The 56,750-nt window shown below is 39.2% G+C and overlaps 5 protein-coding genes and 2 long non-coding RNA genes across 11 annotated transcripts; 2 read left to right on the top strand and 5 right to left on the bottom strand.

Annotated features, from left to right (window-relative positions):
* Positions 1-565: 565 nt before the first annotated feature.
* On the bottom strand, positions 566-15,640 carry septin3 (septin 3). Of its 5 annotated transcripts, XM_029441569.1 has the most exons (12): positions 15,520-15,575; positions 15,246-15,324; positions 13,100-13,934; positions 10,300-10,698; positions 9,930-10,058; positions 6,025-6,106; positions 5,657-5,794; positions 4,729-4,846; positions 3,529-3,624; positions 3,226-3,322; positions 3,052-3,103; positions 2,296-2,425 (listed from the first exon to the last, which is right to left on the bottom strand). In XM_029441569.1, exons 4-12 carry the CDS (start codon positions 10,694-10,696, stop codon positions 2,296-2,298), a joined length of 1,239 nt encoding a protein of 412 aa, XP_029297429.1. In that variant the 5' UTR covers positions 10,697-10,698; positions 13,100-13,934; positions 15,246-15,324; positions 15,520-15,575. The 5 variants fall into 5 exon arrangements, with proteins under 5 accessions (XP_029297255.1, XP_029297429.1, XP_029297344.1 ...); XM_029441484.1 differs by lacking the exon at positions 13,100-13,934 and having other exon boundaries at positions 15,520-15,640; XM_029441651.1 differs by lacking the exon at positions 15,246-15,324 and having other exon boundaries at positions 15,520-15,621.
* Positions 15,641-15,726: 86 nt separating this feature from the next.
* LOC115014748 (uncharacterized) lies at positions 15,727-28,463 on the top strand. The gene is made up of 4 exons (XR_003832939.1): positions 15,727-16,164; positions 16,618-16,705; positions 19,345-19,462; positions 27,775-28,463. It is a non-coding gene; the product is annotated as an uncharacterized LOC115014748 (long non-coding RNA).
* Positions 28,347-30,814, bottom strand: LOC115014806 (uncharacterized). The gene is made up of 2 exons (XR_003832947.1): positions 29,716-30,814; positions 28,347-29,346 (listed from the first exon to the last, which is right to left on the bottom strand). It is a non-coding gene; the product is annotated as an uncharacterized LOC115014806 (long non-coding RNA).
* A 264-nt stretch (positions 30,815-31,078) lies between these two features.
* LOC115014487 (serine hydrolase-like protein) lies at positions 31,079-38,826 on the bottom strand. The gene is made up of 15 exons (XM_029441372.1): positions 38,664-38,826; positions 38,384-38,504; positions 37,754-37,828; positions 37,523-37,579; positions 37,201-37,344; positions 35,172-35,285; positions 34,991-35,032; positions 34,443-34,462; positions 34,256-34,330; positions 33,985-34,091; positions 33,247-33,326; positions 33,123-33,160; positions 32,919-32,995; positions 32,680-32,770; positions 31,079-31,285 (listed from the first exon to the last, which is right to left on the bottom strand). The coding sequence occupies exons 4-15, from the start codon at positions 37,545-37,547 to the stop codon at positions 31,166-31,168; spliced, it is 933 nt and encodes a 310-aa protein (XP_029297232.1). The 5' UTR covers positions 37,548-37,579; positions 37,754-37,828; positions 38,384-38,504; positions 38,664-38,826; the 3' UTR covers positions 31,079-31,165.
* Positions 38,827-39,026: 200 nt separating this feature from the next.
* On the bottom strand, positions 39,027-44,006 carry LOC115014489 (serine hydrolase-like protein). The gene is given in 13 exon segments (XM_029441386.1): positions 39,027-39,692; positions 39,826-39,913; positions 40,211-40,287; positions 40,415-40,449; positions 40,539-40,599; positions 40,601-40,619; positions 40,706-40,812; positions 41,568-41,642; positions 41,731-41,750; positions 41,828-41,869; positions 41,995-42,108; positions 43,393-43,536; positions 43,866-44,006. Coding segments are annotated over 13 exon segments (927 nt in total). The 5' UTR covers positions 43,879-44,006; the 3' UTR covers positions 39,027-39,560.
* A 2,817-nt stretch (positions 44,007-46,823) lies between these two features.
* Positions 46,824-52,804, bottom strand: LOC115010157 (serine hydrolase-like protein). Its single transcript, XM_029434617.1, has 12 exons — positions 52,604-52,804; positions 51,326-51,469; positions 50,795-50,908; positions 50,182-50,223; positions 50,083-50,102; positions 49,916-49,990; positions 48,748-48,851; positions 48,567-48,646; positions 48,409-48,443; positions 48,211-48,287; positions 48,002-48,089; positions 46,824-47,411 (listed from the first exon to the last, which is right to left on the bottom strand). The coding sequence occupies exons 1-12, from the start codon at positions 52,659-52,661 to the stop codon at positions 47,268-47,270; spliced, it is 981 nt and encodes a 326-aa protein (XP_029290477.1). The 5' UTR covers positions 52,662-52,804; the 3' UTR covers positions 46,824-47,267.
* A 1,212-nt stretch (positions 52,805-54,016) lies between these two features.
* mb (myoglobin) lies at positions 54,017-54,702 on the top strand. Its single transcript, XM_029434663.1, has 3 exons — positions 54,017-54,099; positions 54,204-54,423; positions 54,562-54,702. Exons 1-3 carry the CDS (start codon positions 54,017-54,019, stop codon positions 54,700-54,702), a joined length of 444 nt encoding a protein of 147 aa, XP_029290523.1.
* The last annotated feature ends 2,048 nt before the right edge of the window (positions 54,703-56,750 follow it).

Genomic DNA, 56,750 nt, shown 5'->3' on the forward strand with positions numbered 1-56,750 from the left:
CTTCAAACAAGCAAGTAAACCCTCTGTTTGTAAAGAGCTGTGGTTTTATAAATGAACACTCTTACAAGCTCCTCATGTTATTTTCTTAAAATGCACTCATCAGTAGTTTGAGGTGGAAATCTGAGTGTACAGTGTTTGATTTACTCAGACAGCAGCTCATTACGCTGTCAGCGTCTGCCCTCCAGACGCAGACTGTGTGAAGCAGAGGTTAGCAGACGGAGCTCAGCGGTGCGATGAGATCACTGCAGCCTGTAGTGACTTTACAGTTCATTGATGGTCAAATTCAAATTCAAGTTTAATGATTTCAAACCAAGCTGTACACTGTTTGTTTGTGTTACAGTAATCCAATATTATGCTCATTAATTAAAGCCTAATTGCTTCATTATTGTTTAGTAGTATTGTATAGTTGAGACTCTTGAGGGTCATGTAAGTTCATTATGAGGTGTCCGATAACTACTACTATTTCTAAAACAATAATACAAATATTAATTTTAGTATTCTGGTATGATATAAATATTTGTAATATAAATTGTGTATTTATTGTTGAGACATGAAAGAAAACAGCTTTAAAAAAAAACATGGGAATGTGCTTTTATTAAATAAAGAATAAATTACAATAATAAGACATTAATGTATAAATAACTCAGTATAACGCTGACAATTATATCAATGTGTCACAGCAACTTTGAGAAAAATGGTTATTAAATAAATGAACATTGTGAAGTTCTACTGGTTCAAAGGGATGAGTGATATGTGGACAGTGGGCTGTCGGTTTAGTTACAAGAGTTAAGACCTCATGAAATAGCAATTTAATGAACACATCACACATTCAGAAATAGTTGATAAGTTGATGTAAAGTTGCGGTGATGTGTGAGGCAATATGGACACAAGCATGCACATAAACAGTTTCAAATTTCTGCTTGAAACCTTTGACTGCACTAAAATCACAGACAACTATTATCAGTTTGTTGCAGACATCACACTTCAATCAAAATCGCACAAACGTGTATGATTGTATAAAATGATAATTAAACTTAAACCAAATAAAGCTTGATAGATATCGAAAGATTGAATTACTTGTAGTTTTGGCATATTTGTGCTGTACTGCAGACACTGCATGGCAGAACAGTATAAATGTTGATTTCCTGAAGAAAACTTGGTAAACATGTTTACAAATTAATAAATTAAATTGATTTGAAATAAATAACACTTTGAGTGCATACAATTAGGGTAATAGAATTAAAGCTTTTTGTAAACCTGATCTGAAGAGATATATTAGTTATCACTGACAGTAGTGGAGGATCCAAACTTTATCAGGAAATAACACTGCACTATGAAAAGTTCCTAAAAATCTCAGCAGTCGGAATGTCTGAGGACACAAAGTGCCTATTTCTTGTTCTACCGAGTCAATGCTTATACGTGGCAGAGTGCTGCCCCCGAGTGGTGAACAATATGAACTTAATTTTAAAATGGCATTAACACAATTACTGGTCACCACATCAGAGTTCTGCTTTGTTCACAAAAAACTTTGTGCAAGACATCAAACAAAAAATTATATTTTTAAAAAGGTTTTGTGTTCACTTAATATCAGGTGTACTGATTAGTCCATTGGTCAGATTTATTTTGGGTCATAAAATATTCTTTTCATGAACGGCCAGTGGGTACGGTGAGGAGAAAATGCATTAAATCTACTGAGCAGAACGAAAAACATGAACAAAGGGTAGTAATTTTTCTTTGAATGACATGCTGCAGGCTTTTAGATTAACTTTAAAATTGGGTGCATGGTGTCCATGTTGCAGACAAAATAGGTCACAAAGTCAATCTCAATCCAGGAAAAAATATGTAATAATTATTAAAACCACTGATCTGTTTCATACATTTTATATTATTTTAATATGTTGTCTGAATTCAGACATCAGTTGCTACACAACACTAAAACATAAAATGTGCCTCTTATACACATACAAATGTGGCACTTTCTAATCTTATACTACCTGTTTGATGACAAGGCATTGGCAGTCGATACAGTTAAAGTTTTATAATGGCACTAAGTTATTTATTTGGGACTGCCCCCCTTTCATCCAAATATTCCTAGGAATGACTTTGAAATTAAACCAGAGAGGTTTGATATGTGTTTGTGGGGAAGAAAGTGTAGAAGACAATGGGTGGAGTTAGGAATCAGAAGAAATTACATGTTTAAACGACACCAATTTTCCAAGCATGCAGCGATGCCGCGGTGACAATGATAACAATATTATGTAGATTCATCCATCCGTCTCACTCTGACTGAACGGACTACAGGTTGCTTTCCTGGGTGTCATTGGAGGATATGGGGTGGAGACCTCCATTCTCGTTCAGTCTCTTGGCACGATAGGTTTCATAGTGAATGTTGTGAGTGACCTCCTTCAAATCCTGGAGGTGAGACCTGAGAAAGAGAGGTGCAGGAACACAGAAGGGACATGTTACTAGTTATCTAGTGATCCTAAACTTCTGCCCACTGCAAAAGCATGACTGGACCTAGGAAGCAGTGTGACCCAATGGGATTCGCCACAAAGTTACATTTAAAAGTATACCCTTAGAAGCAAAGAATAATTATACAGAATATATACCAATAAAAATCCTTATTTTTAAAACATTATGTCACAGCTGGAATTATTATTCGATTAATCGAAAAGTTAATCGTCAGAGGAGTAGTGAGCAACTATTTTACAATTAAACCATTTGTGTCAGCAAAAATGCCCAAACAAGTCCTGGTAGCAGCCTCTCAAGAGTGAATATTTGCTGGCTTTCTTAGCTTTCTGTGACAGTAAAGTGAATATTAATATATTATTATAATATTACATTTGAAGACTTCAACTTGAGCTCTGGGAAATTGTGATTTTCAAACTATTTCTTGACATAATTTTTTGACAACGATTATTCGTAAAAATCAAGAAAATAATCAGAAGATTATTACATAATGAAAATAATTTGCAATTTCCAATTGCTCATTCAGTCCAGTTTATTGCATTGTGTTGGGGTTTTAATAATATATTTAAAAGAATACTTTACCTGATCAGGAAATCTCTCAGCAGAGCAAACTCACAATGGTTGGGGTTTTCAACTGGAACAAAAGAAATGGACAGAATCAAATGTCATATCTTATCCTGACACAATCAATATTATTTCTACATGTTATGACTGTAAATGTTACTTAAAAATAAAATAAAAGGCCAAATCACCCACCTTCTACAATGCCCCACGCCGTCTTCCTCCCCAAAACTCGTTTGTTATTCACTTGATATTCTTTGTCGCTGCCCACCACAGCAAAGGGCATCGCCTCCTATGGACAGAGACATTTCAACACAGTTCAGTGTAGCGAAGAGAGCTACACAAGGTTTTATGAGATGAAACAAATACACAACACGCCCCAGTGCCCAGTGACATTCTGTTTGGAGTGTGTGAGTGTATAAGGGGGAGAGCTGGGTGGGAAAGTCGACTCATTGGACAAATGTGTGTGACTGTGACAGAAAGAACAGAACTACTTACTCTGATCTTGTCATTGTCGCTCTTGTCCTCCATGTCCTCATCAAACTCTTTTTGTGGGTAAAACTCAATCCCGGCCATCTCCAGCTCCTTCCTTACCTACAGCACAAAACAAAGCCAGGAAACAACACACAGTTTTAACACATCTTCATATGAGCACTGTCTTCAAATCACTGGTGTACCCGACACTCGTAAAATTGTAGTTTTTACTATTTTCCACCAGATCGAGCCATTTTCTCATCTTTGTCCTTTCGGGCAAATACATGCTATTCTCCTGGTTTCCACTAGGGGCATATTATGTGTTTTGATGCAATGCATCAAAATCAATGTTGTTGCTGATCATTGACATAACCCAAACTGTAAATAAAACATATTACCCCTAGCATTTAGTATACAGAAACTAATTACATTTTTTAACAGTAGCGTTATGTAAACAAACTTTGGTAGTTGTGATCAGGACTGGTGTTGGTTACAAATGTAAATCAGTAAAAGTGGGAAATAATATTAATATCTAATATTTTTATGGCAGTTTTTGTCCTCAAAGTGATGACTTTTTTAAACCCTGCATTATCCTTTCTTGGCCACTTTGGGGCAGCATAAACACAACATTTAGAAATTAAATACATCGGATACACTGAAGTTGTTAGAAAATGAGCAATAATTAGTTTTTTTGTGTTTCTGGTCAACTAATGAATGTAATTATTCACTCTCCTTTTAGTTCTGTTTCTGGTCTCTACAAACTCCTGAGAGAATTATCTAGCTGGTTGCTAGCTGTGTTTGTCTGATGTTTGGTGCTGAGCAGGCAGTGTACAGCAGGTTTTTTGGAGCTCTTTCACAAAAAAAAGTCTCAACAGCTTTTTATTGGATTATAGGATTATCCCGATAATTTAAATTCACTACGATCAACCTATTGTGAGTCATTTTTATTCCAATCCGCAATAAAACCCTATATCGTCCCATCCCTAATACTGAGCAGGACATTGTGATGTTGAAAAATAAACTTGTCTCTGCAGAGGAGACACAATGGACACGTAATGGAAAGGGATTCTATATCTTTGGCATTGTTTTTGAAAACTATAGGCATTGACATTGACCTATAAATGGATATCATTATATCGGACTATTAAGCTAATATCGGTTGATGTATAGGCCTGGTCGGTTTATCAGTCAAGTTTTAGTGGCATCATCATTGGTGAAACTCACCCGCTGTTTGAACTCCTGTCTCTCCTCAATGGTCATCGTGTCTGCCTTTGCAATGACAGGAATAATGTTGACTGAGTGACTCAAGCGCTTCATGAACTCGAGGTCGAGTGAATGAAGACTGGAACAGACAGAGAGAGAAGGAAAACGAGTAAGTAGGTAGATTTAGGAGCAGTGATTCTCCTCGAAGGCTTGTATGCCACAGTGAAAAGAGGACCAGGATAACAATTAGCAGAAAAAGGCACAGGGATTTTACTTGTCAAGTGTCTCACTACCTTTACCTAGACGCTATTTGAAAAGTGGGCTTATCATTGGACAAAGGTTGTGTCCCAGTTTGCCTGCACACAAAATATCTTGTCGGTCACAATTACCCCGGCTAAGAAGGATGTGATACACTGGCTGTAATACAACCGTTTATCCATTAAAGAGCAATTTCACAGTTGTCAGCAGGAGCCAATTGTGTGAGGTGTTCGGAGGAGTGTTGTCTGTAATATAAAATAGCTGTCTTGATGTAATGCTTTGGCTCGCATTGGCCCACTTTAAGGCGGCTGTGGCCCATGAGATCAAGCAGGTCGTTCCCCGGCTCCTCCAGTTCGCATGTCAAAGTGTTCTTGGGCAAGATACTGAACCCAAAATTGTTCCCGAAGGCGCAGCCATCAGTGTGTGAGTGTGTGTGAATGAGCATTAGATTAGATGATGAGCAGTTTGGCTCCTTGTATGGCAGCTCTGCCATCAGTGTATGAACGTGTGTGTGAACGGGTGAATATTTCCATGTAATGTAAAAGCGTTTTGAGTGGTGTGAACATGTATATGTGTGTGTATGCTGCTTTCTGAGCCGTCAGATTACTAAAAACACTTTTTAGATCAGATACTTAAAGATGGTTTGAGTGATTACTTTACTAATCTCTGGATTGGAAAAAGTTTAACTCACGAGTGTCCAGTCGGGTTTATAAAAAACAGACAGCAGTGCACCCTGGTGTCGGGGATGCGCTTCTTTCTGGTGATGTTGACCTCCTCCTTTAGGAACTTCTCATACTGCTCATTGATGTACTTGGAAATGGGCTCCCAGCTGTGGATACGGCAGAAGAGGTCAGCTTGAGAGAAAAAGATTACTTAGCAAGAAAAGAGAAAGGAAGAAGAAGACTTTACTTGAGTAGGACCATTTTCAATATAGTTTGGGGAACTAAATACATTGTCTCATTTGTAAGGTGACAAGTGAAAAAATGTTCTTGGTAAGATAAGGCAGTAATAATGGCATTTATCAGGCTTTAATGATGCAGGAGGAGTTGAAAAACCAACCAGTTGTCATTATTGATTAGGTCTCCAAAGCCTGGAGTGTCAACGACTGTCAGCTTCATCTTCACACCGCCCTCCTCAAGGACTGTAAACACACACACACACACACACACACACACACACACACACACACACACACACACACACACACACACACACACACACACACGTGTATTTTTTTCAACATATTGAACAAATGTTTATGGTTTGGACTAAACCTAAAAGAGAAGCAGCATTCAAGCTAGAAACACAGAAAAGTAAAAATTATCCGATTGAGATATTTTAACACGTCTGCTGTGTCTCTCTGGCAACGTCTCTCTCTCTGGCAAGCGCATAATTATGTCAGGTCACTGTCAACCGCAGGCGATGTGTGCATGATCATGTAAAACTCTAGCAACCAAATACCGGGCTCTGTCTTTTGACATTTCCTGTTAAATCATCAAGGATGTAAATGAGTTCTCTTCTCCACGGGCTCGAGGAGTAATGCAATACATGCTACTGCTTTACGTAATTTGGATACAATTTTTTTTTAACTGCATTCAGAAACAGTTACAGAAAAAAGACCTAATCAGACTACCGATACATTTAGTAAAGATTGGGACCATTAGCAGGATTACAATTTTAAAATACAGAACAATATACTGCTCGACAAAAACATTAGTGAAAAACATGCTTTCACTAGGTGGAAATATGGCTATAATTTAGTATTTACAAAAAGGGGCACAACATCCCATTACAGTGCCAGTTATCGCAAAGCAGAATGCACATTTTACAGTTCATCAAGATTATTCTTTTTGCCGAGAGGCATCCCAGCGTGAAAAGACGGTTTGTAGGAAATGAGTGAACCGCTTCACATTTCTGGTCCAGCAAACAAAATTCCTGGACAATACTGGAAATTTGCGTTCATTTAATTGAATTTATATGGGCACTGCTGCTGCTTCGAGTTAAAATACAGCGACACTGATGTGCCAAAGGATTTGAGTCCTTGGATGATGACAGCAGCGTCACAACTGGAAGGCAGAACTTGCACTTGCGATATTTCAGCATTTTTATTTTCTCTTGTTTTTGTTTGCATATTTTGTATTGCAGTAATCCAAAAGTAATAGATAGTAATGAAGTTCCATTACTTCAATATATCGATACTTGGATTATTATTACTAGGTAATTTAGCAATTGTATCGTAATAAATTTTTCAAGTAACCCTCCCATCCCTGCTTCTCCGATCCCAGAAACCATAATGAGCATCGCACGGACTGCTCATACTGAAGAGTCCCCGACTGATTTCATACACAACATGCAGAGCTGTCTGCCACAGCAACTGATTTGATGCTAACACTGGGGGAGGGGGACCAAAGACAGATATTTTTAAATACTACATATGGTGGCTTTATATAGGAATAATCTGCTCTGTATTCCAGCTAAATAAGACTCTTTTCAAAACAAAGTCACGGCTGCTGCGCCTGCTGCCCTGGTCCTGCAGCACACCTGGAAGCCTTTTTGACATTTTCCTGGATTCATCCATACTTTCTCTTTTTCAACACAACATAATTTCTGTCAAATGTTGTATTTGTACTATGTTGTTTATCCTGTACACACAACATCTATTGCACATCTGTCCGTCCTGGGAGAGGGATCCCTCCTCAGTTGCTCTCCCTGAGGTTTCGTCCATTTTTCCCCCTTTAATTATGGGGTTTCTTTTAGGAAGTTTTTCCTTGTGCGATGCGAGGGTCTAAGGACAGAGGGTGTCGTAACCTGTACAGTCTGTAAAGCACACTGAGACAAATGTATAATTTGTGATATTGGGCTATACAAATAAATTTGATTTGATTTGATTCTTATTGATCGGTTTGGTTTATTCCAGCAGAAAGCTTGTGTACTGTGGAAGAACATCACAACATGAATGTTTTATGAGGGAAACTCAGTAATGAGTGAAACAAGTCTGATTCCTTACTCTACGACATTGTTAGCAAACCACAAATTGAGCCATGTTTACCTCTTTGTGTCAGCAGGGGTCATTCATTGTTACCATGGAAACAAAGCTCTCAGTTCAGACACTGTCTGGCGTTATGATGGAAGCAAAGTTTTTAGGCTTCAAATGAGGTAATCTGCACCTTTACACAGCTGTCTAACTCTTGTAAGGCTAGACAAAGTAATACAGCCTAAATAATCTCTAATCTATTGCAGAATGGAGTTTCTCTGTAAAGCTTATGTTTCTTGTTTGAGATGTGATATTATAATGACAATGTAACAAACAAACATAGACTGGCTGCAAAGTTGAATACTGGACATTGTGTGATGTCCAGCAGGATGACATTTCAAAAGCTCAGTCTGTCAAACAAAAGTCAAATGAAAATGAAGAGAAGTTCTGATGCACCCACAGTATGTGTGTGAACACATATTATCTGGGCTGCAGATCAACATGTCTGTCCACAGGCACTGCGTGGCAGGAAAACGTTTCCTCACAGTTACGGATATTACTCCTAGGATTGATGAATTTGTGTCAAGTAAAAGCTGTCAGCGATCTGGTAGGAATCATTAGGCCTAAGAACAATCTGTACTTGCCGATGACTAAAACGCATTTGTCACAACGTAGTCAGAGTTTCAGTCATGTTACTTTTTTGGACTTTGCCTCCCTGCCTTGACCCTTTTCATGCGGTTGTCTGTCCTGACTGATTACCTTTAAACAAACCCTGCATCGTACTGTGGACACAATAACCTCCAGGAGGTTTGAACTGGCACATTGACACTGTATCAGAAAATTGAGTAATAGCAGGCGTCTCAGACTTGGATAATCACTAAAGCAACTTCTCCTTGAACAACAATCTGTCATCTGTCACTGATCTCTTTACAATCTAAGAGATGAATGCATTACCTTCTTCTTACTTAGTTGGTAGAGCTTACTACTCCAAATACACATGAGTCAGGTAGGTTTTTTGTTGATATGGTTCCTTTTACGAACCTTTTCAGACCATACTTGACACATGAGTACAAATGGCCCGAGGTCTATTATGTAAATAAATGGTTAGTACAGAGCTTTTTCCCGCAATTGCTGCCTCCCCATGGTGGAGATGTCGACCAAAACAAAGCATGCATCTATCTTTCTTATCCCATTTGGAATCCTTAGCCAACCCGGCTTTATATTTTGGAATATCAAACCAGCACTTGAAAAACTTGGATTAACGCATTAGTGGCTGTTCAGTCCACACTCCTACACAGAAAGTGTCAAACATGTTGCAGAGCTGTTTTGCAGGCTTTGACGTACAGGCGTAGAGGCAGCTCTGCGTAGGAGTGCGCACGCCATATTTCTTTTCTTGCTTTCGACGATATCAAGCTCGCTCTGGCCCGCGCTCTCTCACAGTGGTGAATATTTTTGGCTGCGCTGGCCACAAAGAACACTCTGCTTATATGATCAATTTATCTTTTATAAATTCTGTATTTTATATTTAATAAAACAGAATAGGGGCAATAGTTTGGAAACAAGTGTTTTTCCATACTCTCATTTCTCTTTTTCCCGTACTTATCCAGACCTGGAATTACCAAAATCAAATTCCATACTTTCCCATACTGCGTAGGAACCCTATATAGTATACTTATTCCAGAGCAATGTATCCAGAAGGAAAGTTATTTCTCAGTAATTCTGAGGGAACCCCCAGCTGCAACAGTCACAGTAAACAAATCCACAAAGCCTCTCACACAAATTACCTGCAGAAGACACAGAATTTGGCCCACACATCTGTAGCTCAACTAAAATAAGTGGCAAGCTCACTTGGCAGCTACCAGGGTTACTGTAAGTGGGCTATGTGGGACTTTGTAGAACACGGTCAAAGATCGTTAATTTTCTCTGTCAAATTAAATGCTGCTATAAATGTCTGGCTCTAAAGAAAGAACAAAGATCTCCCTGTACTCACCATGAGACACTGCTTTGATCTCTACCGTTTTGGGGATCTTCTCATCACGCGCCCACCCTGCGTTCCTCCTGCTCACCTGGGACTTGAACAGGGTGTTCACCAGAGTTGACTTTCCGAGACCACTGTGACCTGAGGCGATAGGAATGGGGAAATAATGTAATGGATAAAGCCAAAGAGGAAGTACATTTATAGACAGAGACACAGAAATTGTCCAGGTATGAAGGAAGAATTTCGATTACTTTTCTTTTCTCCAAGAACAAAACTCAGAGAAACAGAATAAAAAATGAATTCATAATATTTGAAGTCTGTAAAACTATTCTCTTCACAGCTTTACACTGATATTCATCTTTCACTTAATTATTTGACTTACCGACAACCATAATATTAAAGTCAAAGCCTGTCTTCATGGTCTTCTTCCTCATCTGCTCAATGATAGTGTCAATACCAATGTACCCCAGCAGAGTGGATCCACCGCTGGAGCTGTGGGACCCTCCATGAGCATGACCTCCATTGTGTGCTGCAGTGTGACCCCCTACATGCCCCGCACCGTGGCCCACACCATGACCCACATTATGACCCACACTATGACTGTGAGTCCCAATGGGGACTGGAATGGCACTTGGAGGAGGAGCTGAAACACCGCCTCCTCCCCCAATGCCCAGGCCCTGGGGTGGGAAGGGGTTGGAGGGGGAAGGAGCCCCCACATTTGGGGGCTTGGCTGGGACGACTGGTTTGGGTCTCACTTCTGGAGGAACTATGTCTGACATGTCTACAGAAGAAAAGGAAAGGAGGATACACATTACAATTGTATTAACAGAAGATACTGCTACATTAGGAAGTAGGCCAGTAGAGCAAGCTGAGGCCTCTACTCCCTTTGACTTGTTCTACATTGAAGAAATGTGTTGTAATCTTAAAGGGTGCATTCACCCAAATAAAATAAAATAAATCCAGCCACACAGAGAGTATGGGTTTTAAGATATCTTGCTTGCATGCCTCCTCGGTAAACACAGATTTAAAAAATTGAGAACATTTTTGATGAATTGAAGAAAATTGGGGGGCGTGTTTAACAACAGCAAAACCTTATTATTTAAAACACTTCCCCATAAACAGTCTGACGCTTGCGCAGGTGAGCTACTCTTTCATGCGACAATTCTGGAGTGTTTTAAGCAAAAAGTTTTTAGCAAAAATGCATGTGTTTGGGAAGTAGTGAGTATACGACTGGAAAAATGAGACTTGGATTATACTGCACGGGTTGTGTGAGAGTTTGTAAACGGATGTTTTGATATAGTTTTGCTGTTTAATGCAGACCCCATTTACTTCAATACATCAAGAACTTTCTCCGTTTTGGATTTTTCTTTCACCATGGAGGCATTGTAGGCCATTAAAGGTAACATGGGGTGAGTAACTGATATATAAATAGTCATTTTGGGATACCATCAAGCAAATTGGGTATTGGCTCAATCTCAAAGATTCACATCAAATAGTTTCTTCATTATTGTCATTATAAAAAACTGTACTTTTAGTATCAGTGAAGGCCACCAATTACATTTCTAAAGGCACAGCAATCGCTAGTGTATATTGGTGTTTAGACTTCATAAACCAGGTATCGGATCGGTTATGTATCAGCAGCTAATTTGATGATCGAATGAATCATTTTAAAAGAAGAAAATGCCAAAATTGTTAGTTCCCAGTTTCACAAAATTGAATGTTTTCCTGTTTTCCTGTTTTCTTAAGTTGAACAACTTTGGGTTTTGGACTGTTTGTTGGAAAAACAAGACATTTTAGGACGTTACAATCCCAGAGTCCATCTATGGGATTTTGTTGCTATTTACTGAGAATTTATAGATCAAATGATTGGTCAAGAAAATAATAGTTACGTTAATTGATAATGAAACTCATGGTTAGTTGCAGCAGTAGTGAGCACAACAGTTGAAATTATATTCACCTCTATCGTATCAGAGTGGCAGCATAAATCTCAGAAATGGACACTAAATCGCTATGTGCATGGCTTGACACCACTACAGGTAAGTTAGATAATACTGTATGTTTTTGTGAACTGATCCTTTAAGTCAGTGAAAGTCAATGTATGGATGCCAGGGTGGCCAACCATTTTATCATTCATAATGAATAGAAATTGATTCACAATGGGAATATTTTTCAGAACTTTAAATGTAAATAAGGTGCCAGAATGCATTAAAAAAAGCATTAAAAAAGAGTGATTGAACTTGTTTATTCCCTTGACATCCAACAAAGGTCCTGGCTAAGCCCCGGTTGCATTTACAACTAACAGGTAGTTGCAGCTAAATAAAGTAAAACATTTCTAATTTATCTGTCATTTAGTCCTAGTGTGAATCCTTGTACCATGGTAATGTAGGTTAATACATTAAGTAAACAAGTCTGCTAATTTGAAAATAAAGAATTTAAAAGAAGAGTTATGAGACTTTTGATGTTCATTAATTTTATCTGATAAAAATGATCAATGTTTGTTTATTAACTGGCCCCTGGCCTCCTGCTATTTTGCAAAAGTGGCCCCCTGCCCCCGTCAAAGCAAGTTGAGCATCCCTGCTTTACGTGAAGCAAACAGTGCAGGCAGATGGTAATAGTAACAGGCATAAGGTCGATCACCTCATTCCCGCAGGGTGTACACATGGATCAGCCTGCTGCCATGCTTTAAGTCAGTGCATCCACTATGGTAGATATACAGAAGATACAGGTCACTGAGGCAGTGGCTGTCACTTTGATTCATGCAACTCTGCTCCCCCCTCTGCTTCCACACAAACTGTCACAGATAATAAACCAGATTTACAAAATTGTTCCTCGTGAGCTAAATATTTCAGGCAAATCACACTTATAGACTGAAACATACAATACCTGCTGCTGACATGAAAGCTACGGACCTGTCCCTCACTAAAAATCGTTATTAGTGTTGAGGGTGGCCGTGTATATGAAGGCTAAGGGCCCCACACACTATGGCTGCATATTTAGGCTGACCATAGTGTATCTGTTTTAATAGAACACACGAGGTTAGCTCCATCACAGCCTGAGTGTCGACCTCCATTGTCTCTTTGCAGTCATGCTGGATAATAACGTTAACAGCTAGCGGCAGCTCCGTGTTAGCTGCTAGCTGCAGCCCGCTAACGTCTACTAACAGTCGGCTCGTTCACACTCACCGACTCCCGTTCACTTGACCCGCAATTCTGCTTTTAGTTGACTGACTGATGAATTGTCGCTCTGGGTCCAGGAAAAGACGATGTTATATCCAAACACAGGGAGATGAGGAGTGGTCATGTGATTATCGGGTACCTCTCTGAGCCCCCCTTTACCGTTACCCAGGCGACAAGAGGAGAGGGAGTGGGGAGATGCAGCGCGCATGCGCAGTATCACTTTACCTCAAAGGGACTTCTGTCAGTGATGCAGACTATTTTTAGGGAACATTTGGGATTGCATTATAATTAGAGAAAGATTATATGGTCAAAAATGATGGCGGTGAAAGAAGTGTTCAGATCCTTTACTGAAGTAAAAGTAACAGTACTGTATTAACTATTGTTAGTGGTACTACTATTATTTTTGAGCTGTACCAAATGTTTTACTGACTATTGAGATTATGTGTGGGTACTTGTTGTCATTGTTGTTATTATCATTACTAGTAGTCCTATGATTTATTGTTTTTTGTAGTGTGTTTTTCTCTCTACCCCTTTTGCCTTAGACAGGAAGAGGAGTTGCTACATTGGGAGTGGCTAGTGGGGATCCAAATAAATAAATACTAAGTACTTAAATGCATAATTATAATATTACACCATTACCAGTATACTTTCTGCATTCACAATTTTACTCGGGTTAACATGCAGAAGTATTATCAGCACAATGACTTTCAAAAGTAAAAGTACAAATCATTGTTATTTAAATTGTATTATTATACAGGAAATTACTTTAAAAAAGTAACATTACATGTGTTGCATTTGAACTGGCCTGTTAGTTAAAACTGATTCACAGCAGGCTCCTGTTCTGCAGAACATAAAAGACATAATCACAATTAATATACCAAATAAAAACAGAAACAACAAAACATAAACAGCAACACAGACATTACCAAGGAGAGGACTTAAAGAGAGTAAGCAAGATGGGAGGCTATATGAGGATCGAATCAATGGTTGCAGGTATGCATGTTTGAAACGTGTAATAGAGGTTCTTTCTCTAATGTAATATTATTATCATTCCTATCACAGGTTTCAGTGTATGTGTGGAAAAAGGATCTCTGACTATACTTGTTTTTGTAAGGCGGCACTAGAATGAATGCATACAAAATTGATCTAGTGCTGTCTAGAAAACAGAACTTAAACTTATACTATCAAAAGTACTCATGCAGGCAGAATGAGTCTATAAGACCATGTTGTATTTAGCATGTAAAATCCTACTTTGTAACAACTAGAGTAATTATAACTGCTAGATAAATGTAGTGGAGTAGAAAGTAAAGTTGTTCCCTCTGAAATGTTGTGGAGTTGAAGTGGCAGAAAACAGAAATACTAAAATAATGTACCTTAAAATGGTACTTAATTAAAATACCTGAGTAAAAGCACACAGTTACATTTCATCACTGTACTTAAGTTAAAGTAGCAATACTTGATGTAAAAATACTCCACTACATTTTAAAGTCATTAATTAATTAAGTAATAATTATGATACTAAAAGTACAGAGGTATTACCAACAAAAAGTTGTTGGTAATACTTCTGTACTTTTAGTATCATAATTTACCTAAAGTTTCAAAAGTACTTATTTGGTGCCAGGACACATTATCTTTGTATACCTAATGCCTTATCAAGCAACACTTTAATATTGTAAATGGTCTGGGTGGAGCTCATTTAAACTACTTTGCATACTGGTGGCTAGTTTGATTAATAGCAAAGTGTCATATTTAACTCATCATGTTTATATTAAAATCTTAATCTGCTCAATAACAAATACAGTGGAGTAGGAAGTGCAATAGTTCCATCTGAAATGTAATAGAAGTAGAAGTGTAAAGTAGCATAAAATGAAAATACTCAAGTAAATTAAAAGTGCCTCAAAATAGTATCATTGTTGAGTAGCTGTACTAACATACATTTGACCTGTGGTGAAAGCTGTAAGGTCAATATACTATGATGATGAATCACTATACAATGGTTCCCTCCGCAAAGTTAAGTTGATTTCTTCTGTCTTTTTTTCATTGTCCAGCTTTGCATATAAACTGATCCATCTCCATGATAAACTCTATCCGCTGATGAGGACTGTGTGACTGCTCCAGAAATAGTTAATTTAATAAAACTGCACAGTTTTACCTTGTAGGCCTTTAAAAGCTGACATCTGACAATAAATTTCAGTTGCACCTCCCAGAACTGATGGACGCGCATATGCAACCTGTAGCAGGGAGATGTAGACACCTTATTTATACCTACTGGTTTTTCCCCCTCCATTTGTATCTCTACACTGTGATATTAGAACAGGATTTACAGGGTTATAACTTAACTTTAACAAGCAGCAATTACAAAGCATTTGCAAGTGTTGTTGTGATATTGTTTAGTAAAATTATTCTAAGAGATCCTAACTACTCACACTTTATCCAGTCAACCTTCTTTTGCTTTCCTTTCTGCATGATTTCACTGTGGTTCTTTCTGGACTAGTCACTTTGATAGAGTCTGATAACCAACGTTGTCGCCTCTCTCCAGCATGTCTGTTATTCTACTGATAAGGAGCAACGTCATATATCCCTCTCTGACCCCCCCCCCCCCCCCCCCTTGTCTAACTTTCCGCCCCCTTAGATAGAAAACTATTTAACTCCAAAAAGGAGCAAAAGCAAGAAATGAAAAAGATTGCCTGTCTTGTTTGCTTTCAGAGATTTCTTAACTTTGTTCAGTTAAATCAGGGTTTCTCAACGGGGCGGTAGCGACCCCCCAGGGAGAAGAGCGAGGCAAAGTCCTTGTATGTGAAAGTTTCACCATGAACGTCGTGTTATTGACTTGGTTACATATTTACAAGAGGGGTGTTCCCCTGAAAGCACCGAGCGTCCAGCATCCAGACACACAGTAGCTGTGTCTCACACACACAGTAGCTGTGTCTCACACACACAGTAGCTGTGTCTCAATTCAGGGGCTGTAGACCGAGCAGCCACAACAGGACTGTCCGATTTCGGAGACTCAATGCGCCCAGAGAAGTTATTTTCTGACGCAGCCGTAGCGACAAATGGATATACTTTTAAATGTAAGTATTGAGTTTCAACTCGCTCGAATAGCTAACGATACAAATGTTATAAAATCAAAAGGACCTTAAAACATAAAATGTTCGCTAAAATGATAGGTTACGTTAGCGGCGATGCTAGTTGTTTGGAGCAGCTGTACTGTGCAGCTTGGCTGCCGGCATCCGACCTAAATTAACCTTTGAAAGTAGAACTTTTAAGACCTTAACTTTCAAACTTAAGAGTTTTAAATGTTGATTTATATTTCACAGATTGTGGTGATTGTATAGAGATAATTTATACTTCACATTACCCGCTTGGTTTTCTGACAGTTGAATTTCACTTAAAGTCCAGAGCAATCGTTGGGATTGATTATACATATTTTATTATTTATAATATGTGTACTTATTTTGCATCTTAATCTTCTTTTGTTTAGTGGTGTATAGCTAAACTTGCTCTAACATTTTGTTTTGTTTTAGGGAGAAGGAGACAGGCAGAAGAGAGGAGAGCAGGGAGAGGATGGACAGACTCTTCTCTCTGCTGGAGAAACTTGTTGACAAATGAAATGTAAATGATTTTAAATAAATAATATTTATAATGATGAATATATTGTGTATTTAATTTACATGAACTATAAATAAAAACTTAGCAAATGATTGATTAATTGATTTCAAGGCTTTTTTTATATGCCAAAAGGTGACATGTGACCTTAAGGTAGGTGACGTGTAGCCGGGCTAAAAGTAAAAAGATACATTTGCGTGGCTTTCTTTTTCCCAGAAGCAAACATAGCTTATCTGTGAAATGGCACAGAGTAAAACAAAATGCCGCCAGTATTCTGTTGAGTATTTCAATTATGGATTTGTGTCTACCCCCACCAATGCACAACTTCCGATGTGCTTATTGTGCGAAAAGGTTTTCTCAAATGAGGCCATGAAACCCTCACGTCTCCAGGAGCACCTTATCAAGATGCACCCGGAGAAAGCAGACAAGGAGCGTCCCTTCTTTTGAATCTCAAACTTCTTACCGTTGCATTTAACACTCCTAAATAAAATGTCTATTTACATGGCTATTTTTTGCTCCCTGGGTACATGGCATATTAGGGAAATTGAAGGTAAAAACAACAACAACAACATCCCCCCCCCAAAAAAAAATGTTTGAGGGGCGGAAATGGACCTGGATAATGGATAGGGGGGCGCTGGCCCAAAAAAGGTTGAGAACCACTGAGTTAAGTGGATGTATCTGTACTCACCCACGTACACTGAACCTGGGTAATGCATGGTGACGTAATAGGGGTCCTCTGGCTCCGCCATGATAAACACTCTGTCTGCTGGGGAGTAATTTGGTCTGTGTAGTGGAGGGGAAGCTGTTGTTGTTGTTGCCTCGTCTGCCCTCTGATACGCTTTGTGCTGCGGTGGCAGGTCAAAGACCCCCTTTGAACTGAAGCCAAAACAGTTTGTGTTGAATGGGCAGTATTCCTCTGAGGGATATTCTAGTAGCTTTGTGGGCTCCCCATGGTGGCCAGGTGGTGAAAAAATATCTGTTTGATTCAGTCCTGTGTCACTTATGTTCACCTCTTTGTGGCTTTGGTGATCAAACTGATGTTTGTGTGAGATCGTATCGGGTTTTGAAAGAATCGTTTTGGATGTGGCGCACTCAACAGAAGCAGGTCGGGAGGCCTCCTGTGTCTGAGGTGCCAGCTGACATGTCTTAAATCGAGTTAATCTGTGAGACTCCATTTCACGATCAATGTCTCTTGACTGGCAGCTGTAATCCTTCGAAACACAGTCGGACTGATTTACAGAGACCGGAGACTTCGACCAGAGTCTTTGATTCTGAGCAGACTTGATGTTTTGAGACGCATTAGTAGTTTGTTGAGAGAGTTTAGATGAGTCTTCTGTGATTGTCTGTATGTTGTTATCTACTTTAGGTCTCCTGAGATTAGATAGAAATGTTGTATCCACTTTTGTGTCATTGCTGAGGTCAAACCATCTTCTCCTGCTTTCAATATTGGGTGCCTGATGCAAGAGAGGCTCTGTGGAAAATGACTTTTTGAGAGTGGTTGGTGAAGCTGCACTTCTATTAGAATACATTTGTTCATATTGTTCAACGCAGGCGTAATTCCTTCTTTGACGATAGTCTTCTGTACGCTTCCTGTGAAGGTTCAGGCTCGACTGAGTAGCCAGCACATCAAACGCTGACTCTCTCTGAGCAACATTAGCAAACTTAATCCCTTCAGACTCAGAGAGAGATGTTTGTGTAGCTGTCGCTCCACTTGGTAGAAATCCCTGTTGCTGTTTGATGTTTGACTTTGGTTTAGGGATTGAAGTAAAGTCTATATTCCTAGGCGGAGGCTTTGGTTTAATTTTTGATATAATTTCTCTTTTACTTAAACCAACTTTGCCTTGCAAGAAGCAGGAACTCTGAGACGTGGCTGCTTGTCTCTGGGACTCAGAGTAAGTCTGATGTCGAGACATGGGACAAGCTCTCCTCACAGCAGGATGAGTAAAGTCCAGTAAAGCTTCTTGGTCAAGAATGTCATGCTTTGCTTCATCTGAAGACCTTTGTTTGATGGACTCAGGCTCAACTTTAGTATTCGATATGGTAATCGATCTAGCACGTCTTTCTTTAGCGACAGGAGACGGCTGCTTGCCTTCTCGGCTATCCAAACTCATCCCCTGACATAGGGAGGTCGGAGATGGACTCAGTCTGGGTGTTGGGACGGTCAGAGTTGGAGATACACTTGGCTTCTGTTGAGGTTGGTGGCCTAATAATAAAGAGAGATCACTGAACTGTGAGGAGGGGAGATGAAGAGAATCACTTGCTTTTGGTTTCAGAGTGGGAGAGGAATTTGGCTTTGGAGCAGGAAAAATGGAGATGCTGGGCTTTGCAGAGACAGTTGGAGAGCTGTATGTTTTGGGCTTGGCTCTTGGGAGGGTAGAAGTTCTTTCTCCGTGGTTTCTCTGTGAATGCTGCCATGATTTACTCCAAAAGGGCTGACTGGATGTCTTGGAAGAACAAATTGGGACAAAAGACCTGGAGCCACAAGAGGGGAGAGAAAATGTAATATTATATTATATTAATCTGAGAAAAGAATACTAGCGACAGCTTAATTTACCTGTCTGTGTTTTGTTTTGTGTTGTGTTTTTCGTAGACAAGTCCTTTCTCATCAAATGATGGGATTGTAATGGCTTTCTTTTTGATGACAGGAGAAGAGAGGGACAGAGGAGGAGATACACAGACCGATGGATGTTCATTTGTTTGTCTGGAGGATGCAGGTACTTGAGGGATCAAAGATGCCAGACGGTCAAAAACACTCATTCTGTTGTAAGTTTTTAGGAAAGAGATGAAAAGAAAGATTGATTCAATTGATGGGAGCAGAGAAATGACAGAAAATCAGGTTTGTTAGATATATTCTAAACATTTTCGACATGTCACGATCTGGCAAACTGGAAGCATTACAATTAAAAGTGCTCCATTACAAGTAAGACCTGCATTAAATCTTACTTTAGTAATAACAGTAAAAGTACTCAATTCACAAAGTAATGGCCCCTGTTAGGGTTAGGTATTACCATATTTCTAGATTTGCATAAAGATTGTTAATACTAATTCAATAATGCATAGGTGGCAATTTACTGCTGTAGCTATTAGAAGTGGAGCTAATTTTATGTATTTGATATATTGTTCCGTAGTTTAAACCATAAAAATGCCTCAGATCCTATAAATGAATTGTGTGTTTTCTATAAACAATTTAAATCTTCACAATAACAAGCAACTATAGCTGTAAATTGGAGTAGAAACACTATAATATTTCCCTCTGAAATGGAGTGGAGTTGAAGTATAAAGTAGCATAACATGGAAATACTCAAGTACCTTAAAATTGTTCTTAAGTAAAATGAGGTAAACTTACCTGCTGTCTGAAGCGATGTCTCTGTTGCTGACACACTGAGAGAGTAAATAAGTCACAGAGTGTGAGACGGGGAACTCAGCAGTAGGAAGTAGTGGGCAAAGAAGTGCCATTCTTTTCATTCCTCGACACTGAAGCTGCACTGTTTCACTCCCACTTTGGTCTCTCTTTTTGTTTGGTTCATGGGACATCTGTGAAGTATGAATGTTGTCTTTTTATTATTCTGTCTGATTACACTGCAGATCAGTAGCGAGAGAAGTTCTCAGATCCTTTCATTTATCAGCAAAATGTACCTAAAAGTATCAATTACTGGGCACCTGGTACTATTTTATATCACATTATTAGATGCTTAATACTGATGCATCAATTTGTAAGGACCATTTTACTGTTGTAGCTGTAAGGTCGAGTTGGTGCTTGTTTCTCTATTTTATAAATATTTTAGTCCAGTGGTTCTTAGTTCTCAGTGGGTCGGGCCCCCTCCAAAGGGTCACAAGATGAATCTGCTGGGTCTTAAGACGAATAATGAGGAAGCAAAGAAAAAGGTTCTACCACACAAATGTGTATTATTATACATTCCTTCCTCTCTTATTGGACATTGTTACCTCTTTGTGCCTCCTACAGTTATTGAAATGAAAACATGAAACATTTAATCTCTTTTGGTGGAACTGCCAGCAAGTTTCTTTGTTTTTTTACAAGCTCATCATGTTTTTTTAAATTATTTTTTTACTTTGTTTATTGATTTTTTTATACACAAATTGACAGTAGTGATAAAGCAGTTGTGTGTGACAATACAATACAATACAATACAACTAAAAAAGGACAACAAAACAAACAAACTCAAACAGTCTGCTTGGTCATATTACCCATCTCACAGAAAACTTAAAATAAATAAATAAAGGCCTCACCCTTCCGGTCAGAATTAAAATAAATGAATAAATAGAAATAAGGGAGAGAAAGGCATCTTATTCAGGGATATCTGGGAAGGTGAATCCCTTTGCATAGGCAAAGAAAGGGTCCCACATCTTTTTGAACTTCTCAGAAGAGCCTCTCAATGTATATCGGATTTTTTCAAGCTGTAAATGATTGAACATTTCTTTTATCCACAGCCTGTGGGAAGGCGGTGTTGGGGATTTCCATCTCATCAGTATTAGATGTCTAGCCAATAGTGTTACAAAAGCTATCAGATCAGCTTGGAGCCTAGGCAAAGGCAGCTGAGGGATGCCAAAGACAGCAGTAATGGCATTAGGCTCGATAAGTGTCCCAGTTACCTCTGACAGAGTATTGAAAATTGTATTCCAGTAGTTACGCAGAGATGTATACGACCAAAACATATGAACATGGTTTGCAGGTATTTGATGACATTTTTCACAGGAGGAGTCTATATTGTCATAGACTTTGAAAAGCCTAACTTTAGTCCAATGAGTGCGGTGAACAGCTTCATATTGGATCAACCCATGCCTGACACAGATAGATGAGGTGTGGACACGTGCAAGAATATCCCCCCAAAGATCCTCAGAGATATCCTGCCCCAAATCCTCCTCCCATAGAGCAGTCTTTCTCAAAGAGTGACCCCTAGTGGTCTGCGAGTATATTGGTAAAATGTCATGTTCAAAGTGTTTCTCAATCTGTTTAAAAATGACTATTATAGAGTGTAGCATACAGAAGTAGCCTAGTTACGCAGCTATGTGTATATATTAGATTGTAAAACGAATTTACACAGCTGCGTAGCCACGTAGATTTTATGTTCATATGTCATAAATAATCTGCGCGGTCAATTTGAGCGGTCAACTGACAAGATGGATCGATGGCTAAAGACGGGGTCAGCTAAAAGAAAATTAAATTAACAATCTGACGCGACAGGCAAGGTGCATCGTCCTGATGCAGGTGATTCAGCAGCTTCAAGTGCTTCAGCTGCAGCAACAAGTCATTTTGTGTCCGTCACTGAGTCCCAGGAGAGCGGTTCGCCGTGTAACCACCACCCGGCTGAAAGCTGTGAAACTCGGCTTGAACGTGGAAAGTCCAGCGCTATTGTTTGGGGATATAGATGATATAGATCGTGTGCATGTGACGTCACACTTATTTCCCAACCCAGAAGTCAGCCATGTTGGTTGGAATACACAACCAAGACTGCGGCCGTTCACGTGTGAGTTGCTGCAACGCTTCGTAATTTTCTTTGTATTTAAACGTCTAAGATTGAAAGAAAATGTCAATCGTGTGCGCAGTGTATAATTGTGGTAGTAACGCTACTCGTGACCCAGAGAAACGGTTCTTTAGATTTCCTAAAATCATCAAAAACAACGATCCACAAAAGAGGGATGAATTGCTGTCTACCGAACGCCGTAAACTGGTTTAGCAACATAACTCGTGAGGATTTAACAGAAGAAAAAGCACAATTCACCCGTGTGTGTGGCGTCCACTTTATATCTGGTAAGAGCTCAGGCTAAAGCTATGTTTTCAATGTTTACGTTAAACATTTGTGCTTATGATATACCCGAACACTGTAAGACCTTACTTCTCCATATCGCTGACTGGTAAATAAGGCACTTTCTTTACATGTGATGGCAGCCATTTGCTCTTTTCTTCTGTGCATGTTTTTGTTTTGCTTATTCTTGAGACTACTTCACTTGGGAAAAGCAAAGCACCAATGTGAGAACATGCTTCACTTAATCCAGCCATACAATCACAGTGTGGGAGGATAACATCGCCGCTCTTCTCACTCACAAACCACGGCTTCAGCGATGCATCTCGAGCTCTTTGCGAGTGATTTACACGGGCATGGACGAGCACCCTGTCATCTTTCACTGGTTTGGTAAGAAGACTACCAACCCAGCCAGAAACAAAGAAATTATAAGCATCTAAGCTCTTGTATGCTTTCATTTGTGCGTTGGTTGCCCACGACGTTTGTAGCACAAGGTAGTTCACAATATCCGGATATTCAATCGACGGTAATGAATCTAAATCCTCAATATAATCCGACGGCTTTAGCGTGTACGGGTCACGGCCGCAAATTTGGACTTTTTCTCAGAATTTTGCCTTTGCAGAGGACTCCAGAGAGTCACAATACTTTGAAGAAGTCGGAGTTGTATTGCTATTGTTGTTCGCTTTAGACGCCATTGTTGATTTGTTATCCAACCAACATGGAGTCGCACGCATACGTCACACAGTTTTGTCGTTTTGACACTCGGTAATAAACTCAGTAATAAATGTAGTCTACGTTTCCTTTGATGTGTACAATCTATCAGCATTTAACGTTGTTGGAAAAATATACTGAAATAAACCCACAAAGTCAGGATCAAAATCAAATAAGAGTTTTAATCAATATTCTTGCAAGAAGGAGCAGAGTTATACATAAAGATGTACAAACTCACACACATAAGCTTGTAAGACTGCCGTGTGCTGCTCAGAGGAGTGAATCCTCTGCTGCAGTATTTATACTAAATTCAAAAGTCAGGAGGTAGTTCAGGTCAGTCCCTCTTTTGTTTACACAACATGGTGGTTTGCAGGAGAGACAGATGGTCTTCTTATCTGGAGTTAAATCGCATATGAACGAAATGCTTGTAGAATCCGTAGTTGTATTTGTATTGTTGATTTAATGTGTGAACGAGCGATATAGAGAAGGTCACATGAAGCTCATTATTAGGCTGTCATTTGTAATATATTGTTGTTTTTTTATTGGTTAAGTGCTCCTTGTTCTGAAAATGTTTTAGAAACACTGCCATAGAGCCTTCACAGAGTTCAGAGAGGTCGAAGATAAAGTCTGGATTTGACTGTAAATATATGAGATCATACCTTTCATGACAGGGACCTGAGTGAGAAAAGCATCCAGAGGCGTTTCATCAGGCAGGTTAGGGAACTGGGCACATTTATTGCGAACGAAACTACGAATTTGCAGGTATCTAAAAAAATTATGTTTAGGAAGAGGGAACAATTCTAAGAGCTGTTGAAAAGATGCAAATGTATTATCAACATATAGATCCTTGAATCGTTTAATGCAGAGGTTGGACCATATGGAAAATGCACCATCCGATATGGAGGGGGGGAAAACATGGTTTGCAACTAGTGGAGCAGAGGTAGAAAAAGGTTGCAAACCAAAGTGACGTTTGAATTGGCTCCAAATCCTTAAGGAGGTTTTAACAATTATATTTTTAACATAGGGGGAGAAGGGGAAGTTGATGGGGGAGTGTACTAGAGATGTCAGTGATACAGGTTTAGAGGAAAAGGATTCCATAGCCAACCAAGCAGGAGGGGGGTGGAATGTATCAGATCTAAGCCAATACTGCAAGATCCTAAGGTTAGAGGCCCAGTAGTAAAACCTAAAGTTTGGCAAGGCCATCCCTCCAAGAGACTTTGGTCTCTGTAAAAAGTCCTTACGTAATCTTGGAGGTTTTTTGTTCCAAATAAACTCCAAAATCAGGCTATCAATTCTTCGAAAAAATGTTTGAAGGAGGAAAATAGGTATACACTGAAACAGATAAGAAAGCTTTGGGAGAGTATTCATTTTCACTGAGTTGATCCTGGCAGCTAAATTTAGAGGGAGCAGTGACCAGCATTCAAAGTCTTGTTGCATACGCGCTAAACAAGGTATAAATTTGGCCTTATTAAAGAGATTTTTAATTTGCTTGTAACTTGAATTCCGAGATATGTAAAACTATATGGAGATATTTTAATTGGGAAATTATGTAAAGGGTATTTAGATGCGGTTGCGTTTACAGGAAATAATTCACTTTTACCTAGATTAAGTTTATAGCCTGATATGAAACTGAATGAGTCCAGTGTGGCAAGTGCGGCAGGGACGGACACAGACAAGTTTGAAATGTACAGAAGAAGGTCATCCGCATAAAGAGAGACCCTCTGTTCTGTGCCATTTCTGGTTATCCCAGTGATGCTGGGGTTAGAGCGAAGCGCGATGGCGAGGGGTTCAATAGCGATGGCGAACAGCAGAGGGCTCAATGGGCAACCCTGTCTGGTGGACCTATGGAGAGGAAAGAGTATTATTTGTTCTAACTGAGGCTTGAGAAGAATAGAGCAGCTTAACCCAGGTAACAAATTTATTGTGAAAGCCAAATTTCTCTAGAGTGAAAAAGAGATAGTCCCACTCAACACGATCAAAAGCTTTCTCTGCGTCCAAAGATATTAATGCTTCTGGGGCAGTGAAGGTAGATGGGTTATAAATTGTATTAAATAACCGTCTTAAGTTAAAAAAGGAATGTCTATTTTTAATGAAACCAGTTTGATCAGGGGAGATGATAGATGGAAGTGTAGACTCAAGGCGCAAAACTAAGAGTTTGGATAGTAATTTAAAGTCTACATTCAGCAGGTTGATGGGACGAAAGGAGGCACAGGACAGGGGGTCTTTATTCTTTTTTAGAATGAGGGAGATTGAGGCCTGAGTGAGGGTCTCGGGCAATTTAAGGGAGTCAAATTATTCATTAAACATGTCAATTAAGATGGGGGCTAATTTGTGTAAAAACGTCTTATAAAATTCAGCAGTATAGCCATCTGGTCCTGGACATTTTCCACATTGCATGGATTTAGCTGCTGTAGTGAGTTCTTCAACAGAAATATTGCTTTCCAAATCATCGACAAAGTCAGAGTGAACGGTGGGGATATCGAGAGAGTTAAAGAAACTATCCAAGTGTGAGGAGTCAGCTGTGCTTTCAGAAGTATACAGTGATGTGTAAAAATCTTTGAACTCATCATTAATTTCCTTAGGATCAATCGTTAAGCACGATGCTGTTTGAATTTGGTGGGACGATGATGCCCGTCGCAGTTGATAGGCTATCAACCTGTTCGCTTTGTCCCCATGCTCGTAATAAGTATATCTGGATTTCAGTAGCATTTCCGTTGTATGATCCGTAGCTAAAACCTCAAACTCAGTCAGTAAGGAGAGGCGGCATACATTGTGTCCAGCTGTGCAATGTGTTTTGTTAACTTATTAAGTTTCTCCCTCTTAGTTTTCCTCTCATAACCGCTGTAAGAGATTATTTCACCTCTGATATACGCCTTCAGGGTCTCCCATAGTACAGATGCGGATATATCGGGAGTCTTATTTATACTAATCCAGTTTAGGATCCAGCCAACAGTTGAAATCCCCTCCTAAAATAAGGAAATGTGAGGATATATCCGGTAGAGTGGAGAATACAGTTTAAAAAAAGCCATCATCATCCCAGTTTGGGCCATATATATTGACAAGAAGCACTGGAGTGTTATGCATTTTACCACTAACAATTAAGTACCTCCCATTTGGGTCTGCAATCACATTTGAACACACAAAAGGAATTGACTTGTGCAATATAATAGCTACCCCCCTAGATTTACCTTTAAATGAAGAGTGGTAAATATGACCTATCCAACTGCCTTTTAATCAGGGCTGATCAGAAACTCTGAGATGGGTGATGGATGATCTGGGTGATGGATGATCTGGGCCCCCAAGTGTTGAAGATGGTGCAATACTTTGCTGCGCTTAACAGGATTATTAAGGCCTCTACAATTCCAGCTACAAAATCTGAGTCCACCACCGTCCTGCTGTACTAATTTAGGTGGAGCCATAACGACATCTTAAGACGTAAGGGATTTAGCATAATGACATAATACATATAAGCAAAATGAGACATAGTGAATAACAATATGTTAGGAGTGAACGCAATGTTGATAGACCGAGCAGACACGTAGAAAAAACACACACAAAAAAAAAACACGCACAAAATAGAACAATCCTTCGTGGTAAACGGACCACGTTACCCCCTCCCACCTTGGCAGAAGTGCCCCCCCAAAAGAGACACGCCGATCAAACCTTATAGAACGTGCTAAGCGCTCCATCGTACCCATTATCATCATAGTGTACTACTACGACCTACAGCTACCCAATAGTGAATAGTGATAGTGTCAAACATGTATGAACACGTACGAAATTAACATAACAGAATATAACAGAATACCAAGAAGTTTCCACATTAGGGAAGTCATCCATAATTAGTATGGGAAGCAACAATGACTGACTGGAAAATGCAGTCCAAGTAAAGGTAAACAATCGAGTGTAAGCCAGGAGCCAGCACTGCTAGCTCATCCATGTCACTTCACATACCACCTGGATTGACTGCTTTCTTGAGGTTTTTGTTGATAAAGTCATTTGCAGTAACAGGATCTTCAAACCGGTGTGTGTCTCTGCTTGACAGCGTGATTCTGAGCACTGCCGGATACAGCAGCCCGAACTTGACGCCCGGACATGAGTGGAGCTGACGCTTAACATTGCCAAAAGCAGCCCGCTTTTTAGCAACAGTAGAGATGTAGTCAGCAAAGATGGAAATCTTCTTACCCCGGTACAGGAGAGGAGAGTGGAAGTAGTGTACTCTTACGACAAATGGCCGGGGTGCATCTCCCTCATTGGGCTTGTCCCGCAGCGTGCGATGGGCTCGATCTAGCAGGGGCTTCTCATACAGTCGAAGTATTTCCTCTAGTAGTTTGGCAATAAACTCAGTAGGACTAGGCCCTTCCAATCCCTCCGGTAGACCCACCAACCGAATATTATTTCTCCTGGATCTCCCCTCCAGGTCCTCGCACCGGTCATCCAGGTGTTTAGCTTGAGCCGTCAGCTTGCTAGCTACAGCCTCCAACGCCGTTATTCGGCCACTATGATCTGTAGCTGCTAGCTCAAGCTCTAGCGTAGTTTGCCCGTGTTGCTCAACCTTCTCTTGCAATGGCCCTATCGACTCTTTTAATTCTTTCCGGACAGAGGAAATCTCGGAACGGAGACTGGAAAACAACGCGTCAATTTTTCCAAAGCTGTCAGCTTTCAGGGAGTTCATCATAGTTTGCAGAAGTTCGGCATCGAGTACATTAGCTTCAACCACCTGGCGAGGGTTTGTTGCGGCCTCCCCTCGCTGTTTCGGATTTTTGACGAGCAGAAGACATTTTGGCTTATAAAAGTTACATAAAACGAATCTTAAGTATATGTTCTATGTTTTCCAACAATAAATGACCAGAATCGTGCCGTGATTGATTAAATTAAGTCACATTCTCAGGAGCAGCGGGGAAACACGCCGCTCCTGTCCCCCCTCATCATATGTTTTTAATGTTAATTCTTCATTTGCAAAGCATCTAGTGACTACAGCTTTCAGATAAATGTAGTGGAGTAGAAGTATTATTCAGCATAAAATAGAAATACTCAAGTAAAGTACCTTATAATGAGGTACAGTACTTTAGTAAATATACTTTCCACCACTGTTGCAGATACACTTCACGCATCTTAAACATTATTTTACTCAGATATGATGAACTTAATAACATGCAGAGAGTGAATCCAAATAATTGAGGATTGAACCGTTTTATTTTTTATGAACAAAGGAAGCATATGATCATCAAAAGAGGGTTGCTACACACCCACAGTTTCCTCACCATGCTGTCAAGTAAAAACAATGAAAACAAAAACAAAAATACACTTTGCGCATTACCAAATTGTTGTTTTCTGTAATCTTGGTCTATCTTAGATAAACTTGGCACCTTGAATATATCAGTAAGCATTTATTCAATGCATATTTTTCTTAATAAAGTGACTACTAAAACCATTTTGGCACATTGGCTCTAACAATCCACATGCTTCTCAGCAGCTGCTGCCATCACCAAAGAGAAGATTAAACACCCTCCTGCCGGCAACAAATTCATTGCACTTACATCATTCATTTCACTAATTAAATGCACAATATAGTAAGTAAACTTCATGATTTATGTAAAATGATTGTCAAATTACAAAACGTATGTAAAAGTTGGCACAAGTATAAGATGGCGTGAAATTTACATCATGTTTTAATCACATTTCTAAAGGGCAACATGTCCTCCACGCAATCTCGTCCTGCATGAAGTCTTCTCCTCCTTGTGCATTCTCCCTCTGCTTCACTTTCCCCTGATCTCTACATAAAGTGAATTAGAGATCAGAGAAAAGTTGGAATGATAGGACAGGGCGATCTCTCCTCCGTCTTTCTCCTCCTCCTCTTCCATTTTTTTTCTCCATCTTTAAGGTGTTGGCTCCCCTTCCCACCGGTGTCCTGGCAGCACCCTGCTGTCCAGATGGCCTCCCGCCCCGTTCCGCCTCGCCCTCTTGATCATATCAGGGCATTGCTATCGTCATCCATGCAGTTCACACTGGCCACCAGCGGGTGATGCCGGACTGTTTTGTTGCTCCACTTGTGGGCATCCTGCAGCCCTGGCTCGAGGAAGTAAAGGCATGCTCCGAAGCCTGCCAGCACCAAAACTGACACCAGCAGGTAGAGGGGGACGAACCAGTCCAAGAAAAGCCACGACATCACTGCTGTCAGACAGAGGGAAGGGAAGGGTGGTGGAGGAGGGAAGGAGAGGAGACGGGGAGGAAAGACATGACAGAGAAAGAGAAGAAAGGGGGAGAGTTTTTGAAAAAAAAGTCATCCTTCAGGATGAGATATCACGCATGGCAGACTGCAGCATCTCAGTGTCCCGTTATTTTCAGGCATTCCTTATAAAGCCTTCCTCAATACAATCACAGGGATCAACATCACACTGAGATACAATGATTGTTAATGTGCAAAACACACAGACAGACAGACACACACACACAAACACACGCACACACACGCACACGCACGCACACAGACGCTGCGCTCTAAAAATAGTGCTCAGTAGTAAATAAAGCCACCGTGCTTACCTGCAGACGCTGCTGAATCAGCTGCTCTCTTGGTCTTTAGATTGTATGTGATGTGCGTCAGCCGCGAGTCAAATCAAACATCAGATTATTTCCAGCGCCGCAGCCCCGACTGTTGCATGTGAGACGGGGAAAATCACAGGTGATGTTCTCTGAGAGGCACAAGAGACAGAAGCTGCATGCGGCTTCATCCTCTGAGCTCCTGGCTCTGACGTTTAAGAGGAGGGGAGGGGGTTGCTATGACAACACCCCTGCTGATGGTGGAGAGGGAGTGGGAGGGAAACTTATATAACTATAATCATTTTTTTTTTTTGGGGGGGGGCCTTCAGATGTCTGTGGATGCTTGCCGCCTTGCTGCTCGCTGCGTAAAATCAATTCTACTCCATTTAACAGCAAGGCCATCACACAGTTTATGTGACATTGAGAGAAAGAGAGGGGGCCATTTTTGTGTGAGCTGCACCTCTAATATCTGCTCTGACTGACGGCAGCTGCAGTGTTTTATGGAGTCACTCCACTGAGTAAAAGTGGTGGGAAAAAGATTGAAATGTTTTGTCTTGTTGTTCAAGACAAAAGCTGCATACAGGGAGGATTGGCCTACATAATGAAAAGTTGTCATCTCTTTTCGTGACATTTTTAGCTCACACAAGTGTTAGATTCATGAAAAGCAGCCAAGTTTCACAGATTAGCTTCAAATGAAATGATGACATGTGATGTCCTGGCTGCACAAGTTATGTAAAGAAATAACAGAAAATGTGTAGGATTTCATTCAATTCAGAGCTTTTACAAATATGTTCAGTTCTGAAAGCTGAAGCTGATTGTATCAGATCTGGTTCTTGGTTTAGTTTATTGACAGCATTGCAATACATTTATTTACATTAACATCAATTTATCACACTTAGTCAGGGATAGAACTAGGATGTATAGTCTTTTAATTTTTTTTAATCTAATATTACTGGAATTGGTTTAATTTTCTGCCTTGACTGAAGCACTTTGTAACTTTGGTTTTGGAATATATTAATATATTATTTTAGGTTTAGGTTTGTTTCTGTCTGTCTGTCTGTCTGTGTGTCTGTCTGTGTGTCTGTCTGTGTGTCTGTCTGTGTGTCTGTGTGTCTGTCTGTCTGTCTGTCTGTCTGTCTGTGTGTCTGTGTGTCTGTCTGTGTGTCTGTCTGTGTGTCTGTGTGTCTGTCTGTCTGTCCGTCTGCCTGTGTGTCTGTCTGTGTATCTGCCTGTCTGTCTGTCTGTGTCTGTGTGTCTGTCTCTGTCTGTCTGTCTGTCTGTGTGTCTGTGTGTCTGTGTGTGTGTCTGTTGTGTCTGTGTGTCTGTCTGTGTGTCTGTGTGTCTGTGTGTCTGTCTGTCTGTCTGTGTGTCTGTGTGTCTGTGTGTCTGTGTGTCTGTCTGTCTGTCTGTGTCTGTGTGTCTGCCTGCCTGTCTGCCTGCGTGTGTGTGCGTACTATGCCCACAGCTGCTGTGAGAGCACTTTCGTCCGCAGGAAGTCAGAAACAAGTGGAGCGACAAGTTCCGGATCATTCAGATGGACGTGGTGATCGCCTGGTACCATAACCACCGTGTGCTGAAAGAGAGAAATGATAATGAACATTTGAATAGAAGTATGCAAAAGCTGCAAAGTTAGTCAATGTTTTTTTTCACAAACAGCTAATTAAGCATTGGCAAAAGTTCACTGAGGAAGATCTGTTCACTCTCATTTTGCCTTCATTAACTGTTGGTTAATTTCTGATACTACATTATTTAAACTGTATTAACAGAACAAAGTGTATTATACACTGAGGAAAGCATCCGTGCATTTATTCCCCTGAGCAAAATTTTGACACATTTTTTTTGATAAAACAGAAAGGAAGCTGATTTGGTGTGTTAACTCTTTTTGCACTTTAAGATTCACATCTATAAATATTTCTGCTTATTCTGAGACATTGAGCTCGTACTATGGTGCTACTTTTAGATCTGTGCAGCTGCCTGCCACAATAGGTTTATTCAGTGGTGGGCCATCAGGACCAGCAAGGCCTTCTCTGCTGGCCTAAACATCATCAGAATATACATTTAATTTTGATATATTTTTTCCACAAATATGTATTAAATTATTAACCAATCAGATTTCGAGTTGGGGACACCGAGGCCAGCTAGCAGGCGTACGATAACGTCAGCACGTGCACGTCTTTTGATTGGATACGCACTATTGAGAGGCAGAGCTATGCAGAGCTAGCAAACTTTGAACGAGCTAATTTGTGTAGATTTCTACAAGCTGGTTTTTTTCAACCCACAATGGCTGAAGGAGGAGAAGAGATCGATTTGGTCGCAGATATAATTACAACGACATTTTCAAGACGAACTTTTCAAGAAAAGAAAGACATCGTGAGAAGAGAAATGCCAACCCAACGCTAGCGAGCCTATCACAGCCGGGAAAAGGGTTTGTCCGCCACTTTCAAATCACTAACTACGAGCGGTACCCCCGGCTCACAGCCTGCGAGAGGCTCTGCACATTGTACTGCTGGGAATGCCTGCTATTTACAACTAAATGTTTCGTAAATATTAATATAACTCTGTTGTACTTGACTATGTTAAGGTGATGCAACGCCCGGTTATACTGCGTTTCTGTCTAAATGTATGGTGTCTAGAGCCATGGCGTCATAATGATGGTATTAAGAGGTGGAATAATTCAGGTAGGACTGTGTAGGACATCACTGAAGGCCTAGGTGGGACATGTACGGCCCGCCACTGGGTTTAATGTACCAACACACAGAAACAAAACAGTGTTTAAAACACAAACTTGTTTTAGGCTACATGTTGGTGCATGGTGTCTGTCACACACGTCAATGACATGAATGCAGTTCAATGTATGATTTTTAATGTCTAGTTAACCTTCCCCCTCCTGGTAGTACAATGGTTAAATAACCAAAATAAATCTTTCCTGCATGTATTTAGATTTTTTTCTCCAAGATTTAAACTCACATTTTTGTCACGATATTCTTTGACAAGTACGGTGGCAAATTTCTGTGGGTATGGTTCTGGATCAGTTTTTGCACCAAAGCCTTTGTCCGCTCTGGAAAAACAGAGATTTGATCATGTTTAGTAGGATATTTATTAAGGCACAATAAATTATTTCATTATGACGCACAAGGGGAAGTGAGACTAACAGGAATAAAATGATAATGCAAACATCTATTTTAGTGTAGTGATCAATATCTTACAGAACGACTAGAACAGAGGCTTGAATCCTCGACTGCATCTCCAGACTCTGCTCCAAACTGATGCGCATTATATTTTTCTGAAGACATAAAATAAAACACATGTACGGTACAAGATGAATGCCGAACGTCTGCCGTAGAAAATACGAGTTAACAGAGAGGAGGTGACTGTGGGGGAAGGTTTGGGAGGTTAAACTTGTGACTTACAAAATTAACTCGCAGGTCTCTGGAGAACACAAATCCTGCTAAAGAGAAACACATTCAGCTGCCAGCAGATGAGAAAGCAAAGTGAGATTATTCCTCTCTGAGAGAAGAAGAGATAAAGACGTACCTCCTTCAACTTGAACCAGACCTCGCTCTAAAAGGATGTGCACCGACTGTTCAGACAGAGTCGGGTTTGCAGCTAACAACCTGAAAGAAATAAAACACTTTAGCCAACAGCTGACTTTAGTAGTATACTAGAACTCTAAGAGCCATATTTTATTTGGGTCTGTTTTATCTTTCTGTGTGGTTTGTTATTGTATTTTCTAAGAGTACTCCGCACATTTAGCATCGAGCACCTACAACATTGTCGGACTCATGGAAAGTAGTTTTTTTACTCCTTAAAAAAGATAAAGAATTGATGCAGGAGAACCAGAGCTATCGTGTTTTTTATTCCGCACATTCTTCTTCCTCGTCAAAACCTGGCGCCTACTTTACCCACAATGCAACATTAACAGTTGAGTGGGAGATTTGGATATGTTTTGCTCGAGCAGAGATGAGGCGCTACAGAGGTCCGGTAAGCTCACTTCTTTCTAACTCCACATTTTAAGATTTAAATTTTATTTTTAAACTTGTATTCTTCAATGCCGACTCAAGTGACATCACTTGAGGTACTTTTTCAGATGTAACAAAGCTCCCTCTGGAGCCACACAATGTTTAATACAACTTTTTAAGACATCCAGTAATACTCCCCAACACCTGACTCTTATGTGTGAAGTCTTTTGAGTTCCCCTTTAAACACAACACGTCCTACATGAATGAAGGATTATTTCATTTGAATTGGCCATAAACTGGAGAGGTGTAGTACCTCTCAACTGCCTTCTCATAAGTGTAAACTCTTTTCTTCTCTTCTGGCTTTTTTTCATACTGCAGCATCTCATCCATCCCCTGCCGCATCACTTTGGATATTTCATTCTGCAGGAAAAAAAACATAAACCACTGAAGGGAGAGTAATGTGAAGATAACTGAGGAATAATGCAATTCTACTGCAGCAATCACAGACATTGTTACTGTTAGATCATCTTCCCTCCAAAGGCTTGTCATATGCAAAATAGGGAGAATAAAAACTGTTGAATTACTTGATCTATAGGGAAGAATCCATACGAGTCCAGCAGTACAAAGACATCTACCATCTCAGGGTACAGTGCACTGAACTGTGGAAAACACAATATGGGCCATAAGATACCATGCTAGAAAATCCAGGAAATGATTCCCTGCGTATTGTGTGACAACAGTGATAAGTTGCATGCAATGAATCTTAGTTACCATTGCAGCAATGTTGCCACCTTTAAGAGAGGGAACACATGATCATGCTCAAAGTTTTAGACACAAGTACTTTTTTTTGTTATTGACTTATTTTCAAATGGATTCTGGCTTTGTGAGGATTTTAATCATAGATCAATCTGTTGATACGTTGTTTTTTGTTTAATCAATTAGTCATTTAATCTGTAAATTGATGTCAAAAAGGGAAAAATGGAAAAGGGAGCAAATCCTCACATTTGAGAAGCTGGAAATAGACAATATTTTTTTAAATAAGTGACTTAAATGTTTAATCAATTACCAAAATAGTGTGTGATTGATTAATCGATTAAATCACTTATTTTTTTACAGCATTGTTGGATTGATCACTCGACACACAACGCAGTATAATTACACCCCAATGGCAGATTTAACCAATTGGACCTCATTTTAAAGTCGTTTTAAAGAAACATTTGCTCCCTTGTATTTGCTGTTTTATGGTAGAAGATGTGAAGATGCACAGTGTCATATGTGAATCAGGTGTATTATGTTTATTTTGTTTTGTCTGCACTCACCCAGACTGTGGCCTATGATGGAGAATGTTTTCCACTGGAGATCTGTTGGAGTTATTTCATAGAAAACACATATCGATTGAATCCAGTTTGACTTACGGCTGTACTCCACAGAGATGCATCAGAGTCCTGAGGAGATTCAAAACTCTTCATACAATCATAATTTGTGTGAAACTTCGCTCACCATCAACGATTCTGCGTACGTCCGCCACGTTTAAAGGTAATGTGTAAAAAACTCCAGGAGGACGATGGGAGGACAAACCGTGACCTGCCAGGTCCACCGCCACATATCTGCACTCTGAGAGGAAGTAGAAAGAGAAATGAAATTATCAAAAAGCCAGTGGAGTGGAAACCCCAACAGGCTTCAGTCTTAAACTGTAATAACTTGATGATCCTCCGACTTTATATCTAGCACCATCATGTCATTATGTCCTACTTTGGTTTGTGAATAAATTCCTGCAAAACTAATGACATCAGCCTAAGATGAACTTTGTGTTTAACGCTAATTAGCAAATACTACCTTCATACTGTATACAACATACTAATCGTCCCAGTATACTGTTAAATAGCATTTAATATACAAAAATAACATCATTTTATACTTATGTGTGTGCACCGTTTTGAAAGATGCCTAAGAAACATCAAAATGTTTTTCCAAAGCTTCTATACTTTTTTGGAGTTGTATCATCCCCTCTTTCCAGCTGCTGCTGCATTTCCATTGAGCATTGCAAGTGTGTAAGTGTGTAGCACACCCGAGACGTCAAACATATTTAGTATGTATACTCTCTGCTTGGAATGTACTTTAATATTACAGTTGAGATTGTTAGTATCTACAAATACCTCGGCACAATCATCGATGAGAAACTGCGTCCAGAGCACAACAAAGACTTAACAGAGGATTCTAAACTCCTTTAATGTGTTTTACAGATATGTTATTAAAACGGTTTAACTTTCGTTCTGATCTGCTGGTTTGGGAATCTTAAGTTGAGGAGTAAATGCTCTATGTTATAAAATAATATAATGTAGTAAAGTTAATCACAAACATTCAGCATATTGATTGTTTCCATATTTAGTGTTAAAGTTTGTGTCTGTTCAAACTTGTAATCTGAAAATTATGAGGTCAGAGCGGAAAAGTACCATAAAATCACTATGGAAACCCCCACAGCATGACGAGTGTTATGTAAGGGAAATGGGAGGATGAATATAGTCCCCCAATCTCCAATAATGAGGAACCTCTGTTCCTCATTATTGGAGATTGGGGGAAGAGTATGGAAGTGTAAGTGAAATGTTTCGCTCGTCGGACTGGACTCTTAATAGTTTCCCAACTGTACTGAAGTTTCGGTGTTTGGAAGAGACTTCTTCCTCCGACATAAGACAAACAGGGTTCCTAAGCTCAGGATCTCCAGAGCTCAAGGGTCCTTTATTCTCAAGGCAATTTCTGCCATTATCCATGAAGTATAGTCCAACTTTCATTGTGGCACTTTGTACTACTTGATGTTTGATATTATTTGTTGTTTAAAGTGTTTTTGTTGCCGTCGTATGTACAGTATACGTTTCTTCCAGGTTTTTGCAGAATTGCCCTCCAGGGACAATAAAAAATGTAGTGCATTGAATTATGTTGTCAATTTTGATTGTGTGAACCTTGTGTACATAAAAACCTGCTTAAGACAGTGTTGAGAGTGGGGAGCAGGGGAAGGACTCAAACACAGATAAAAGATGAGGAGGCAGCAAGAACGATGATTTAATGTAAATATTTTTCAGACGTTGAGTCCAAAAGACACGTGGGAAACAGCAGGCACAGTAACAGTACTCCAAACAACAGATGAAGACAAACAACAAAGTGACTTGGCAAGTATATGTAGAGACAGACTAATTGGGGGGAGTGAGAACTGGTGAGCAGGAGGTCAGGTGACTGCAGGGCTAATGGGGAACAGGTGAGACTAATCAAGGGTGAAGACAATCAAAATTGGCAGGAAAACACACAAAAGGCAGGAAGTGATCTGAGACAAGAGGAGAGCTGATAAGAAAAAAAACAGGAAAAACATGAACATGAATGAAAGACATGAAACAGAGGAAACAAACATGAACTCGGAGCAGTTAACATTATGAGAGACTCAGTGGGTAGTGTGGATTTAGTCTTGTTAAAATGGGGTTACAAGATGGTGGGTGAGTCACAGAGTTTGATTATTATCCTCTATTCTGTCATGGTTTACCTTTGGGTAGAAGGGGAATGAGGGTGTTGAATGTGCCACAGTTGTCAGCCCAGCCGTGCAGGCAAAGCACAGGACGACCGTGATCAGGACCCCAAACCTTCCCTCTGATCTCTCCCCATGGGACCGGGACAGAGAGCTCTGAAACTGGACACATTACAAAAACAACAGAACACATCAGAAAACCGCTTAAAAACAAGGATCTGATAGGTGTTTACTGTTAATATAGATTCACAACATGCAGGATTTAACTACGTCATGACCTCTGAAAGCAGTAAATGTTTAACCTCCACGTGGCCAGTGTGAGGTCATTGGGTAAAACTACCTGCTTGTTGCACTGTCGATGACATTTCAGCGTCTGGGGATCCTCCGGTTTATGTCTCTGACAAATGAAAAACAAATCCTGAGTTGTGTTTGACAAATTAAACATGACGGTAAACTCTGACCTTTGGAACATGAACATAAATATTTTCTGTAACCAATGATTTCATTGGATATTCATAATGAGGGGCTGCTGTTATGGCCAATCATCTTACACTGCAGAGGCGGGTCTTACCTTAAGGTGACAACGCTCCACTTTCCATCTTTTGTTCCCTCAGTAACTCCTGTCAGGCAGTCACCTGCACTTAATCTGCGAAAGAGGTGCCGGGTAGTTTTTGAATTTGAAAGGCATCAATAAAGTTTTATTCAATTTATCAATCATACATTTATTTGTTGATAATATTTAGTATTATTAATCTGAATTTGCAAAGTAATTAAATGTATCAAATATATGTAGAGGAGTAAAAAAGTACAATATTTGCAAGTATTGCAGAAGTATAAAGTAGCAGAAATTGGAAATACCTTAAAATTGTACTTAAGTAATGTATTTAGTTACTTTCCACCACTGTTTAAAAGTCAAAGATAAACTTACATTATCTATTTAAAGTTGGGTTATGGTCTGCAAGAGGAAAACTGGTTTTGTCGTTAATGTGCACAACATATTTTTCAGCATATTGACAAGAAGCAGAATATATAGAAGTGAGGAGGGATTAACTGCACAAAGGCCTCAGAGGTCAACCATCACAACGTGGTGCAATGTCCAAAGCAGACAGTCACTTACAGCCGGGGATGTGATAAAACATGAAGCCAGATTGAAACGAGAACACAAAGAAACTGGAAATGGATTCTGTAAATTGAACATTACCTGGTGGCTCGAGGGTGTTTCTCAGACTGAAGGGTTTAAGAGATCGGGCTGTAATCATTCGTGTTAATTATCTCCACTTCTGTGCAACAGAACACCTGCAGGTTTTCACACCTTTGGAAGACTGTCAGATTAAATATAAAAATGAAAGCTCTGAATTAGAAATTACGCTCATTTGTGGTCTTGAAAAAGAGTTAGATGAGAAGGTTTGTGCGTTAAATATGAAGCTATATCCTAGCTTAGCATAAAGATTGTAAAACAGTTAGCCTGGCTCTGTCCTGACCTGCGCATGGGTAAGAAATAGTCCGGCACTTCATCCATGGCAAAAGCAGAATTTGTGATCGTTGGGATTATTTATTGTCCCCGACCGCTTTGAAAAAGTAAAACGGCAGAATTCCTTGTTGAGAATTCATAAATGAACCACAGGCATCATATTTTCTTTATGTTAACTTTTTATTGAAGCAAGCATGTTTGATGAAATATTCTTTTAGGCTATAAAACTTTTAACGTCAAGGGAAAGGAGCAAAGCGACGGTCATCTATAGACTAACTCTGTCTTCTTCTCCGTGCACTGAAACAGTGATTCTGCAGTGGTGACTTCACACTGATGGGTGGAACCATAGGCGTACATTTATTTTGGGGGGGGGGGGGGGGGGGGGGGGGGACGCTGGGGACACGTCCCCCTCAGTATTTAAAACATGTGCATTTGTCCCCCAATAAAAACATGAAAACAGGACTTTTATTACGCCAAAATGCAAGAACGCAACTTAGACACAACAATGCTTCCTGTAAAGTAGGTGTCGGTAGAATGTTTCTCAAAAGCAACGGTTGCAATGTGAAGAAAGAAGATAAGGCATCGTTGCAAGGTTGAGGCAGGAAGTATCATAACATTTCCGCCATAAATTAATGCAGAAAGGGCACAAATTGGTGCATAAAAATGTACAAGACTAAAGGAAATTAGATGTTTGATGCTCAACATTTCTTGGGGACTGACCCACATATCGCTGCTTAATGTATATAAAACAAAGCCTATGCCCTTAGGCACGTTCTGATTCGTCAATAAAGTTTTATAAATAAAAATATACCTAAAGCTCTTTGCTCAGCATGAAACGTCCCGTCCCACCAACTTGTTTCAACAGGAATGTCACATTAAGAAATAAATGACAGAGTGTGTTTGTATCTTATAACTTGTGCTGTCCGTTGTTTGACTGGGACAACACTTTGGTTCGCAGGAGGTCAGACACAAATGGAGCCACGACTTCGGGCTTGTTCAGATGAACGTGATGACCGCCTGGTACCGTCACCACCGTGTGCTGAAACCCACAGAAACAGATATTAACTACGGTTACATAGAATCAATAACTACTTAAGATGTTTAAATATCACGACAAAACCACCTCAAACTTTTTGATTGTATTTTCATTCTGTTCCAAGTTGCAAACTCACATGTCTGTTCTTTAAGCCTTGGAGAAGTGTTGAGGCAAATTCTCCTTGAGCTGGTTCAGAAAATATTCTATTGAAGCCTTTTTCTGATCTGGAGAAAGAGATTTTGAACATACAACGTGAGAATAGATCATATACTGTAGCATGAAGAGTATGTTATTGATAGAAAGCATTTACATAGACTGAGATTTGTGACTTGCATACATTTAAAAAAACAACACATCAGTGGGGTGGGGATATGAGTTTCACATTGTGAGCTGTATTTGTCAGGACTTTAGCTACTGTACGTCAGTCAGCTGTTATAAATGTCTCTGCTGTCACAATGTCATACTACAGATATAAAATGATAATGCAAACATCTATTGTAGTGTAGTGATCAATATCTTACAGAACGACTAGAACAGAGGCTTGAATCCTCGACTGCATCTCCAGACTCTGCTCCAAACTGATGCGCATTATATTTTTCTGAAGACATAAAATAAAACACATGTACGGTACAAGATGAATGCCGAACGTCTGCCGTAGAAAATACGAGTTAACAGAGAGGAGGTGACTGTGGGGGAAGGTTTGGGAGGTTAAACTTGTGACTTACAAAATTAACTCGCAGGTCTCTGGAGAACACAAATCCTGCTAAAGAGAAACACATTCAGCTGCCAGCAGATGAGAAAGCAAAGTGAGATTATTCCTCTCTGAGAGAAGAAGAGATAAAGACGTACCTCCTTCAACTTGAACCAGACCTCGCTCTAAAAGGATGTGCACCGACTGTTCAGACAGAGATCGGGTTTGCAGCCAACAACCTGAAAGAAATAAAACACTTTTAGCCAACAGCTGAAGATAGAGACAAAGTTATTAGTCATCTGAAATTAATCTTTGTAAATAATACCTCTCAACTGCCTTCCCATACGTATAAACTCTCTTCTTCTCTTCTGGCTTTTTTTCAAACTGAAGAATCGCATCCATCCCCTGCCTCACTATTTTGGATATTTCTTTCTGCAGGAAAACAGACAGAAGCTACTGACAGAAGAAGGAAGTAAAGCAAATATCTTTTGTAATAGAGGAGATGCAGTGTATGAATATAAAGATGAGATGGTAATGAAGAGAATTGCCAGTATTTAGCCGGTGCTTGACTCACATACGGGCTCAATTGATTGTTTTGGCTCCCTTTAATTATTATCCAACTCTCTCAGTCAGCAATGCCCAAAAACCATTGCTTCTAGCCAGAGTTTAATCCCAAACCTTAAACCTTTGCAGGCAAAACACGCAAGCAAGCACATTGTTTGCAACCGAATCAAACATACGAACCAATTTAACATTATTCAACCGTTTGAAACCGAAGAACGCAACGTTACGTAATGTCATCCAACCTGCATGTGCTACCATGTGACCTGACTTGAAGGTGTGTTCACAGCGTTTCCACAAAATAACCAAGAGCAGCCGATTCAAAATACTCTCCATAAACTACTACTGAACATTAAGAAGGTAACTTAACTTAGCCCTTTGAGATGACAAAGTAATCCCTTTGATATTTAGTTCATTCTCAGCTAAAAGGAAAATAGAAGAATGTTGAAATAATTTTCCAGAGCATTTCACTTTTTCTCTCATCTCTCATCCGGGACGTGTGGGAATTGGGAACAAGACTGAACAGAAAGAAGAAAACACAACGACACTGAGTGGCTTGGCATTTAATCACTAAACTATTCAAGTTTCACAGTGACTGTAATCTGGGGAGCCAAAAGGATTCATACTGAATTTGTAGGTAGGACTCCGAAACCGTCCAGAAGCACGAGAGCATCCACCATCTCAGGATACAGTGCACTGAACTGTGGAAGAGACAATTTGGACCACATGATGATACCACGTACAAAAATAGTCTCTGTGTTGTGTGGAAAAGAAAACAATGACACTCACCATTCCAGCAATGTCACCACCTGTAAATAAAAAGAAGCTGCATGTGATTTGCACTTTAAATGACTTTGTAGCAGAGCTGCTCTAAAGATGCACTCACCCATACTGTGGCCGATGATGGAGAAGTTCCTCAGCTGCAGAGCTGTTAATTTCACAGATCATCAACCAGGTTCAGTATCTCATTCACAGAACACAGATGTAGTTTTTAGTTGCTATAAGTCCTTCTGTGCTTTAATTTTATGCATATATATGCTCACACACACACACCGTCAGCCACTCTGCGTACGTCCATCACGTACTCGGATAAAGAGTAGAAATCTCCAGGAGGGCGATGTGACGACAGTCCGTGACCCGCCAGATCCACCGCCACATATCTGCACTCTGCGAAGAGATGTGTGCAACACTCACACAACACACTCGGGGGATGCGACACCAAATCCCAAACGCATGCATTACAATTTTGGGTAATAATTGATGTCATGGGCCGTGGTGCCACATTTACATATTTATAAATGGTACTTCTAAGAGTAACAACTTTGCAGAATATCTTTTATTCATGTACATTTGCAATACAATACATGCACTTCTAAAATCTGAAGAAATGAGTGATGTAATACATTAATTTAATAAGTTCACTACTCACTTCTTGAGTAGTTTTTTGTAGAGATTTTTACTCTTAATCGTGTTATTTTATGATTAATTTCACTTCTACTTGAGTCAATAGAATTATAAAGTAACAATACTTTAACTTGAGTACCCTTTTTGTTAACCCTATCCACCGCTGGCTACAGGTCCATATTTTAATAATTATTTCTTTCTTAATGGGACCGATTACAGTGATTATAGAGACATATGAGAGATATGAGTTAATATAATAGAGTTAATATGAATGAATCTTAAATCACTCATTTATTATTGGAAACTTTATTATCTATTAAATGTTGTATGCTTGCATATTCACATTAACACATTTTGTGTTGCGTTTAATTATTGTGTTGTACTTTCTATGAGAAGAAAACTTAAATATAATTAATAGATCGGAAGAACATTGTCTCCATTTTACATAATTATCATTCCAAAATTGAAAAAGCTATTTCTAGGAAACGTCCTGGAAAACTATTAGACAATTATAGACTGCAAACTACAGAATTTAACAGCATTGACTCGGGACTTTACCTGGACCTGAGCCTTTTGACTTCAAAATACTTGATACCTTTCCTCAAGCCCAAAGATTAAAAAGTATCTTATTTAAAAAATGTGCCATGAATCAATTCATTTCCTGAATCAACTAACGTTAAAGACATTCATTCCCAGCAAGTCCACACTTTATTTATTTTAACCAATCCAACAGGAGAGAACCGTGAAGCACCAACGTTACTGTTGGATCTTTTTTTTTTTTACAAATGTTAATTTTGTTAACGTACAAAAACGTTGCAGTGGTCTAAACAAAAAGAAAAAATAATTGCAGTATGCAAATGATGCAGGCCAAAATGGATGATTATGACGTGTTCAGGACTCGAAACTCAAAGTTAGCACTTTGGGACTTGTCAGTCTTGATTTGGGACTTGACTTGGGGCTTGAGTTCATGGACTTGAGACCTTCTTTTGACTTGCAAAACAATGCCTAGGTCCAATCTCTGCCTTCTGGACAGAAATAATGGTTTACCTTTGGGTAGAAGAGGAATGAGGGTGTTGAATGCACCACAGTTGTCAGCCCAGCCATGCAGACAAAGCACAGGACGACCGTAATCAGGACCCCAAACCTTCCCTCTGATCTCTCCCCACGGGACCGGGACAGAGAGCTCTGACACTGGACACATTACAAACAGAATCAACAGAACAAAACGTTAAAATCAACGACTTTCAGTGTTATTATTGTATATTAGGCAACAGGGCGAAAGAAACTGTTTGATTGATAGATAATCTGTCAGATAAAGAGAAAGCAGCTCATGCACAAGGATTTGACAGCTAGGAGAAAACTGAAACACCATTACAGGTCTATATGAGCATTAAAAAGTGATGTTCGGATGCTAAAATCCGAAAGTTGACATATATATTTGATTAGTAAAAAAAAAAAACACACAAGTGATTATTTGACTGTACACAACGAATTAAAGTCTCCACATCGTCTGACATTACCTTCTTTAGCCATTGTAGTTGATGTTGCAGTGTCTTAACACCTCGTTAAGTACGCAGCAGCACGCGCATCTCTAAACACACATAACAAACAAACCATGGTCCAAAAACCAACTTCCGTGTTGTCCGGCGCTGCAGAACTTATAAAGTAGCATGCTTTTGTTTCCCTCAGTAAGGTCTTTCAGGCTATTTGTCCCACGCAGAGATTCATTTGCCAAACTGCCAATAGACTTTTAGGAACAGTATGTATTGACCCATGTATGTTGATCTATTTTGTCTGACATATAACTAATAATAATAATAATAATAATAATAATAATAATAATAATAATAATAATAATAATAATAATAATAATAATAATAATAATAATAATATATTGAATTTATATAGCGCTTTTCTAGATACACAAAGACGCTTTACAATTTAGACACATTCAGTACAAGCATAAAAATAGACATATATACAAATTCGTACACACGAGATAAAAACAAAAGACAGACCAGAACAAAACAAAACCAGAACAGAGGGCAGTCAAAACTAGTGCAGCCATGCGATGGGGAAAGGAGTTCAGCAGGTGGGTGATGAGAGGGTGGGGTTGAGGATGATTCTGAGGTTGCAGATGTGGGTGGTGACGTTGGAGCCGTTGATAGTAAGTGAGAAGGACTGGGTGGAGTGGATGAGGGAATTTGGACCAATGATGATTATTTCTGATTTGTTGCAGTTAAATTGGAGAAAGTTTTGTTGCATTCATGTTTTAATATCATCAAGACAGGCGGCGAGGGTCGAGTGGTGCGATGGTCTTTGAGGAGAGATAAAGTTGAGTGTTGTCGGCGTAGCAGTGGAAATTGATACCATGTTGTAGAATTTGTCTGAGGGGAAGGATGTAGAGGATGAAGAGGAGGGGGACCGAGGACTGAACCCTGGGGGACACCGTGAGTGACTGTGGCGGCGGAGGATTTGCAGTGGTTTATGAAAAATTTGAGAAAAGAGTTAATTCGCTTGTTGGTGAAGGAGTTGAAGATGGTGTCCATGGGCTTGATGAGTTTATTGATGGTAGAGAAAAGTGTTTCGGGGTTGTTGGAGCCAGATTGGATGATGAAGGAGTAGTGGGTGGGAGCACTGTTGTATTGTTGTTGGTGAAGTCTGTAGGCATCCAGATTTACAGTGAGACCGGTACTGTATGCAAGTCTTTTCAGCTGACTGAATAGTGGGCGGAGTGTGTGAAGGAGACAGGTTTGGTTTTTATGGGGGCCATAATGTCAAGACAGGAGGAGAGTGTATCATTTTAAGTATTAACCAGGTGAATGGGGGAGGCGTTCGGAGTGAGGGCAGAGACCGAGAGTCAGAGATTTGGCTTTGGGGGACGATAAATATCAGGGGTTTAGGACCAGACAGTTTAAAAGCAAGGTGTTCAAATGAGGATGGGGTGAGAATGGATATAACTACCTTGTACCTTGCCTGTGAGTTTTGAAATTGTGTGTATTGACGATAGACCTTATAACATGGTATTTAGTCTACTGGCAAATTAATTAACCTTCTCGGAAATTATAAAGTTTTCTAAATCTGAATCTGAAGTATCTCTCTGATTGTATTTACCCGTATCAGTCTTTTGACATCCTCATATGTTAGTGTTCATAACATCATTAATAATTCAAAAGTCTGTCAGCAGAGCACCAGTTCTTCATCAAGTGACCCATTCTTCAGGTCAAACCTGGAAAGATGCATATTTTGATATATTTGGTGTGACTCATCTATCATAATAGGCTAGACGTAAACCAGGAGTCGAAGGAATTGCTGAACCACACCATGAACCAAAAACTTTTAACTTCTAAAGCCTTAACCCAAACTAGTTTGACTATAGTACCGTACACAAAGTAGGAAAGTTCCCACTTCCATGATTCACTTCCTGCTAAAATAATCCTTTAATTTCATTCTATGAAGTTGATGGAGGATGATAATAAATGTCTGTGATATTTTGTTTTTGAACAGTCTGCATTAGAAAAAGGTGAATCAAGAATAACACTTTTCTAAACACCTTCATAGTGATTTATTTTTTATACAACTACAACAATTATGCAAGTCAACAACATTGTTTCCATCTCCTAAATGGTAAAGGTCTGTTAGTAAAATTATAGTTTTAATGCTGTATGGAAAACAAGATATTGTGTAACAGTACTTGTTGAATCCTCGGCTCTCACTGACACTCAGTTACACTCTTTCTTCCCACAGCTCACTAACTTTTGAGATTAAACATGTACGATCTTATGCAGTCTGATAACAGCTCAGTCATGGCATCCATCTTTGCAAAGCTAATGATGTTGAGTTTTTGTATATTAAATTAAACAATTAGACATTTTGCACCTCCTTATGTATAAAAAGGGAGAACAACAAATAAAATGGCACTTCTTTGCCCCAGAGGGAAAACATTAGAAAATTGCTCAATCTGGTGGAAAATAGTAACAACTATAATTTGAAGCCAGGGCTCGAGATCAAAAGCCTGATATAATAGTATGCATGATTTTATGCTTTAATGGCCCTGGGATCTAAGATTGTGGTTTCAATGAGGACATGTCTGTCCTTAAGGGTCTGAGTTTTTTGAGTAATTTGGAGTTTTTTTCCATATATATATATATATATTTTTTTTTATATATAATATATTTATATATATTTTATATATAATATATTTATATATATATTTTTTTTTATATATATATATATATATATATATTTTTTTTTTTAAATATAAAATATATATATATATATATATATAAATATAAAATATAAAAAAACCCTAACCCTCTTCTCACCCTACTGTACCGTCACACTTCTGACCACACTAAACCCCACCCATCAGAGGTGAAAAACAGAGAAAGAACGGAAACTTTCAACCAGCGAGGGCAGAGAAAGACTTTCAGCCTGGTCTTAAGTTGCTTAGTCTTAACGGCACGTTGTCTTTTTTGTTGTTAATTCCTTTAAGTTAAATTGAATGTAAAGGACTTTGAAACTGCGTCCATGTATGAATTATAACATACAAATAAACTTGTCTTGCATTACAGACATGCATAGTTCCTAATAGAATCCAAAGTACCTGTCCAACACATGAATTATGTATGAATTATATCTATTCACTGGATTGTTGATCCGTCTCTTCATCTCATCAGACACTCCCCCTTCACTATCTTACAGACCATCGACAGTTAAACAGAGGCAGCTGGGTGTGAAACATGGCCTACATTACCCACAATGCCACTGACTCTCAACACCAATACACATCTATTAAATACATTCGATCATTTAGGAGTCCACTAAAAGTAACACGAGTTGATGGTAAGACAGCTTGTTGACAGGTTTAAGCACCAAGGTGAGTGTATGAATTAAGGTAAAACTAAACTTTTTTATGTTCGCTATAACTTTGAGGTCTGTTCATTTGTTGTTCTTGCTGGCTGAGTCAACGCTTTGTTCTGCAGGAAGTCGGACACGAGTGCAGCGACGACTTCCGGCTCATTCAGATGGATGTGATGATCGCCCGGTACATTCACCACCGTGTGCTGAAAGAGAGGCAGAGACAGTTGGACGGCTGTGAGAGATTTCAGTGTAACATTTATACAATAATTGAAACTCATCTTATGGAATTTCTTGATGTTGAATGTCAAGCAAATGTAAAGTGTTATATTTGAACTATTCTCTATAAACAGATATCTGCACCTGGATGCAGAATCTAGGCCTGTAGGCAACGGGACAAGATTCAGGTGATAATTCTCTGTAGGTACATTCCTACGAGTAACCCCTTTCCACATGGTCATTCAAAAAGTATTAGTATTCTGACATCCAAAATCTCTCTTTTGTTGTACAGCAGCTGAATTCTTTTCTTTCTTTCACCAGCTGACTTGGAAAGAGAGCCACATGAGAGACGTTTAGTTGAAGCACATCTTCTGTTCTCACTCTCCTCAGCAGCACTTGACTAAACTCCAGTATATAGGTCAGCGTTGAGGTTCACAGCTATAAAGATTTCTGCCTCTGAGACATTGAGCTCGGACATTGCAGCTACTTCTTACATCTGTACAGCCGCCTGTCTGCCTAGGACACACCGACACACACATCCACACACACACACACACACCCACACACACACACTCACATTTCTGTCCCTATAGGCCTGGAGAATTGCTGATGTTACTTTCTTTTGATTTGGTTCAATAAATATTTTCTCAAAGCCGTCCTCCGCTCTGCAAAGACAAAAGAAGAAAGAGATGAAAAACATTGTATGTATATTTAGTGAGGTACGATTTACTAGTATTGCATTGAGATTAGTACGTGTAATAAGGAAATGTGAGGTGAATAACTTACAGAATAACTAGAACAGGGGCTTGTATCGCCGACTGCAATTCCAGACTCTGCTCCAAGCTGATGCGCGCGATATTTTTCTAAAAACAAAAGACAAAACAATACAATGATTAATACCGTACACGCATTTTAAGGTCTTCACGCAACACCTGTGGGAGCGATGAAAAGGCATGAAAGTGATGAATTGGTGCAAATACCTACCAGATTAATTCGAAAGTCTCGGGTAAACGCCACACCTGCAAGAGAAAAATACATTTTATTTTTAACAAAAGAGTAAAAACGTATCCAGAGAATGAACTAATTACATATGGAGCACCTATAACAAACATAAAAACAGAGAAGAAGAGATAAAGACGTACCTCCTTCAACAGGAACCAGACCTCGCTCTAAAAGGATGTGCACCGACCGTTCAGACAGACTCGGGTTTGCAGCCAACAACCTGAAATGAATAAAATAATCCTTTTAGAAAACACTTGTACGAGCAACAAGACTGGATGAGTGGGTGTTCAGTAGTGCAACATAAATAGGAAGGTGTAACACCTCTCTACTGCGTTTTCGTAAGTGTAAACTCTCTTCTCCTCCGTCTTTTTTTCAAACGTAACCATCTGATCCATCCCCTGCCTCATCACTTTAAAGATTTCTTTCTGCAAGAAAAGAGACATAAATTATTAGGCAAGCAATTCAAAACTACTTAAAAGAATGGATTTTGCAACACAAGTCTTTGTGAAATATTGAGGAAGGCACTAATATTATATGAACGCTTAGCACGGACCCAAAGGACAAAACTGTATCCACTTTAATTACACTGGAGACGAAAAGCTTTCTTACATGTCAACAACCTGTATATTTGTTCCATTTACTCACAATGTAGAATTCATTAAACATCGTTATTAAGTTTTTTACAGTGAAAATCAGGCGTCTCAAAACAAAGATTGTCTGAGAGCAACTAGAGACGTTGCTCTCTCCGAGCAGGGAACTCCTGGAACAGTGTGGTCTTAAAAAATAGCAATCATTTTTAACTCTATAGCTGAGCAACTCGTCTTTCCTTCTCCTTTGTACCTACTGCTCTGCATGTTTAGTAGAGGGTTTCTGCAGAGTTTTAAAGAGCTTTTAATACCACATAGAACGCAATTTAACACCCGTATCATACCGGGCAAAGACAGCATGATGTAAAGCCAGTATGGACGAAATTACTTTGAATTAATTATTATAAGCCATTATTTTGTACTTTTTTGTTGTATATACCAATAATTACTGATGAAAGAGTTAATGATTGAATTAATTAATTATTTTAGTTTTGCCAAATCAACACTTTTTAATATCTTCTACGTCGCAGGAAACTAAATTCAGTGACTTTTCAAGACCTGCAGATACCCTGGGATTGTATTATGAGACAGGAAGCCATTAAAACAAATAATAATAATTGTCCACTTGTATTAAATCTGTCTGTGCTCCAGGCTTTAAGTATTTGTGACTGGTAGTTGTGCAGTTTAATGTTAAATGGTCCGATTTTGACATGAATGATTACTTCTATAGTAAAAGACTGCAGAAAGAAACAAAGTACCGGTAAGTAACAATAAATTAGGAACTGTTCTGAAGTAACTGTGTAAATAAATGCAATGATATTGATGAAAGTACATTGGATTTTTCTTCACTCTAAAACTAAACAACAAATTACAGCTCTGTAGTATGGGAAGTGTTGAAGTACCAGATCTGTAGGTAAGAATCCATACGAGTCCAGCAGAACGACAGCATCCACCATCTCTGGATACAGTGCACTGAACTGTGGAAGAGACAATAAATACCACAGTAAAGCAAAATAGTCTCTTCAGAGTCAGTATGAGAAGAGTAGCCTGTCAGGACACTGGCACTCACCATTCCAGCAATGTTACCACCTGAAATATAAAGTATATATAAATATAACATACCACAAGCATTTTAATTGCTCTCACTCTGCTGTAAAGCTGCACTCACCCATACTGTGGCCTATGATGGAGAATCTGCTCCACTGCAGGGCTGTGGGAGTAATTTCACAGATCATCAACCAGCTTCAGTTTCTCATCATCACAGAATACTGAGACTTTCATAGTGAAAGACAGCAACTGTAATAGATATCCCAATATCAATCATAGGTAAGCAATATGTAAGCAAAATCACATTAAACAAAAGTAAATGTTGATTTAAAATCTAAATCTTAACAGGAGCTTTTGACTGCAGCCTTCTTCAGATGTGTGTCTGTTGTCATGGAGATCAGTGGCTGTAAGATGCGTTTGACAGCTTGACCTCGAGTTAAGATGCTATTTTTGTCGAGGCAATCAGGCAAAACTCTTCAAATGTGTAAAATAAATCATTAATTAACTAAATAACTCTAATAACATTAGAATCTGCTCAGAATCCTCCATTTATGTTCAAATGTTGTTCATATAATGAAGATACGTTTCCACTGAAAGTCAACAACCAATAATAATGACTTATCACCCAGCGCCAGGCCGCACTATGTCGCTGCAGAGATCTAACTTGTTGCATGAACAAACACCGAAATTGGATTTGAATTAATCATGTCTTGTAATTTCTGTAACTCACACACCGTCAACGACTCTGCGTACGTCCATTACATACGTTGGGAAAGAGTAGCAAACTCCAGGAGGACGATGTGACGACCAACCGTGACCTGCCAGTTCCACCGCCACGTATCTGCACTCTGAGAGGACGCACAGAGAGAAGAGCCAGGCTAACTGATGTGCATAACATCATTCCTATATTCCCAGGGAAAGTGTGACTACTGATACGAATGAACATTGTAAGAGATTGGTAAGGGCTAGCTTCACAGGTCCAGTTGCAAAAGAAGGAAGGGAGATGGACATCTCAAATGCAGTTTGAATGGTGAAAAAATCCATTCAGCCACAGTGGAGAGAACAATGTCTTAAATCAAGAAAACGGTCTTTCCACAAATGAGGGCGTACAGTGGGTCATAACATCAGTAGACTGTAAATGATTTCCACACAATGACCCAGGGAAACATAAATCATACAAGGGACATGACCCTAGGGAAAAACATCACTGAGAGCATGTGAAAGGTCTCCTTAATGTCTTAAGGTTCTACATGAACAGCAATTACCTTTGGGTAGAAGGGGAATGAGGGTGTTGAATGTGCCACAGTTGTCAGCCCAGCCGTGCAGGCAAAGCACAGGACGACCGTGATCAGGACCCCAAACTTTCCCTCTGATCTCTCCCCACGGGACCGGGACAGAGAGCTCTGAAACTGGACACATTACACACTCTGGTTTAGTGATACTCGTGAATGGCTGTTCTATACAGTATATATATATCCAAGAGCCAAAATGTGTATTTAGCCTGTGTTTAATATTATTGTTATTATTATCATTATTTGTTTAGCCTGCACACGCTCTATTTGGTTATTATCACTTCCGGCAATTGTCACCTGGGTGTGGTTTCACATTACTTAGTCTACCTGTTGAGATGTACGGCAGGCTTTTAGAAAAAAGTTTAAATATAGATCAGTTCAAAAAGATGTTTTTGAAAGTACTGGGAGGAGAAGGACTTGTCTCTCTCGGGACTGTGACGCTCGTTGTTGATGATGATGATGTTGAAGTTGTTTTAATTTATTTATACAGTTTAAAGTTATGGGGACATTAATAATAATTTCTGCCAGCTTGGCTAATTTCACCTGGGCAGGTGTAATGACAACTACAAAGGATAAAAAAACAGGAACATAAATACATAAAAACATAAAACAAAGCAAGCTTCAGGTTATTTGCATGGTATGGTGACAAACTTGATTTTCTAGTTGATTGTTGTTTTTGTCTCTGTTGACACATGCTGGTAAAGGTAAAAAGTTAAGATATACTATATATATATATATATATATATATATATATATATATATATATATATATATATAATAAACACTATGTTCATTATTTAAGTTATAGAAGAAGAATGACCGTATAAGTGTTTACTTCTTCCCACTCCTTTTTGAACAGGTAATATTTATGTGTTTTGTTAATGGAGAATGTGATGTACTGTATGTGTTTGCTATTTTTTATTGCTTATTCTTGTTTTGTTTTCTTATTATTTGTTACATGTTCGAAATTAATATATATCTATCTATCTATAAAGTTTGTGACCAAATGTATGTTTGCATCTATCTCTTCCTATTGGCTGTGTGTCCAGTATTATTATTATTATTATTATTATTATTGTGTTCAATAAAGAGCATTAGTTTTAAGTTGCCTCACACAAGCATTTATATATCTACGAACAACATCTGCATTGAAATGACATGTAAACACGATTGTCAACTTGTCTCTCTTCTGTAAAACGCTATAATGGTAATAAAACAAACATGTGTCTCACAGACAGATTTATTGTTTACCTGCTTGTTTCATTGCACTTGTATGGAGGTGTCTGAAGCCTTTCAAAGCCTGCAACATGTCGGAGAACACCGCTGATGAACAACCGACGTTATTAAAACCTATAAAAGTAAAAAATACATAAACACTTAAATACTTTAACAGCCTTTTTGACGGTCACTGCTGATGTTTTCCGGGTATTGAAAAACCACGTGACCCAATCTGAGGATACTATTGCATAAACAGACACGTGAGCTACTGTTTGGACCAATCAGCGTTAAGAAGAGGAGGGGCTTATATTACAGAGACAGTTATTAGATAATTGACCAACTTTAATATACAAACACTATGAAATAATAACATAGTGTGCATAAGAACAATACGAGGAAACATTGACTAGAGTCAGGGCAAGGAATTCTAAGATTTTAAAATAAACATAAAGAGTGCAGGAAACTGTTGAATGGGAAAGAGAAGTAGTACCGTACTTGAGACTTAAAAAACAGACAAAAGACAAAAATGCATAAAAAAACCCATAAAATTAAGATTATTAAAACAAATATAGATGATTTTCCCAACAATAAGCCTGGTGAAGTGGCTGACCAACCTAAAAAACAAACAAACAAACACACACACACACACACACACACACACACACACACACACTGTTTTTTTTTTAACCTTTCTAACTGATTTCCTTATTTTTAAATGAGATTATGGGCACATAATAGCTCAGTAAAATGAAGCAATACAAAGATATTCAGAGTGAAACATGATCATATCAGAGACGATGTTTACGTGGAATCAAACATTTCTAGATTAAATTTAGAGGTGTTGAAGAGATGTGCACTGAAAGAGATGTATGGGAGGACTGGAATAGTTTGGTAATAAGACAGAGGGAAGGAGAATAAAAGATCAGCTTTGAGGAGGGAGGGGAAGTCAGGTCAAAAATATTTTGGTATAATCACACCAATTTATTTATTTTTATATATTTATTACTTTGCAGGTATGTAATGTCTTTTTCAATAGTTTTATAATTTAATCTCAGAATGATTCACATTTATTGATGAAAACATTTTTGATTTAGTTTAGAAATAACCACAGAGAATTAAACTGATTAAACAGAAAAATTAATAGCTGGGAAAAAACACATTAATAGTTTGATAATTTCTTGCTCAGGAATTCAGAGTACACCGCAAATTATGCTACACCGAGGTCACTTTACAGCCTCAGTGAGGGCTGCTGAGGCGCTGTAGCCGCCTCTTTCTAGTTATGACTTGCCCTTGAACCTGACTATAAAAACGCAGGAGCAATAGGTATGAAAATTAATGTGATCAGCGAACTTTGATTTTCATAGATTATTTTGCTTCCTGTGACAGAATCTGTTTTTAATCCCAAAATCAGCGTTTTTGTGACACGTTTCTTCATCTTTTCAAATCATGACTGACTTTGACATGGTGCTGAAGTATTGGGGTCCAGTGGAGGCAGACTACACGGGCCATGGGAGTCTGGTCCTCACCCGGTAAGTTGCTCTAACAAGATAATATTACTCTGTCCTGTAGGTCAGCTGGTTCTGGACTGTAGACAGGATTTAGTAAAATTATTCTGGTTTCCTTTTCTTCACAGTTTATTCACAGAGCACCCAGAAACCCTGAAGCTGTTCCCCAAATTTGCCGGTATTGCCAATGGTGACATGCCCAGTGACGCAAATGTTTCTGCCCTCGGTGCCTCTATGCTGAAGAAACTGGGTGAGCTGCTGAGGGCTAAAGGAGACCGCGCTGCCATCATCAAACCTCTTGCCAACGATCACGCCACGAAGCACAAGGTCCCTCTTTCTAACTTCAAGGTGAGGTTGATGAACATGAGTGAATGTTTTAAAATATGCAGTCTTTTTTGTAAAATAATTTTTTGAACTATAAATTGCATCACATTTTTTGTGGCCTCTAAATTGATTTTAAAGCTGTTTGTGTGATTTTCTCTTCAGCTGATGGCCAAGGTCCTTGGTAAAGTCTTGGAGGAGAAGGCGGGACTCGATGCTGCCGGGCAGCAAGCTCTGAGGAAAGTGATGGCCGGCATCATCGCTGACATGGAGGCCAACTACAAAGAGCTGGGCTTCACCGGCTAAAGATAAAAGTCATTCAAATGTATGCCAGGGTCAGGTGACAAGAAAATGTTCCACATGCAAGATGTAAAAAAAAGTTTGATCTTCTGTAAACATGAACAAACTAATTTGCAATGAAAATAATGAATCTTTATTTGCAGCACTATTGTGTTGGATTGTGTTTAATGGTGTATGTTTATATGTTGTTGGGTGCACTCCTGTAACTCCTCAGTAAATAAACATGGATTGTGATTCATTTGAATGAGATTAATCTTGTCCACGATTCTTGACTAAGAACGATCTGTAAACTCTTGTTACGTCTTACCAATACAATTCTCTTGCTAAAAAACACACACTGAATGAGCCTGTTTTATTAGTCAGCTGCTGTGTCCTCGATGCTAATAATAAAAAAAAAGTCTCTGAAGTAAAACATATGAACAATCAATGCAAAAATGTTCTTTATTACCAGGTGAATGCCCATGAATGCAACAGTGATTATAAACAATGCAGGAGCAGTAGGTGTTAAAATGTATGTGTCTTGTTTTTCAAAGATTATTTTGCTTCCTGTGACAGAATCTGCTTTTGAATTATCATTAGGGCCCGAGCACCAACAAAGAGCGATGGAACTATTTAAACTTGTAGGATTATTATTATCATTAAATTATTTGTAGTCTTTGAGTGCATTTTTGGGGCATGAAACACGACAATGTTGTAACTCCAGCATACATAGTACACTCTGAACCAAATTTCTCGTTCAAGGGTCCAGACCTTATTACATTCATAGGCCAATAGTGTGGGTTTCCCCCTGCCCCCCACACTGTAGCTCATTCATGAACCATTTATCAAAACAACTTGTGTGAGGCATCACTGCACTCAACAGAGAGTTCCCATTTCATTAATGACAATTGTCCACGCCCCCTTACATAACTCATGAACTGTTTGTCATAAAAACTTTTGGGAGACATGGCATCCCAGCCATTTTGCACAGTTCACCATGAAACAGGAAGTTTGTGTAGCTTGAGCATACATTCTCCAATCTGCTCCAAATTTCTTAAGCTTTATAAGAGTCATGGCCTGAAGACATTTACATGCAAAGATTAACTCACAGTCATAGCGCCACCTGCTCGCAACAGGAAGTCAGCCTTATATGACAAACATCATGAGATTTACCTGAATACCTGAATATGACAAATGTTTACTCGCTTGCCCGGTCTCCAACGGTCACAGCAATAAACTGCAGAATCAACGGGCGTCCCGCCAGTATCCCCAACGCGCATAGATAGACACGTTCATCGCTGCTTGCAGCATTCATTTATTATTTCTATTGAAAATAAGTAGATTGTTTTTCATTTAAACGGCTGGAAGATCCCAGTAATAAAAGGGTCAAATCATATTATAATTGCTTTTTGTGAGTTGATCACAAATGTAGATAAATGTAGCTGATTGTGTTAAACTGGAATATGATATCGTCTGATCGCAGCACCCTTAATTAAATCGAATATTTTATATTTCTGGTGTGAGTGTTAACACTGGTTAAAAAGAACCCAAAAAGCCCTGAAGCTGTTATTCAAGTTTGCCGGCATCACAAACTGCTACACTGAGGTTACATGAGTCAGTGAGGGCCTCTGAGGACCTCTTTCTCTTCTAGTTATGACTTGCCCTTTAATCTAACAGTAATTACAAACAATGCAGTAGCAGTAGGTGTGAAAATAGTTTTTCAAAGATTAATTTGCTTCCTGTCACAGAATCTGCTGAGGTGTTTGTTACAACATGTTACAAGTCTGAAAACCAGTCTAGCACCCGAACAGTCAAATGTGTCAAGTGTCTGCCAGATATGAAGTAAAAAATATGAACATTGGAGACAAACATTTTCTTTATTACCAGGTGACAGCTTTAAGAGCATCAACACCAACAGTCGGATTTCACTTGCTACACTGAGGTTACTTCACACAGTCAGTGAGGGCATCTGAGGTGATTTTGCCGCCTCTTTCTAGTTATGACTTGCCCATCAACGCAACAGTGATTATAAACAAAGCAGGAGCAGTAGGTGTGAAAATGTATCAGGGAACTTT

This window comes from Cottoperca gobio, chromosome 1 (assembly GCF_900634415.1).
Source record: "Cottoperca gobio chromosome 1, fCotGob3.1, whole genome shotgun sequence".
Classification (NCBI taxonomy): Eukaryota; Metazoa; Chordata; class Actinopteri; order Perciformes; family Bovichtidae; genus Cottoperca; species Cottoperca gobio.

Excerpts from the sequence above, each read along its gene's own strand:
- mb (XM_029434663.1), top strand. The coding sequence starts at position 54,017 with ATGACTGACTTTGACATGGTGCTGAAGTATTGGGGTCCAGTGGAGGCA. Across the intron at positions 54,100-54,203 it reads GGGAGTCTGGTCCTCACCCG|TTTATTCACAGAGCACCCAG; the intron begins GTAAGTTGCTCT and ends TTTTCTTCACAG. Across the intron at positions 54,424-54,561 it reads TCCCTCTTTCTAACTTCAAG|CTGATGGCCAAGGTCCTTGG; the intron begins GTGAGGTTGATG and ends TTTTCTCTTCAG.
- septin3 (XM_029441395.1), bottom strand. The coding sequence starts at position 15,559 with ATGCAGAAAGGAAAGCAAAAGAAGGTTGACTGGATAAAGT. Across the intron at positions 4,847-5,656 it reads ATAAACCCGACTGGACACTC|TCTTCATTCACTCGACCTCG; the intron begins GTGAGTTAAACT and ends TGTCTGTTCCAG. Across the intron at positions 3,323-3,528 it reads GCGACAATGACAAGATCAGA|GAGGCGATGCCCTTTGCTGT; the intron begins GTAAGTAGTTCT and ends CTCTGTCCATAG.
- LOC115010157 (XM_029434617.1), bottom strand. The coding sequence starts at position 52,661 with ATGTTGCAGGCTTTGAAAGGCTTCAGACACCTCCATACAAGTGCAATG. Across the intron at positions 50,103-50,181 it reads CATCATAGGCCACAGTATGG|GTGGTAACATTGCTGGAATG; the intron begins GTGAGTGCAGCT and ends TTTATATTTCAG. Across the intron at positions 48,288-48,408 it reads GAGACTTTCGAATTAATCTG|AAAAATATCGCGCGCATCAG; the intron begins GTAGGTATTTGC and ends TTTTGTTTTTAG.
- LOC115014487 (XM_029441372.1), bottom strand. The coding sequence starts at position 37,547 with ATGTCATCGACAGTGCAACAAGCAG. Across the intron at positions 35,033-35,171 it reads CGTACGCAGAATCGTTGATG|ATCTCCAGTGGAAAACATTC; the intron begins GTGAGCGAAGTT and ends TAACTCCAACAG. Across the intron at positions 32,771-32,918 it reads GCCTCTGTTCTAGTCGTTCT|AGCGGACAAAGGCTTTGGTG; the intron begins GTAAGATATTGA and ends CTGTTTTTCCAG.